The sequence below is a fragment of the Nerophis ophidion genome, linkage group LG14 (genome assembly GCF_033978795.1).
Source record: "Nerophis ophidion isolate RoL-2023_Sa linkage group LG14, RoL_Noph_v1.0, whole genome shotgun sequence".
Taxonomy (NCBI): Eukaryota; Metazoa; Chordata; class Actinopteri; order Syngnathiformes; family Syngnathidae; genus Nerophis; species Nerophis ophidion.
Genome location: NC_084624.1, coordinates 39,198,044 through 39,252,996, shown reverse-complemented (window position 1 = coordinate 39,252,996; position 54,953 = coordinate 39,198,044). Strand labels below are relative to the sequence as shown.

The 54,953-nt window shown below is 42.1% G+C and overlaps 2 protein-coding genes across 6 annotated transcripts; one reads left to right on the top strand and one right to left on the bottom strand.

The window, feature by feature from the left end:
• The first annotated feature begins 9,231 nt into the window (after nt 1-9,231).
• On the top strand, nt 9,232-35,648 carry LOC133568656 (solute carrier organic anion transporter family member 5A1-like). 3 transcript variants are annotated; one of them, XM_061920723.1, is made up of 10 exons: nt 9,232-9,341; nt 10,088-11,278; nt 26,801-26,933; nt 27,019-27,239; nt 27,301-27,465; nt 27,546-27,744; nt 30,947-31,106; nt 31,185-31,429; nt 33,552-33,616; nt 33,739-35,648. In XM_061920723.1, exons 2-10 carry the CDS (start codon nt 10,330-10,332, stop codon nt 34,242-34,244), a joined length of 2,643 nt encoding a protein of 880 aa, XP_061776707.1. In that variant the 5' UTR covers nt 9,232-9,341; nt 10,088-10,329; the 3' UTR covers nt 34,245-35,648. The 3 variants fall into 3 exon arrangements, with proteins under 3 accessions (XP_061776707.1, XP_061776708.1, XP_061776709.1); XM_061920724.1 differs by having other exon boundaries at nt 9,237-9,341; nt 10,093-11,278; XM_061920725.1 differs by lacking the exon at nt 9,232-9,341 and having other exon boundaries at nt 9,837-10,408; nt 10,502-11,278.
• A 2,607-nt stretch (nt 35,649-38,255) lies between these two features.
• On the bottom strand, nt 38,256-53,732 carry stard3nl (STARD3 N-terminal like). 3 transcript variants are annotated; one of them, XM_061920727.1, is made up of 10 exons: nt 53,576-53,729; nt 53,003-53,162; nt 43,971-44,283; nt 43,820-43,897; nt 43,675-43,752; nt 43,531-43,584; nt 39,020-39,137; nt 38,847-38,945; nt 38,743-38,784; nt 38,256-38,683 (listed from the first exon to the last, which is right to left on the bottom strand). In XM_061920727.1, exons 3-9 carry the CDS (start codon nt 44,166-44,168, stop codon nt 38,744-38,746), a joined length of 666 nt encoding a protein of 221 aa, XP_061776711.1. In that variant the 5' UTR covers nt 44,169-44,283; nt 53,003-53,162; nt 53,576-53,729; the 3' UTR covers nt 38,256-38,683; nt 38,743. The 3 variants fall into 3 exon arrangements, with proteins under 3 accessions (XP_061776711.1, XP_061776712.1, XP_061776710.1); XM_061920728.1 differs by having other exon boundaries at nt 53,003-53,130; nt 53,576-53,718; XM_061920726.1 differs by lacking the exon at nt 53,003-53,162 and having other exon boundaries at nt 53,576-53,732.
• Nucleotides 53,733-54,953: the final 1,221 nt, after the last annotated feature.

Genomic DNA, 54,953 nt, shown 5'->3' with positions numbered 1-54,953 from the left:
TACCTCCCTGCTTGGCACTCAGCATCAAGGATTGGAATTGGGGGTTAAACCACCGAAAATGATTCCCGGGCGCGGCCACCGCTGCTGCCCACTGCTCCCCTCACCTCCCAGGGGGGGATCAAGGGTGATGGGTCAAATGCAGAGAATAATTTCGCCACACCTAGTGTGTGTGTGACAATCATTGGTACTTAAGCTTATATTTGTACAATGAATTGATTAACGTGGACCCGACTTAAGCAAGTTGAAAAACGTATTCGGGTGTTACAATTTAGTTTTCAATAGTACAAAATATGTACTGTACTGTGCAATCTACATAGGTGTCATAGTTGTGATGCCTTCTGTGAAAATCTACAAGGTAAATAGTCTTGAAAATAAAAAAACATATTGAAATGAGAAGGTGTGTCCAAACTTTTGGCCTGTACTGTGCATTTTGTGTATATATATATATATATATACATATATATATCCATTCTCTACCGCCTATTCCCTTTGGGGGGTGGGGGGGCGCTGGTGCCTATCTCAGCTACAATTGGGCGGTAGGCGGTGTACACCCTGGACAAGTCGCCACCTCATCGCAGGGCCAACACAGATAGACAGACAACATTCACACTCACATTCACACACTAGGGCCAATTTAGTGTTGCCAATTAACCTATCCCCAAGTGCATGTCATATATATATATATATATATATATATATATATATATATATATATATATATATATATATATCCATCCATCCATCCATCCATCATCTTCCGCTTATCCGAGGTCGGGTCGCGGGGGCAACAGCCTAAGCAGGGAAACCCAGACTTCCCTCTCCCCAGCCACTTCGTCTAGCTCTTCCCGGGGGATCCCGAGGTGTTCCTAGGCCAGCCGGGAGACATAGTCTTCCCAACGTGTCCTGGGTCTTCCCCGTGGCCTCCTACCGGTTGGACGTGCCCATAACACCTCCCTAGGGAGGCGTTCGGGTGGCATCCTGACCAGATGCCCGAACCCCTCATCTGGTTCCTCTCGATGTGGAGGAGCAGCGGCTTTACTTTGAGTTCCTCCCGGATGGCAGAGCTTCTCACCCTATCTCTAAGGGAGAGCCCCGCCACACGGTGGAGGAAACTCATTTCGGCCGCTTGTACCCGTGATCTTATCCTTTCGGTCATGACCCAAAGCTCATGACCGTAGGTGAGGATGGGAACGTAGATCGACCGGTAAATTGAGAGCTTTGCCTTCCGGCTCAGCTCCTTCTTCACCACAACGGATCGGTACAACGTCCGCATTACTGAAGACGCCGCACCGATCCGCCTGTCGATCTCACGATCCACTCTTCCCTCACTCGTGAACAAGACTCTTAGGTACTTGAACTCCTCCACTTGGGGCAGGGTCTCCTCCCCAACCCGGAGATGGCACTCCACCCTTTTCCGGGCGAGAACCATGGACTCGGACTTGGAGGTGCTGATTCTCATTCCGGTCGCTTCACACTCGGCTGCGAACCGATCCAGCGAGAGCTGAAGATCCCGGTCAGATGAAGCCATCAGGACCACATCATCTGCAAAAAGCAGAGACCTAATCCTGCGGTTACCAAACCGGAACCCCTCAACGCCTTGACTGCGCCTAGAAATTCTGTCCATAAAAGTTATGAACAGAATCGGTGACAAAGGACAGCCTTGGCGGAGTCCAACCCTCACTGGAAATGTGTTCGACTTACTGCCGGCAATGCGAACCAAGCTCTGGCACTGATCGTACAGGGAACGGACCTCCACAATAAGACAGTCCGATACCCCATACTCTCTGAGCACTCCCCACAGGACTTCCCGAGGGACACGGTCGAATGCCTTCTCCAAGTCCACAAAGCACATGTAGACTGGTTGGGCAAACTCCCATGCACCCTCAAGAACCCTGCCGAGAGTATAGAGCTGGTCCACCGTTCCACGACCAGGACGAAAACCACACTGTTCCTCCTGAATCCGAGGTTCGACTATCCGACGTAGCCTCCTCTCCAGTACACCTGAATTGCCGCCCCGACAGGCACCAACTACCTTGCGGCCACAGCTCCGATCTGCCGCCTCGACAATAGAGGTGCGGAACATGGTCCACTCGGACTCAATGTCCAGCACCTCCCTCGTGACATGTTCAAAGTTCTTCCGGAGGTGGGAATTGAAACTTTGTCTGACAGGAGACTCTGCCAGACGTTCCCAGCAGACCCTCACAATGCGTTTGGGCCTCCCAGGTCTGTCCGGCATCCTCCCCCATCATCGCAGCCAACTCACCACCAGGTGTTGATCGGTAGAAAGCTCCGCCCCTCTCTTCACCCGAGTGTCCAAAACATGAGGCCGCAAATCCGATGACACAACTACAAAGTCGATCATGGAACTGCGGCCTAGGGTGTCCTGGTGCCAAGTGCACATATGGACACCCTTATGTTTGAACATGGTGTTTGTTATCGACAAACTGTGACGAACACAAAAGTCCAATAACAAAACACCACTCGGGTTCAGATCCGGGCGGCTATTCTTCCCAATCACGCCTCTCCAGGTTTCACTGTCGTTGCCAACGTGAGCGTTGAAGTCTCCCAGTAGGACAAGGGAATCACCCGGGGGAGCACTTTCCAGTACTCCCTCGAGTGTTCCCAAAAAGGGTGGGTACTCTGAACTGCTGTTTGGTGCATAAGCACAAACAACAGTCAGGACCCGTCCCCCCACCCGAAGGCGGAGGAAGGCTACCCTTTCGTCCACCGGGTTGACCTCCAACGTACAGGCTTTGAGCCGGGGGAAACAAGAATTGCCACCCCAGCCCGTCGCCTCTCACTGCCGGCAACGCCAGAGTGGAAGAGGGTCCAATCCCTCTCGAGAGAAGTGGTTCCAGAGCCCTTGCTGTGCGTCGAAGTGAGTCCGACTATATCCAGCCGGAATTTCTCGACTTCGCGCACTAGCTCAGGCTCTTTCCCCCCCAGTGAGGTGACGTTCCACGTCCCAAGAGCTAGCTTCTGTAGCCGAGGATCGGACCGCCAAGTGCCCTGCCTTCAGCTGTCGCCCAGCTCACAATGCACCCGACCTCTATGGCCCCTGCTATGGGTGGTGAGCCCATTGGAGGGGTGACCCACGTTGCCTCTTCGGGCTGTGCCCGGCCGGGCCCCATGGGAACAGGCCCGGCCACCAAGCGCTCGCCATCGTGCCCCACCTCCGGGCCTGGCTCCAGAGGGGGGCCCCGGTGACCCGCGTCCGGGCGAGGGAAATCTGGGTCCATGGTTTTTCATCTTCATAAAAGTCTTCGAGCTGCTCTTTGTCTGATCCCTCACCTAGAACCTGTTTGCCTTGGGAGACCCTACCAGGGGGCTTTATGCCCCCGGACAACATAGCTCCTAGGATCATTGGGACACGCAAACTCCTCTACCACGATAAGGTTGCAGCTCAGAGAGGAGTATATATATACATACACATATGTATGTGTGTGTGTGTGTGTGTGTGTACAATACGAAGGTCCTGAGTAGTCTGGGGTTCAATCCCTGGCTCGGGATCTTTCTGTGTGGAGTCTGCATTTCCTACCTGTTAATGCGTGGGTTCCCTCCGGGTACTCCGGCTTCCTCCCACTTCCAAAGACATGCACCTGGGGATAGTATGTGTGTGTGTGTGTATATTCATCATCCAACCATATACATGTACATACATATACATATATATATATATATATATATATATCTGTATATATATATATATGTATATGATTGGATGATGCATATACACACACACACATATATATATATATATATACATATATATATGTATATATATATATATACATATATATATATATATATGTATATATATATATATATGTATATATATATATTTATACATACATACATATATATATATATATATATACATATTTATATGGCTGGATGATGGATACACACACACACACACACACACATATATATATACATACATACATACATACATACATAAATACTGTACATACATACATACATACATATATATATATATATATATATATATATATATATATATATATATATATGCTATTTTGTCAATGTTTACTATGACTACAAATAGTTGTTTACTAGAGGTCAAGTTTATCTAAGTTTTATTGCCATCATTTCTACCAAACACAATCAATCACACGTGACTAATAATGACAATGTAATAATCTATGCTTCCACGTAAAAACAGTGTCTAAAATTGCCAACCATAATGGCGTCTAACTGTTACACATTTTTAAAAAATACGAGATTGGTAGATGTTGTATGACGACAACCAGTCTACATGTGCTTTTTGGACTTGGAGAAGGCATTCGACCGTGTCCCTCGGGAAGTCCTGTGGGGAGTGCTCAGAGAGTATGGGGTACCGGACTGTCTTGTTGTGGCGGTCCGCTCCAGGGGCGTCACTAGACCTAATACTGTACTGGGGCACACCTGGGGCACAAATAATTCATGTGAGCGTGCAAAGCGCGCAAGCAAAAACATTTTTAGCACTTATTTATCATAAAAAATACATAAATAGTGCTTTAAACTATGAAATCATATCAGATTATGTTGTATGGATCTTTGATTTACCACCTGAAATTAACTAATGCATTTGACCTACTTGTGCACTTTTTTACTCCAGACTTCTAAACTGCTACTGGTAAAAGCAAAAAGGAAGAGCAATGAATCTTTTTGAAATATATATTGCAGTAATCATCTGCAAATTTAACATCTACAAAAGAAAAAAAAATAAAGCATCCCTTCATCTCTGGGTTCTTTTATATTATTTAATTTCCATTTATGGCAATGTGGCTAATCCTATTTCAGACACACAAAACTATAAAATATACACAAAACAACAAAGACACAGTAGTAGAATAAATGAACAACTGTTGTGTGTCTGTTTAGGGAATCATTTTCTGAGAAGTAAACTGTGACGTCTCGTTTTCATTTTTGCAAAGTGGTCAATCACTCTGGAAAGACATGGAAATATTACAGTAACTGTTATACAGTTGACCAGTGGTTCCCAACTGCTGGGTCGTGACATAAAAGTGGATTGTGTTTCATTTTCAGTGAGTCGCAGTCAGATGTGTGCATGAAAAAAAAAAGTTTAGGGAGAAAAAAATCAAATTGTTGCAACAAAACCAGATTATTTTAGACTTTTTTCTAGTGACTATTAGTGAGTATTTTAGCAAAAGGCAAACCGACTAACAAGTTGGAGGAGGACTCAGGACAGACATGGAAATATATTAAAAAAAAATCTAAATGGGGCAACAAAACCCGATGTTTTTAGCCATTTTTCTGAAAACAAATACAGAAATGTAACTATTTTTTCTGGAAACAAAACCAGATGCTTTAGCTGTAGCCATTTTTCGGGTGACAAAACAAGATTATTTTAGTCAAAGTCGCACCGATTAACAAGACAAGTCTACTGTGCTATTTTTCTGTGAAATGAACTTGAATGATTTAAAAATTGGCTCACGACTTGATATGGAAAAATGTTTTTCTTCCTGAAGATAAACCATTTGAGAAGCACTCAACTCACACATGCTTACTCCAAATCATCATTGATGCAGAACCAGCAGACAATAACCAACATTATGTTTCATGTTCATTGGAAATTCCCCCGACAGCTCGTACAGCAAATGAATATGTTTGTCTTGATACAAGGAATAACGTTAGCTAACTTAGCATCAACTTAAGACAATGATGTTGCCTAGCTAGCTAGGACTTCACTTACATCTCTCATTCCTGCTGCTTCTTCTCTGCTGCGGGCGAATAACTTTCTTAAATCCATCAAAATCAAAATAATGTAATTAACAAATTGTTGTTGGCTAACGTTACCTGCCTCAAGCAGTGATTCGCAAGCCCCCCCCCCCCTCTCTCTTTCTCTGTCTCTCTCTCTCTCTCTCTCAACCGAAGTCTCTATCCACAGGTGAATAAATTACCATATTAATTAGCCATGTGCTCTTTGTTAGTGGAGTGAATACAGTAGCAATCAATTACCATACTAAGTAATATGTGCGGTGTTGTCTATGTTATGTAGACTTAAAACTCTGAAGCGTTTTTTTTTTATTGGTGAAATTTTTACTGGGGCACTGCAGATCAACAGTGGGGCACGTGCCCCAGTGAAATATGTCTGGCGACGCCCCTGGTCCGCTCCCTGTATGAGCAGTGTCAGAGCTTGGTCCGCATTGCCGGCAGTAAGTCGAACACATTTCCAGTGAGGGTTGGACTCTCCCAAGGCTGTCCTTTGTCACCGATTCTGTTCATAACTTTTATGGACAGAATTTCTAGGTGCAGTCAAGGCGTTGAGGGGTTCCGGTTTCGTGGCCGCGGAATTAGGTCTCTGCTTTTTGCAGATGATGTGGTCCTGATGGCTTCATCCGGCCGAGATCTTCAGCTCTCACTGGATCGGTTCGCAGCCGAGTGTGAAGCGACCGGAATGACAATCAGCCCCTCCAAGTCCGAGTCTATGGTTCTCGCCCATAAAAGGGTGGAGTGCCATATCCGGGTTGGGGAGGAGACCCTGCCCCAAGTGGAGGAGTTCAAGTACCTAGGAGTCTTGTTCACGAGTGAGGGAAGAGTGGATCGTGAGATCGACAGGCGAATCGGTGCAGCGTCTTCAGTAATGCGGACGCTTTATCGATCCGTTGTGGTGAAGAAGGAGCTGAGCCGGAAGGCAAAGCTCTCCATTTACCGGTCGATCTATGTACCCATCCTCACCTATGGTCATGAGCTTTGGGTCATGACCGAAAGGACAAGATCACGGGTACAAGCGGCCGAAATGAGTTTCCTCCGCCGGGTGGTGGGGCTCTCCCTTAGAGATAGGGTGAGAAGCTCTGCCATCCGGGAGGAACTCAAAGTAAAGCAGCTGCTCCTTCACATCGAGAGGAGCTAGATGAGGTGGTTCGGGCATCTGGTCAGGATGCCACCCGAACGCCTCCCTAGGGAGGTGTTTAATGGCACGTCCAACCGGTAGGAGGCCACGGGGAAGACCCAGGACACGTTGGGAAGACTATGTCTACCGGCTGGCCTGGGAACGCCTCGGGATCCCCCGAGAAGAGCTAGACGAAGAGGCTGGGGAGAGGGAAGTCTGGACATCCCTGGTTAGGCTGCTGCCCCTGCGACCCGACCTCGGATAAGCGGAAGAAGATGGATGGATGGATATATATATATATATATATATATGTAACAAACAGTTCAGGGTGTCCCTCCAGTGTTGCCGTAAGGCTGTGACGTAAGAGGTCTGTATAAAGGTGGGTTGTTGAAGAAGGTGAGATATGTGTATGGAGATAAGTGTAAAGAAGGGAACAATAAAGTGGTGGAGACCGGACCTGCTCTCATGACTCCCTTTTATTATTTTATTTTATCAGTACCCAAATTATGCGAACCCAGGACACTCGGCTACATTGGTGGCAGCGGTGGGATTATTTTAACTGCTGTGTTGAAAAAAAAGAAGAAGAAAGTTTTACACGGGACACGTGAGTTTCGAGTTAGCTGCTAAGCTTCCCGGCCATTTTGCGGACACGTGGTGTGGTGACCACGACTCTTTTTAAGCCCGGAGGCCCTGTTTGACGGACACTCACACGGCATGAATGTCGAAAGTGGACTTTTGTTTAACCGCTCCATTCACCGACGGAGGGAGCCGACTGCAACCAGGAGCTGGTGAGGATTTTCGGATCCTCCCGACTCGTCTCGTGGGAGACTGGGGGCAGCTTTTAAACAAAGACAATTAATGGACCGGTTCGGGGCCAACCTGTCGGCGAGTGTGCGTGCTCCGGGGGAGAGCGTGGAGGTGTTTGCTGCGGGCGTGGGCCGGCTGGTTGCGGAGGCGTTCCCGCGGTCTTGCTGCTGGCCCTTCGCGCTGAGAGACAGCCGACGGTGGCGTGAGAAGTACAGAGCGTGTCGGACCCGTCGGTGCCCTTAACGTCCCCGTGGGCGGGTCCCAGGCGTGTCGGCCCACCCGGAGGGTGGTCATGGACGTTCTGGATGTGGCCCGGAGGTTCCCATGGGGGTCGTGGGGGCCCCAGGGTGTTTCCCCTTCAATTAGACTCTGTATGTTGCTTGAAAAAAAAGGACGTGCACCACCGCCTATATAACCCCAAGTCTGATGGCATGATGGAGCGTCATAAACGAACTATCTCACAAACGGACTATCTCGCAGGGGGTGACAGGGGTAACCTCCATCGCACAATCGGACTATCTCGCAGGGGGTGACAGGGGTAACCTCCATCGCACCATCGGACCATCTCGCTGGGCGCGACCTCCTCCACATAATTGAACTATCTTACAAATGGGGCGATTGGAGTGACATCCTTCGCATCTGGGAGTTTTTGCATGTTTTGAGGGGCCAGCGTGTTAGCCTATGCAATACGGTGTAAAATAATATATTGTTGATTTATTGTGAATTTTTTTTTTTTTTTTTTTTTTCTCTGTTCGATTTCCCCTTGTTTGTTACCTATTTTGTTTGTGATGAAACGGGGACGTTTCTAATTGAGGGGGGGACGCATGTAACAAACAGTTCAGGGTGTCCCTCCAGTGTTGCCGTAAGGCTGTGACGTAAGAGGTCTATATAAAGGTGGGTTGTTGAAGAAGGTGAGATATGTGTATGGAGATAGGTGTAAAGAAGGGAACAATAAAGTGGTGGAGACCGGACCTGCTCTCATGACTCCCTTTTATTATTTTATTTTATCAGTACCCAAATTATGCCAACCCAGGACACTCGGCTACATACATATATATATATATATATATATATATGCTATTTTGTCAATGTTAACTATAACTACAAATAGTTGTTCACTAGAGGTCAGGCTTATCCAAGTTTTATTGCCATCATTTCTACCAAACACAATCAATCATACATGACTAATATGTAATAATCTATGCTTCCACGTAAAACAGTGTCTAAAATTGCCAACCATAATGGCGTCTAACTGTTACACATTTACAAAAAATACGATATTGGTATAAGTTGTATGACGATTATAAAGAATTATCCATCCATCCATCTATCCATCGATTTTTTTACCGCTTGTCCCTTTCGGGGATACAAGCTTATTTAAAGTAATGTTTGAAGAACGATATTGTTGCGTCCAAAACCGCCTCTTCTTTCAATTAAATGCGAGGTGAAACACTTTCTAGTGATTCCGCAGTTTTATTTCTAATCATTTAAATTATTAGTTGTTTACGTCCACAGCGCTCCGTTTGAGTCGTGCTTTTATTATGAAGAATAACCCATCATACTTCCGGTGTTTCCCCATCGCTCTATGCTGCCAGCGGGTCCTCTAATAAGACTTTGTTCATTTGCCGCCTCACAGCGACTAACAAGCGAGGGCATCGTTGTTTGCGTTTGTCAGGTCAGTGAAGCTTCACATTGCCATTCTAATTGTTGTTAATTAACAGTTGAATAAAGCCTGTCTGCGGGCTAGCTGCATGCTCGCTAGCTGTGTCATCCTGGGAATACTCTTCACAATAAGACGCCGACGCAGTGTGAAGCTTTGTCACGGTAAAAAGACATTAAGGAGCTTCGAAAAAAAGATAATTTTGGAATCATTGAAATATTAGCATCATCTGTGGAACTTTAAACATGTCAGTCATTCATTTGGACGTCCGTCGACTAGCAGGTCATTTGGGCCGACGTCGACTGGCCGAATTTATTAGTAGATCCAATGTTGCGCTATAATTGACGACGAATTTAAAAACAAAACACACAATAATACATAACCGACGACACGTAGTCAGCATGTTCTTATATGAGCCCGAATCGTGTGTATTTTTTTATCACTAAATTGCTCTAACACGGTTTTATTTTGAAGCAGTGACTTCCGGTGAGTGTGTTTCGATGTGTTTTGAATAGAGCTGCTGAGCACTGCGGTGTTTGTCGTCTTCGCTGCTTCGTCACCTCACGTCTCGTAAGAAGCGCTCGACGCTGTTTCTGTAGTTTTTTTTTTAAATTGTATTATTTCACACAAAGCCAATGGATTTGGGCGTGAGAAATGAGCAGTAAGCCTGCTCGGAGGCGATAAGGCTGGGAGGGGAGATGCCCTTGACTGTGGGGGGAGTGGAGGGGGAGGCAAGTGTAACAGTGTGATCCTGTTGGCAGGGCAGGCTGGGATGCAGCAGCTCTGCAGCCTCCGCAGGCTCACTTCATCCCAGCAGCAGCAGCACAAGCCCAAAGGACGAGGACGAGCGACAGTCTGGTTGTGGAGCTGCTGCCGGACCTGACAGGAGGCCTCGCCCCAGGCAGGAGGACATCAACAAAGGTGCGGATAGGCTCTACTCAAAGCTGACATCATGGCCATCGCCCTGTGAAGCGCTCTAGACTCGGACCCAGAGGACACAATAATGACGGAGCGTGAGGAGTCCGAGTTGTCCGCGTCCCTTCACAAGGAGGACGGCCTGTCCAGCGAGACGGAGGAGCCAGGTACGAACGTCACATGTCAAAGTGTTCCCGTGTTAAACCCAGCGCCGCTTCCAGGGGAAACCTTACTGTCTCCTTCGGTGTCCGTCATGGCAGAGGAGAGCTCAGAGTTCATCCAGCCACCCGCCAACGTGGACGCCGTCGACTGCGCGTCCCGGTCCAAGTACTTGCCCAAGGCGGGCAAGTCGGCGCTCAACCGGCCCGGTTCGTACACTGAGACGTCGGCGGTGCGGCGTAACAAGAAGGTGGCGAGGAGAAAGCCTGTGGGCTACTTGTCCTCCAGGCTGGCTCAGCTCGGCGTGCCTAGCAGGAAGTACCTGGCGCTCATCCTGCAGGACTCACGCTGCTTCCTGTTCTGCATGTGCTACTTGACTTTCATCCAGTCCCTCATGGTGTCCGGTTACCTCAGCAGTGTCATCACCACCATCGAGAAGCGCTATAGCCTCAGGAGCTCAGAGTCAGGCCTCCTGGTCAGCTGCTTCGACATCGGCAGCCTTCTGGTGGTCGTCTTCATTAGCTACTTTGGTGGGCGGGGCCAGAGGCCACGCTGGCTTGCGGTGGGTGGGGTCTTCATTGCCGTGGGCGCCGCCCTCTTCTCCTTACCTCACTTCATCTCCCAGCCCTACCAGATCAAGGAAGTCAACTCATCCTTGGCCAATGAGGGTCTGTGCATGAACAGCAACGCCACTGGCAGGGACCGAGTGGACATCACTTCCTGTCCCAGGGACCAGGAGGGCAATGAACACAACCTCTATGTGGCGCTCTTCATCATCGCGCAGATTCTGGTTGGTATGGGCTCCACGCCCATCTACACCCTGGGCCCGACCTACCTGGACGACAACGTCAAGAAAGAGAACGCCTCGCTCTATCTAGGTAAGCTCGGACAGGAAGTGGTCAAATCACATTTCTTGTTCAGACCAGTGGCTCACTGCTGGTCGCGAGATAAAACAAAAGCCGAATTATAGCGTTGGGTCAGCATACTGGCAAAATATCCGATGCCTGGTACCTTTAATAACCTGCCGTTTACTTTCTAAACCAGGGATCACCAACGCGGTGCCCGCGGGCACCAGGTGGCCCGTAAGGACCAGATGAGTAGCCCACTGGCGTGTTCTAAAAATAGCTCAAATAGCAGCACTTACCAGTGAGCTGCCTCAATTTTTTTAATTGTATTTATTTACTAGCAAGCTGGTCGGTCTCGCTTTGCTCGACATTTTTAACTCTAAGAGAGACAAAACTCAAATAGAATTTGAAAATCCAAGAAAATATTTTAAAGACTTGGTCTTCACTTGTTTAAATAAACTCATTTATTTTTTTACTTTGCTTGTTATAACTTTCAGAAGGAGAATTTTAGAGAAAAAAATACAACCTTAAAAATGATTTTAGGATTTTTAAACACATATACCTTTTTACCTTTTAAATTCCTTCCTCTTCTTTCCTGACAATTTAAATCAATGTTCAAGTATTTTTTTTTTTATTGTAAAGAATAATAAATACATTTTAATCTAATTCTTCATTTTAGCTTCTGTTTTTTTGACGAAGAATATTTGTGAAATATTTCTTCAAACTTATTATGATTAAAATAAAATAAAAATATTCTGGCAAATCTAGAAACTCTTTAGAATCAAATTTAAATCTTATTTTAAAGTCTTTTGAATTTCTTTAAAAATGTTTGTTCTGGAAAATCTAGAAGGAATAATGATTTATCTTTGTTAGAAATATAGCTTGGTCCAATTTGTCATATATTCTAATAAAATGCAGATTGGATTTTAACCTATTTAAAACATGTCATCAAAATTCTAAAATTAATCTTAATCAGGAAAAATTACTAATGATGTTCCATAAATTCTTTTTTTAATTAAAAAAAAAAGATTTGAATTAGATAGTTTTTGTCTTATTTTTTTCGGTTGAATTTTGAATTTTAAAGAGTCGTAATTGAAGATAAACTATGTTTCAAAATACATTTTTTTTCCTGTTTTCTCCTCATTTAAACCATTCAACTAAGTGTTTTTTTCTAAATTTATTCTCTACAAAAAACCTTCCGTGAAAGGAAAAAAAAAATGTATGACGGAATGACAGACAGAAATACCCATTTTTATATATATATATATATATTTAAGGTTAATTGAGCACATTGGCTATTTCTTGCTATTTATTTAAGTGTGTATCAATCTGGTAGCCCTTTGCATTAATCAGTACCCAAGAAGTAGCTCTTGGTTTCAAAAAGGTTGGTGACCCCTGTTCTACACAGAAGTAAAGTCTTATTACATTTTGATGGCAAGACAGAAACTTTTGTTTTTCATTCAGTGTTTTATCCTACCGTCACTGTCTTTTGCACTAATTACTTTCTTCAGACTTCTGATCTGCGGACAGACAGATAGATAGATTGATAGATAGATAGATAGATAGATAGTACTTTATTGATTCCTTCAGGAAAATTATTACAAATTTTATTATTTGACCCGTCATTAGGGCTGACTGAGGTCTGAAACTCTTAAAAAGTTGTGAGGCCCAAAAAACTTAGTAGCCTTAAAACCTATAAACCTCTGCTAATACCAAGATGGTTGGCAAGGATCCACAGAAGCGTTCGCCCCGGTAGCCTCAAACAAGCTGCAGCTTCATCAAAGTAGTAAACCAGGATTGAAAAGGACAAGGAGGCGGGGCTTACATTCCTCAACGCGGACAACAAAACAGGGTCTCTCTCGTATAGCCAACATGGAGCACTAACTATTTGCAGGCATTAATGCAAAGATTCCACATTGGTGGTGTGAGAAAGGTTGAAGTGTTATTGACACACTGTTGTGTCCTCCACTTCGCTAGTCACCTGAGAGTGTTTGTGGCTGCGATGGAGGAATGCAGGCTAATTGAAGATGTGTTGCATTCATGGACAGCAAACCCATGAATGCCCCTAAAAGCAGTGTTTTTGGCTACAAATAACATCAATATTAATATTAATTGGAAAATGTAATTAAAGTTAAAGTACCAATGATTGTCACACACACACTAGGTGTGGCGAAATTATTCTCTGCATTTGACCCATCACCCTTGATCACCCCCTGGGAGGTGAAAGGAGGAGTGGGCAGCAGCGGTGCCGCGCCCGGGAATCTTTTTTGTTGATTTAACTCCCAATTCCAACCCTTGATGCTGAGTGCCAAGCAGGGAGGTAATGGGTCCCATTTTTATAGTCTTTGGTATGACTTGGGGTTTGAACTCACAACCTACCGACATCAGGGCGGACACTCTAACCACTAGGCGACTGAGTAGGTTTTCTGTAGAAATTGTGTATGAATGCGGAAAAGCCTAAGCCTAACTTATATACTAACAGTTGCTTGCTCGCCAGATAGTGTCAAATACAAATCTTGTCAAAATACAATCTTAGGCGCATATCTGCGAAATGAGCTGGAAAGCTAGCTTGCTAATGTTAGCCAGCGTCAAATACCAAACTATATGTCTGGTGTGTATACCGGCAAAATTAGATTAAAGCTAGCATGCTAATAATTATCCTAGGTAAATCAACAAAAGATGTGACTCAGAATATACATGCAAAAAAAAAAGTTGGCATGCTAATGTTAGCATGACAACAGTTATGTGTCAAGTACTGAACTATATAACCCTGAGGTGTGTACCAACGCAATTAGCTAAAAAAGCTAATGTCAGGTTCAAACACTGATGACATCTATTAAACAAGACAAAAGGCAAAGAATCAAACAGAGACAGAATTAAATTTGGACTCAGATCCGAGGAGAGACATGGCCACTGTACACTCTGTACAGCCCTGCACCGTGCTCTGACGAAAAGGTTTACGTCTCCTCTTTTATTTAGATATTCAATGTTTACGCAACAACACATGTCACAACAGAAATGGGGAGTATGTAAACAGTCTTTGTTTTCGGTCACATTGAAGACAAAAGAAGAAGATGCCTCGGGCTTGGGCTTGTCCTGGATTTAGCTTCGGCAGGTGTTTGAGAACAATAGAAAACCCCTTTCGTCGCATTCCAACGTACACAGCGGAATCTTTCAAGACCTTGCTTGGTCGAACAAGGACGGTCCTCATCTGTTCAATGGAAACTCAGAGAGCAGAAAGTTTTTTGATAATTTACACACCATTTTTCTAACAGCTAACATACTAAGTTTAGCATGCTAGCAATTTATTAACATTAACAAAGAACATTTTTGTCTTTAGAACAGTTTGAATTGGTTGAGAAATGTAGAAAATGTGGAAGTTTGAAAAATTGCCCAAGCCTTTTCAGTGGGTAAAAATGTCCAAGGAATTCTAGGAAATGCTTGAATGTTTGTGTTAGTTTGAATGTCTAGGATGAGTGGAATGGTTTGGGAATGTGAAATGTGGACGTTTAAAAAAATTGTCCATTAATTTTGAATGGGGAAAAAAATGTCCCAGATAATGGGGAATTCCTGGAAATGTGGGAATTTCGGGAAAATGAATGAATTGTAGCGCAAGTGTTATGAATTTTAAGCTGAGGACAGCGTTGAATGGGTGCTTGCGCCCCCCACACATTTCGGGTTCATGCTGTCACTAATTCAGGCAGTGACCTTTGCATAGGCGGTATGGTGTCATCTTAATCATACGCACCAATTATGAGTGAGTTAACATTAAGAGTTTGACTGACAAGCAAGGTTCGTCACCATGCCACGGCCACATCCTACGGCATAGGCTAAAATAATTCCCAATTTATCATCCTCCATCTGTGCAGTATCAGCGATTTCGGTTCGGGCTCACTCGGTCACTGTCCCAAAGACGAGTTGGACCCATGGTTGTGGCTCAAACTGGTTGGTTAAACCTAAATGACTGATTTCCTGTTTGTTGGCAAATATGGCTTTCTGACACTTTTGTGTACATTCTGTCATGACTGACATCTCCACCAAATTGGATGACTATATGTAAAATTGGTAGCAGTGGATATGTACGGTATTTATTTAATAACAGGGGGCGCTACTGAGAAGGTTTTTGGGGATTGTTTTTGCGCTTGTGAACTTTGGAGAGTTTTATTTTATGTTAAAGGGGACCTATTATGCAAAACCAACTTTTCTAAACTATCGGTACCTGTTTTTGTGTATTTGGGATCTGCATAAGTCCCGAAAATTTGAAGTCAAGCCATGTAGGCATGGTGGAAATATTTTTAAAACAATCTTATCTTCCTTCATACTTCCTTCAAACGAGCCATTTGGAATTTGCCCAAATTGTGACGTTTTTCCTAAGTGAAACATCACCATTGTAGTCTGATGCTGTAGTCATTAAGTTTCTTATTTTTCTCTGTCCTCTTTATGTGGGGCAGACTGGCTCGTACATGCACATGCATCCTCCATTTTAGCTATTTCTAATACAAAGTAGCGTATAGTTCTAACTTAGAAATGTCTATAGACTGGCAATGTAAGCGCTAAAAACTACAACTTGGATGATGGGGAGAAGACACAGTCAATGTGGAGGCACGCAAATAAGACCGCCCAAAAACACGGCGCATCCTGAAGAGATGGTCTGAAAGTGGCTTGAAGATGGTCTGTAAAACATACAATATGCACAATTTTGACCAAAGAACCACCATTACATGTTCTATAGACCACAAGGAAGTGTTTTACATGTACAAAAAAAATCATAGTATGAGCCCTTTTAAGGCCACCAAACATATGTGGAAATGCACAGATTAATGATGATAAACATTGCTGTTCCTGCAGGGACTTGGCACTGTATTGGGCACCGTATTGCATGGTGTTATGACCGTAATAAATGTGTATAAGTGAACCGTCACTAAAGTGGGACTACAAAGGGTCAACCCTGTGCTCAAGGTCCTCTACGCTGCTTCATTATTGTGTCCAAGACACATGATGTCCTTAGTCAATCTGTCCACTCGGCAGCATTGCTATGGCGATGGACCTCGGTTCAATGCATTTATTCCCCACACTCACATTTAGCGGGGCCGATCGATTGGATGGCTCGGAAAAACATTGGGGTTATTTCCTGGCTGTGGTCCAGCTTAAACAGTCCCAAAGTTATTTCAGGTTCAGAACCCTTTTTGTCTGGAGCCATCAGTTAGTTTGGGTTAGGTTTTGTTGTCAAGACTGGAATTCTGTCTGGTGAAAGAAACATTGTGTCGTCTCCAACATGCCTTATTGCCGTCAGCTGTGGGCCGAACATTCCGCTCGGTGGCGGCCCGCTTTGCATTAGCCTACATATGAGCTCGTGGCCAAAGGCGGGAATAGTAGAGCACAGGCCCGCTTTGTGAGGCCGCTGAGAGACGCTCTGTTTGGCTGCCGTGCGAGACACGCTTGAAATTTTCATAGCAATCTGGGCCCACGTTAAACACCGCCGCCATATCGCCACGCTGTCAATGAAGTAGCACTTTCTAGTTCATTTAAAATAGTGCCACTTGCTGGTGTGGAGGATCATAGCCAGGAGTGTCGAAGTAGTGGGGCTAAGTGGGGATGTTTGTGCCCGAAGCAGGAGGTGGGTAAGGGGCTGCTCAATTGTATAGTTTGAATATTTTTTTCTATGAAGTTATAAACAAAACATCATGAATGTTCATTTCAAATTAATATAGCCCTGAAAGTTCAATAATACGGTTGCTTCAATCCAATTAAGAATGTCTAACTACCTATACACCACTATCAAAAATGCATTATTGTTCATTCCATTTGGATAGTGGCAAACCTAGCTTCTAGTACTTCATGTAACACAGATGTCACAATGTCATCAAAGCTCACCAGCATTTTGGAACAATGATGACATGAGAGAAGAGAGGTAAAAATACAATACATTTATTTTGTAGCTGTATAGCTATGTTAAGTTTCACTTTTGGTAGGTTGTGAGTTCAAATCCCGGCTGAGTCATACCAAAGACTATAAAAATGAGTCATACCAAAGACTATAAAAATGGGACCCATTACCTCCCTGCTTGGCACTCAGCATTAAGGGTTGGAAATAGGGGTTAAATTTCCATAAATGATTTGCGGGCGTGGCACTGCTGCTGCCCACTGCTCCCCTCACCTCCCAGGAGGTGATCAAGGGTGATGGGTCCAATGCAGAAAATAATTTTGCCACATCTAGTATGTGTGTGACAATCATTGGTACTTTAACTTTATCTTAACTTTTGCATCTCGTTTGCCCACAACTTTGGTGCGATCAAAGAATCTTGATTAAAGTTACAGCGGTGTCACTTAAAGACAGAGGCAGAGTTAACCTTCTGGAGATGCAATAATAATAATATAATATAATCATAATAATGATATATTATTATGATTCAGATGGTCCACAGATGATAATTCTATGTGTATTAGATAATCTCTACTTTACACTCTGAAGTAGAGAGAAATTTCAAAGATTTATTATCCTATTTAAATGAACAATGACAGGTTATATTCTGGCCACTTTACGTTGAATGTGTCAGTTTTTTGTATTAAAATTTTTTTTAAAAATGTAAACAAAAGCAAATAATTTAGAGGGGGGGGGGGTTCATTTAGATATGTTAATCCCATCTTTAAAAAGTCCAAAAATGAATGAAAGATTTTACATGTTTTAAAAAGCTGGTTTCAAACAAATTCATGCATAATGTGTTTTTTAGTTCATGTTAACACAGGGTATCCGCGGATCCTTAAAAAGTCTTAAATTCATGTGTCTAAAATTAAGGCCTTAAAAAGTATTACATTTATTAGAAATTCCCAAGATGATCTTAAATTCAGTACTCAATGGTCTTAAATTGTCAAGCCAGTTTTTTGGATTTTTTTCGGGGCACGTTTTTGAGTAAAAGTTACGGCACGTCTTTGAGTAAAAGTTAGTGATTTCAGTGTCAGTTGCGCGCATAGTCGGGTCGCGCACAGACTCCTTCCTTTCTTGCTCGCGTCCCGCCTTTTAGTCAGCATGGGGAAATGCAAGTTTTGCGAGCGTTGGCTGGAGGACAGCCGGTTTAAAAGCTAGCCTAAGCCTGTTGCCAATCCCGAGGAGGCCAGGTGCATACTTTTTAAGAGGGATTTCAAACTTGGCACCATGGGAATTGGAGCGGTCGAATCGCACATGCAGTGCGGTAAGCATAAAATCGCGGCAGAGAGCCAAAAACAAACATCGGGCATCTTTCAGTTTTGCGTGGGTCCAGCGCCAACGCAATCCCAGCTAGCAACAACTGCCGCTAGCAGCACTGACCTGACACTAATCTTTGGCGGGACAGCAACATTAAAATCCGAGGTGTTATGTATCTTGCACACTGTGGTGAAACATCAATCCTACACCTCAAATGACGGGATTGGCGATCTTTTTCGTGTGATTTTTCCTGATTCTCAGGTTGCTAATACATCTTCCTGCGGAAAGGATAAAACAGCATATATTACGAGACACGGATTAGCACCTCACATCCAAAACCTGCTCTTCGACCAAGTCAACGGGTCTCGGTATGTGTTAATGAAATGTAATTTATTTTTACCCTCACCTCGGTTATTACGTTTTTACTGGTGTTGGTTTGTTTGTTTTGGATGTCAAAGTTTTTGGATCTCTCAAGATTTTTGATAAGCTGTTTGGCAGAGTGGTGCTTATCAGTTTGTTTATTAATAAACATACAAAAAGTAAACTTGACTGATTGTCATTGAGGTTGTAGTACAGTGGGATCCCCAACCATCGCTTATATTTATAGATTTTTTTTGGTCTTACATTTCATTCAAGGTGGCATTAAAAGGGTCTTAAAAAGTCTTAAATTTGACTTGCTGAAACCTGCAGATACCCTGTAACATACCAAGTGTGTGTTTATGGCACTACAAACTTGGGATAGGGTGGGAGAGGGGATACTTCAGGAGTCTTGCGTATGGGGACCCAAAATTTGGTGCTACGCCCTTTGTCATGGCATCTCAGGTTTGCTGTCAGCTGCTTTGTGCCTCGTTGTGCTGGCAAAGGGGAAACCATCCTATGTTACCGAAACACAACATCGGTTATCAGTCGCTTATTTCTATGTACTTTTTTTCAAATACATCTTTTCTGCATTTTAAACCATCTGCAGTTAATACACCCCATTAATAATGAAACTGTGCCATAACACTTTGTGTATTGTGCCGGGAGAATATGCTTTATATGGGCCAAGAGGCAATTATGATGTGTGTGTGTGCATGAGTGACTGCTATCAATCTGCTTGTGTCTTACTCACACACACGGATATAGAGGTTGTGTGTGTGTGACTCATAGCAATCTGGATTGTTTGAATTCTGCCGCATTCGTTTTAATGATTATTTCACTGCTTGAAATGATGCCTGACGAAAGTGCAACATCCACTCACTGGTCGTTTTATTTGGAACACCTGTGCCACAACAGCTTTGTCAGAATTTGTGGTGCGGGGGTTGGGAGTATTTTGTTCAGAATTGAGAAGTGTGTTGGGGCGGGACGACAGGTTACATTTCACGGCGTGTCGGGTCCTGATGCGGACACTGGTGACCCGCTGGGAAGTGGCAAGGAGACAGCGCTGTGTCAGCAGGTTGCTGTGACAACGCCACGATGGCACACAACGTTTCATTGTGTCTTGTCCTTTTCATGTCGGCCCGACCTGACCGGCCTCCGCTGTCTGTGTCTCCAAACTCTTGGTCACGTGACTCCTCGCTCAGCAGAAAAAAAATGCAGCTGTGCTTTTACGTCCACAGTGGGGCCGTCCTTTCAGAATAACGGTCATGTTTTTTTTTCATTTACATCCACCGTGGAGTTTGTCGGTATGCTTGTTTGTGAGTTAACAGGATTTGGACCAAAGGAACTGGGTCCTCAGCGGGTCAGTCAGTGGATCATGGAATTATGTGTTCAGAAAACAAACTCCGCCCCCTTTGTGGTCATCAAGTCACATGTTTAAGCGCTCACGTCTTACGTGGTCTTAACGCAACATTCTGACCTCTTGACATCTGTTGGGCCCACATCATCAGGTCACTTGATCCTCATCATTGGGTCAAATGTCACATGGCTAAGAGTAACGATGAGCATATTTCCCATAAAGGTTTAAAGTGTGAAAAGATCATCATTATGCTCCATCTCTCTCTGCCGTGATATTCCTGCTCCTATTTTAACCCGTCATGCATCACGTTGCGTAATGCGGCCACAGGGTTTTCCCTGTCCTCCAGCGAAATGAGGGATTATCCCACATGCATGGTACCGACCCCTCTTAGAAAGCCCTCATCTTCCTCATCCTCCCCTAATGATGTAAGAGACGCCAAGCCAAAAGATAAGTGTCCTGAGTTGTCAGGAGCGATGACAGTCACTTTATTAGGTACACATTTAGTATAGTCACTAGAGCAGGGGTCGGGAACCTTATTGGTAGAGAGAGCCATGAAAGCCAAATATTTTAAAATGTATTTCCGTGAGAGCCATAACATATTTTTTAACACTGCCTAATGCGTGCATTTTTTAAGTAAAACCAACATTTTTAGAGTGTAAAATGTCTCTAAATTATTTTTAATAACATTGTTATTTCTTGAACAGGTGCAGTAGAAAACAGTTGGATGGATTAAAATACATGAGAATGTTTTATATTTTGAACCTTATTTTTAACATCGTGATTACCAGCAGAATTATTCATTACTTATCGTGTTAAGCAATGTCAGCTAAGATTTATCTGAGAGCCAGATGCAGTCATCAAAAGAGCCACATCTGGCTCTAGAGCAATAGGTTCCCTACCCCTGCACTAGAGCAAAGAGGTCCAAACCTGGTCCACTGAGGGCCGCATGGAGGAACATTTTAAGGGTTTAAAGGCTGCTTGGATATCCTTTGCATTTTAATTCAATATGCTCAAATCAAAATCGTGTGGGTCCAGATATGCTAAGCAATGACATAAACAGCCTGCCTCTGAGCTTTGTGGTGACAAAGTGACTCTCTTAAAATTCTTAAATTCTTATTATTTACCATTATCATGATTATTGCAACAACTAAGTCAACTTTTTGATAGCTTAAACATAATTAAAAACTTAGCAAATCTTGCCAACATGTAAATCCTGGTCCATACTTTGGATACCCTTGTAGTCTATTTACATATTATATATGGGGGCGGGGGGTTAGTGTGAATAAGCGTATGTAAAAAGTAAATTAATGAATGACAGGGCGATTAATATATAATTTTACAGCAAACATATTCGTATCCCTTTCTTGCTCTGTCATTGATAAAAATATAATGGAAAACATGGTGGCGCGCAATAGTAGTGCTGGGTTATAATGGCATAGCGGGATTGAATCCTGGCAGGTGATGTGTCTGGAAAATATGCAAATTAATGTAAAAATTGTTATTTTGCACTAAAAATAAACAATTGAATAAACTAATTTGTTTTAGCACAAAACATGCATCAAATGGAATTAAAGTTTGAAGTATAAAAGTATGAAAAATAGGTTCACCTAAGTAAAATATTGTGAGCCGTATGCAGGACGGAGCCGGAAATAAAAAATCTGCTTAGAGCAGTGGTTCTTAACCAGGGTTCGATCGAACCCTAGGGGTTCGGTGAGTCGACCTCAGGGGTTAGGCGGAGATCAAAACACACCCGACTCTTCGTGTAAATACAAACTTCTCCCTGTTGGCATATTACAGATATGGCAACAGCTGACTGATTTGCAGGTGTGTAATTTGTTGTGAGTTTATGCAGTGTGTTAGTTTTGTTGTTTGAACAAGGTGATGTTCATGCACGGTTGATTTTGTGCACCAGTTAAAACGAATATGGTAACACTTTAGTATGGGGAACATCCATCTATTTTCCATTTTCTACCGCTTATTCCCTTGTTGGGTCGCGGGTGGCGCTGGCGCCTATCTCAGCTACAATCGGGCGGAAGGCATGTACACCCTGGACAAGTCGCCACCTCACCGCAGGGCCAACACGGATAGACAGACAACATTCACACTTACATTCACACACAAGGGCCAATTTTTAGTGTTGCCAATCAACCTATCCCCAGGTGCATGTCTTTGGAAGTGGGAGGAAGCCGAAATACCTGGGGAGAACATGCAAACTCCACACAGAAAGATCCCGAGCCTGGGATTGACCCGAGGACTGCAGGACCTTCGTATTGTGAGGCAGACGCACTAACCCCTCTGCCACCTTAGTTGCTTATTAACATGCAAATTAGTAACATATTGGTTCTTATCTAGTCATTAAGTACTAATTATTGCTTTATTCGGCATGTCCTTATTATAACCCTAACCCTCTAACCCTGACCCTAACCCTAACCAACCAACTAACTAACATATTCTATTACTTAGAATATGTTCCCCTAGTGTCCAAATAACTCTAAATTAAGTCTTTGTTACTTAGAATATGTTCCCCTATACTAAAGTGTTACCAAAAACATACAACTTTGTCTTGAATTTGAAAAATAAAAATAAAAAATTTCACTAAAGAACGGTTTGGTGAATGCACATATGAAACTGGTGGGGTTTGGTGCCTCCAACAAGGTTAAGAACCACTGGCTTAGAGCCCCAATTAAGCTCAGGGCGGCATGGTAGCAGAAGTAAGTGTTTAGCATAGAATTAACAAATACACAAATAATAGCCACACATCATTAGACCTAGACTAGACAAACTTTAATGAAGGGAAACTGTTCACATTCATGCAGTTCATAGCATGTTGACTCTTAGCACTATACACCAATACACTGTACAACATAAAAATAAAATAAATAACATAAAGTAATTGAGGTATCAGTAATGTGCTGAGATATTAACCCCAGACATGAAGGAAATATGGTATATTCTATACAGAAAGACATTTTTATGGCTGGATGTGAATGATGTAGCTTCCTGTGGATCATGTGACTTGAGGAATAGTCCTCATTTTTCAGGGGGTGATGTGTTTGAGTAACCGGACTTAGTGAAAACCCGGGAGACCACTAAAGACAGTAGTTTGCGCTTTTATGGAAAATATACTTACGGTAGTATAGTTAGGGCTCCTTCGGTCCTTGAGCAGCTTTGGCCTATACGGGCAATCCGCCAAGCTGCACCTCCCTCGTAGCGGCTCTCGGAGCAATTTAAAATCACTGGCGCCAGAGAGGTGTTATAGTATAGGGACGGCGCAGATGTCAGGGTGGCCTTGGCAGGAATTGTTAAGCTGTAAGCAGAGCAGAGGCATGGCTAAGGCATAAGACTTTGCTGGGTACTGAGGAAATAGGAAGGGTAGGCCTTGGTAGATTTCCTGAGCCACGATACGACCGGGTCCGGAGCAAGGACAAGCACCAACTGGTCCAAAAAGAGATTCGAGCTGAGGTGGAAGAAAAACATCGCAGCAAGATGGTCAGTATGTCCAAGCAATGGGCGTGGACAAGCAGGGAGCATGCATAACCTCACAAACTTACTTGGGCATAACTCTGGAAAGCTGAACCTCTGCGCACAAAGTTCCTCATTCAATGTGTTTACAATGTTCTCCCAAGCCTGGTCAACTTGCACACCTGGGGCTCAGCAGACACACCGGAGTGCAATCTATGCCAGAGGAGGGGCTCCTTGGCGCACAATCTGAGCTGCTATCCAATAGCTCTTGGGTAGGGAGAAGAATCACCGGCACCACGACCAAGTTTTGAAATCTTTGCCGGATTCCATTTGCACAACGATACACAACAGCAAGTTCCAGGATGCCCTGAAGCAGCCAGAAGGCAAAACCACCAAACCAACTCATCAGGTGGGCTCCCGACTGGCAGCTCCAAGTTGACATGGGAAGGCAACTCAAGTTCCCGGCCAACATCGCCACCACTTCACTCCTCCCAGACATCGTGTTAACATTGGAGTCAACCAAGCTACTGGTGCTACTTGAGCTGAATGTCCCCTCGGAGTACCAGATTGGCAAAGCCAATGAGCACAAGAGGGCCAAATACTCCAAGCTCACCGCTGAGTGACGAAGCAGTGGCCGGACCAATCAAAGTCAGTTGCAGATGTTTCGCAGGTCACTCCATACAGTGAGTGTTCAAACTCCTTGGCATCAGAGTCAAGAAAAGCCACTAAGAACATTTTTGAGGCCGCGGAAAAGGCCTCCCAGGTGGCTGAGGATCCATGGGGGATCCGTGGCACGTTAGTTGGACACATGGCAAATGCAGCGTATTTTTCCAGTGTTCAAGGTACATCTTTCAAATTGTATGAAGTATGCAATCAGATCAATTTGCAGGACACTCCGTTTACTACAAACAATAGTTCACAGTTAATTTTTGATATACGGTACTGATTCAGTGAACTATTATTAGTTATGTTATACATACTGTTAATTTAATTAATGCACCTACTGCTGCTGGTGCTCTTAACTATAATTTCCACAGGTATGTGGACTTCCTGACCCGATAGAAGCTTTCAAGGCCCCTGCCAAGGAATGTACGCCGTTAATTCCCCCTAATTAGAGAAATCTTATTTCTAACGCTCACATGACCCGCACACATGCACCCACACAACCGTTATTGTCCTCCATTAGTGCTCGTGGAAGAGTTATGTAACCTTTTAAATGCGTGAAGATTATTAACAGACATCCATACTGACGCTGTCAAACTCGCCGCAGTTTGCATGAACGTTAGGTTCAGTGAAACCTTTTGTTATTTACAAACTCCAAAACCTAAAAACCCATTCAGAAAAATTCACGAATTGTCACATATTTTGTCATCCACAAAAAGTCAAAAGAATCCATGTTTGCAAACGAACAGGAAGTCGGCCATCTAGATTTGGATCAGCCATTTTGAAGTGGCCAAACCAAGGAGAACCATATGCATGCAAAGTACACATGAATGTATTATGGTGGTGAACTTTTTGCCTTTGCCAATGACCATCTAGGTGTCATAACTTGACTGCAAATGGTCATGCCGTCGTCAAAAATCAATAGGCAAGTGAGAATCCAAGCCCAAATACTACAGTATAGCTCACTAATGACACCACCACAAAGTGACTCACCTCCTAAAAATGTTAGAAATAATTACAATGCCTTGTGCACAATAAAGTGTGACAAGTGATTAAAAATGTTTATTACATTTTTCCTACAGATGTCCCGCTGCAACTTTTTTACTTCTGATGTGTTACCTATATTGGTGACTTGAATATTGGCTTATACCAATATTGATCTGATACATCAGCAGGAATCATACACACTTATTATTTTGTAGTGTGGAATGTTAGAAAAGGCTTGATTAAGGGAAATTACTCAAGCAGAGAACAATAGTATGTGTAAAAAAACACTAACCCGCTATTTATTATTAACCGTCTGGAATAGACTTATGCTGTTTTTAAGTTTATATATATATATATATATATATATATATGAATTTACCATGAATTGATTAACGTGGACCCCTGACTTAAACAAGTTGAAAAACTTATTCGGGTGTTACCATTTAGTGGTCAATTGTACGGAATATGTACTGAACTGTGCAATCTACTAATAAAAGTATCAATCAATCAATAAAAAAAACAAACATATATGCATATACTGTGTGTGTGTGTGTGTGTATACATATACATATATATATATATATATATATATATATATATATATATATATATATATATATATATATATATATATATATATATGTAGGTGTGGGAAAAATCATAAGACTACTTCGTCTCTACAGAACTGTTTCATGAGGGGTTCCCTCAATCATCAGGAGATTTTAATGGAAGCATTCACATACAATGGTTTATATTAGAATGCTTCCATTAAAATCTCCTGATGATTGAGGGAACCCCTCATGAAACAGTTCTGTAGAGACGAAGTAGTCTTGTGATTTTTACCACACCTACATATTGCGCTCTACCACGGTATTGAGCACTATTCTCTGGATAATCCAATGAAGACATATATATATGTATATATATATATGTATTATATATATATATATATATATATATATATATATATATTGTAGTTATACCTACTTACAACAATAATTCATTTGGCAGGAACAGACACATTTATTACTGGATAAGTTTTACAACAAGTAATATATATGATTTGTTTATATTGATAAATGTGGTGTGTTATACTGCGATTTTTAAAAAATGGATTACGTATGTCTAGTAGAGGTGAGAATCTTTGGGCACCTCACAATTGGATACGATTCCGATTTTTGGGGTGATGATTCAAGTTAGAATCGATTGATTCAACACGATTCTTAATTCAAACTGATTGTAGCAGTGTATTATTTCTTACAGTAATTATCAAAAAACCTTTTCACAACAGATTACAGGTTACAAAACCTCCTTTTGATTGCTGTTGTATGACGTATAGGTGCAGCAAGCAAACACGGAGATGACCACATCGTATAGATTATTCAATTTCCACATCGGATCGGCATGGCGCTGACTTTATTGTCAAGTAAACGTCAACTGCCTGTGGTATCCTTAGTAGGGTCATAATTCAGATTCCCATTCATGGCTTGGAGAAGTTGAAGCATCTTGCAGCTGTGACAGTCTTCCTCTCTCCTCATCATCAGCCATCATGTACGTTATGGGAGCGCTGGGCCCGGCCGCCGGCTACCTGTTGGGTGGCGTCCTCATCGGCTTCTACGTGGACCCCAAGACTGCGGTCAACATTGATCAGAGTGACCCCCGCTTCATCGGAAACTGGTGAGAATTTCTAGTCAGTGATGGCGACTCAACTGACGTGGCTGAAAACGCAGCAACATACTGACTTCCTCTTGATCTTTTCCAGGTGGAGCGGTTTCCTGCTGTGCGCCGTGGCCATGCTGCTGGTCATCTTCCCCATGTTCACCTTCCCGAAGAAGCTGCCGCCCCGACACAAGAAGAAGAAGAGGAGGAAAAAGTTGAGTTTGGACGAGCTGTCCAGCGACGACGACGTCCTGAAAGAGAAGAGCAACAACGGCAAGAGCCAAGGGGTCACCTCGTCCATGGGCTTTGGGAAGGACATCAAAGGTAAACATGGCGTCTTGCTTTCAAGTCAGCTTTATTGACGGTGAACACTTTTTACTCGCAGACCTTCCCAAGGCGGCCGTGAGGATCCTGAGCAACATCACCTTCTTGTTTGTCAGTCTGTCCTACACGGCCGAGAGTGCCATTGTCACCGCCTTCATCACTTTCATCCCCAAATTCATCGAGTCGCAATTCGGCATCCCCGCCTCCAGCGCCAGCATCTACACAGGTCGGCCCGTTGCCGGCCCGTTGCCGGCCCTAAGGTGGCGCGACGTGGAGCCTTCTAAACATGCTTTACCCCCTCTCCAGGCCTGATCATCGTGCCAAGCGCGGGCGTGGGCATCGTGCTGGGCGGCTACATCATCAAAAAGCTCAAACTAGGCGCCCGTGAATCAGCCAAGCTCGCCATGATCTGTAGCGGCGTGTCTCTGCTCTGCTTCTCCACGCTCTTCATCGTGGGCTGCGATAGCATCAACCTCGGTGGGATCAACATACCATACACCACAGGGTAAAGTCAAAACTTAAAAAAATATATATATTATATATATTTTTTTACACTTTGAGTGCAGCATTAAACAGATGTCGCCTTACCCTAGTTGTCAGCGGCGGTCCTTGTCGGCCCATCTGTGGCTCATGTCCTGCAGGAAGTGAGTGTTCATGGCTATGGAGCCAATCCAACAACAGCTTGGTATAGATGATCTTTGGCCGGATGCCCTACTCGTTTTGCCACTTTTGCCTTCTTTTTACACCCTCTCCTGCTTGAACAGCCCCTCAAGGCTGTTTAGGGCCATTGTACAACGGGGTGCAGGCACATGATTATGGCAACGATCACTTCAGTAGCTGATTATGTTGTCATGGGCTACAGGTCCTTATTTGTTCTACAAACCCCGTTTTCATATGAGTTGGGAAATTGTGTTAGATGTAAATATAAACGGAATACAATGATTTGCAAATCCTTTTCAACCCATATTCAATTGAATGCACTACAAAGACAAGATATTTGATGTTCAAACTCATAAACTACTTTTTTTTTTGCAAATAATAATTAACTTATAATTTCATGGCTGCAACACGTGCCAAAGTAGTTGGGAAAGGGTATGTTCACCACTGTGTTACATCACCTTTTCTTTTAACAACACTCAAACGTTTGGGAACTGAGGAAACTAATTGTTGAAGCTTTGAAAGTGGAATTCTTTCCCATTCTTGTTTTATGTAGAGCTTCAGTCGTTGAACAGTCTCCGCTGTCGTATTTTACGCTTCATTTTGCGCCACACATTTTCGATGGGAGACAGGTCTGGACTGCAGGCGGGCCAGGAAAGTACCCGCACTCTTTTTTTTTACAAAGCCCCGCTGTTGTAACACTTGCAGAATGTGGCTTGGCATTGTCTTGCTGAAATAAGCAGGGGTGTCCATGAAAAAGACGGCGCTTAGATGGCAGCATATGTTGTTCCAAAACCTGTATGTACCTTTTAGCATTAATGGTGCTCTCACAGATGTGTAAATTACGCATGCCTTGGGCACTAATGCACTCCCATACCATCACAGATGCTGGCTTTTGAGCTTTGCGTCAATAACAGTCTGGATGGTTCGCTTCCCCTCTGGTCCAGATGACACGATGTTGAATATTTCCAAAAACAATTTGAAATGTGGATTCATTAGACCACAGAACACTTTTCCACTTTGCATCAGTCCATCTTAGATGATCTTGGGCCCAGAGAAGCCGGCAGCGTTTCTGGATGTTGTTGATAAATGGCTTACGCTTTGCATAGTAGAGCTTTAACTTGCACTTACAGATGTAGCGACAAACTGTATTTAGTGACAGTGGTTTTTTGAAGTGTTCCTGAGCCCATGTGGTGATATCCTTTAGAGATTGATATCTGTTTTTGATACAGTGCCGTCTGAGGGATCGAAGGTCACGGTCATTCAATTTTGGTTTCCGGCCATGCCGCTTACTTGGAGTGATTTCTCCAGATTCTCTAAACCTTCTGATGATATTACGGACCGTAGATGTTGAAATCCCTAAATTTCTTGAAATTGCACTTTGAGAAACGTTGTTCTTAAACTGTTTGACGATTTGCTCACGCAGTTGTGGACAAAGGGGTTTACCTCGCCCCATCCTTTCTTGTGAAAGACTGAGCATTTTTTGGAAAGCTGTTTTTATACCCAATCATGGCACCCACCGGTTCCCAATTAGCCTGCACACCTGTGGGATGTTCAAAATAAGTGTTTGATAAGCATTCCTCAACTTTATCAGTATTTATTGCCACCTTTCCCTACTTTGTCACGTGCTGCTGGCATCAAATTCTGAAGGTAATGATTATTTGCAAAAAAAAAAGTTTATCAGTTTGAACATAAAATATGTTGTGTTTATAGCATATTTAACTGAATATGGGTTGAAAATGATTTGCAAATCATTGTATTCCGTTTATATTTACATCTAACACAATTTCCCAACTCATATGGAAACAGGGTTTCTAATTTGATGGACTGAATCCTCACATGGATACAATTATACTTTGTCCCTGCTTATCTTTTATGCAGCGGTGAGTCAACGTGGTCTTTATAATAGTTTTAATTTGGTTTTGCAGCATCGCGGCCGCGTCAATACAAAAAGCTCAAAGCGAAAACTGTTAATTTAGCATTGCTTCAAACGCCATCATTGTGACACATTCATGGCCATAATTCAAAAACGACCGTACGATTTAAGTTTATATTGCTGCCAAACCTTTTTCCAAAAAATATAATCATATTTTTTATTTTTTTTATAGTTTTGTCCATTGTGTTTCGTTTACATTTTCAATTAATGCTGAAGCGGCATAGCAGTTTTGAATTGGCTTCACTGCGGTAAAAATACTTTTCTTTTCCCCTTTTTTGTAGCTTTTGATGTAAACTTTGGATATTATCTGAAATATAAACAAATAACTATTGAACATATTGGATTAAACTGAATTGTAGTTGTAAGAGTAGTCTTTTTGTTTATTGTGTATAACTGATTATTTATAGCAAATACAAATCTTTACATAACTTATAAAATATTAAAAACACATTAGTTCTTAATATCTAATTATTCCTGAACCGCATGTTTGTTGTTTGTGTCTCTTGTGCACACACTCATGCTCCCGTAGCCAAATCTACTTTTGGTTTCCAAGAGTAAAACAGTTAACCCGCGTTTATCGCTGTTAATTGGTTCGCCGTGGTAACTTAATTTATGCTTAATAGCAATTATAAGTAAAAAAGTATAAAATCTGTGTACAGCTTTCTAAACAAATCTTTTTAATATTAGAAAAGCCCTCCAAACATGAAATAACACCCACATAGTCATCTTTACAAGCGGCAAACTTTGAAGTGCGATGTGGCCAGGGACGACTGTATTACAATTCTTATTAGGCTGCAGTCAGCTATGTAGCGTGCTACACAAGTAAAATTAAACACCGAAATGGGGCCATAGGGTCGCAAAAAGCCTAGGTGCCTGCAACCGCCACCTTGTTAACCACCAATTAGAGCCTTATTATTATCATTGTTCCATGTTACCTCAACCAAGGAGCTTGCATTGCAGTATTGTCCTCAAACAACCAGACAAGGTAGTTTGCATAGAAATGCTTGATGGAGTATGAGAACAAATGTCGAATTTGGAATGACTCAACGTTTTTGTCCCGGAAAACATGGAACTACAGGAAATGGTCATGATTGTAAAGTTGTTGTTACTACAGGCCGACGCTTACCATGACACAGAGGAACCTGACGGGAGGTTGCAACGTCAACTGTGGCTGCAGAATCCACGAGTACGCTCCGGTCTGCGGCTCTGACGGCATCACATACTTCAACCCCTGCCTGGCCGGCTGCGGCAGTGTTTCTAACGACAGCAGCGGCGTAAGATACAGCCGTCTCCCTTCTTTTCTCGCTCACTGGAGTTTAAACTGATCACACAAATGTGCATGTGGCCTTCAGGTTCGTAACTACTCAGACTGCGCCTGCGTCCAGAGCCGTCAGGTCATCACGCCGTCGTCCAGCGGGCCGGGCGGCAACCAGCTGCAATTGGTCATAGTCAAGACATACCTCAACGAGAACGGATACGCCGTGTCTGGGAAGTGTGACCGCACCTGCAGCACCCTCATTCCCTTCCTAATCTTCCTCTTCATCGTCACGCTCATCACCGCCTGCGCTCAGCCCTCCGCCATCATCGTCACCCTCAGGTACTTCATACTGCTAAGTTCAATCAATCACATTTTAAGAAGGTTTGCTGTTGTTATTTCTGTATCATGTAATCCAATGAATGCTGCAACTTCCTGTTTATGTTGGTGCCTGACACAAACGGCCAATCATAAATCTTCTTCTTCCTTAGATTCTTGTTGGCATGGCATCAATGTAAAACCAAAAGTAACGAGTATCGACAATGCTAATTGAAAACATTGTAAGAGTATTAATTTTATTTTGAAAATATACTTATATGTTCCAGTACCCCCCGCAACTCCCATTGGGACAAGCGGTAGAAAATGGATCGATGGACTAAAGTAAAAGAAGTAAAGTAGAAATATTGAAGTATTTTTTTTTTACTTTCACCATTTTATTGTAGAGAAAAAGAAAACAAATGAATATTTGTAACACAGAATGAAGCGAATGCTGGTCCAGTGGTAATGTACCAAAAATGGTAATAATAATAATTTCCTTATTTTTTGGACTATAAGTCACAGTTTTTTTCATAGTTTGGCCAGTGGTACGATTTATACTCAGGAGCGACTTATGTGTGAAATTATTAACACATAACAAATATTATTATTTAGCTCATTCACGTAAGAGACGTATAAGATTTCATGGGATTTAGCGATTAGGAGTGACATATTGTTTGGTAAACGTAAACGTATAGCATGTTCTATATAAATAGGTTGTACTTGTATAGCGCTTTTCTACCTTCAAGGTACTCAAAGCGCTTTGACATTACTTCCACATTTACCCATTCACACACACATTCACACACTGATGGAGGGAGCTGCCATGCAAGGCGCCAACCAGCACCCATCAGGAGCAAGGGTGAAGTGTCTTGCTCAGGACACAACGGACGTGACGAGGTTGGTACTAGGTGGGATTTGAACCAGGGACCCTCGGGTTGCGCACGGCCACTCTTCCACTGCGCCACGCCGTCCCGTTATAGTTATAGTTATATGACTCTTACCATAATATGTTACGTTAACATACCAGGCACCTTCTCAGTTGGTTATTTATGCGTCATATAACATACACTTATTCAGCCTGTTGTTCACTATTCTTTATTTATTTTAAATTGCCTTTCAAATGTCTATTCTTGGTGTTGGATTTTATCAAATAAATTTCCCCCCAAAATGCGACTTATATATGTTTTTTTTCCTTTTTATTATGCATTTTCGGCAGGTGCGACTTATACTCCGGAGCGACTTATACCCCGAAAAATACGGTGATAATGATGCACCCTGATGAAAAAAGTCAATATGTTCTTGCTTTGTCAATTAATAAACCAATCAACCCAATATAACATATTGTCCATTAGGTCAAACAAAAATTATTTGTGACATGAAAGAAGTAAATTTGTTTGGCTTTATATACAAAACTGAAATATATACCCAGATGACTGTCCGTCTTAAAAATCCCACAGTAAAAATCAAAATGCCAAAACTTTTTTTTTTAATTCTTCAAAAGAGGATAAAGGTGAATTCAACACAAGTCTAAAACACCTAAAAAAAGTAGTCGGAACTTTAAAACCCCAGGTTTTTTCTTTATTCAACATTTCTCCACAACTGAAGTACCGTATTTCGTTGAATTGCCGCAGGGCATATAGTATGCGCCTGCCTTGAATTACTGCCGGGTCAAACTCGCTTTGCAAAATAATTAGTGCATGCTTAGTATTACCGCCTAGTCAAACTTGTGACATCACGAGTGACACTTCCCCTGTCATCATTTTCAAAATGGAGGAGGCTGATTTCAATACCAGTAATTTGAAATCGCATAAACGGAAGAAGATTAAGAGCTATTACGTAGGATTTAGGGTCCAAGCTTACATCACAGTCAAATTTTTACTGCATGCCTTTGGTAAGTGCCGGAGTGAGAAGAGGTTTTAAAACAATTAGCGCATGCTTATTTTTACCGCATGCCTTTGGTAAGCGCAGGAATGAGAAGAGGTTTTAAATTAATTAGCGCCCCGGCGGCAATTCAAGGAAATACGGTACTTGAATATTTATAGGATATGACAATAAAGCTGACCAATAGGAGCAGGCTCTGAGGTAGGAGGCGGGCTCTAAATGCAAGGAAGGCTCGCTGCTAATGTGCTAACTGCTGTGTCTACAGGTCGGTCGCTGAGCAAGAGAGACCGTTTGCTTTGGGGATGCAGTTTGTCCTCCTCAGGACTCTCGGTGAGAACTCTCGTTGACTTATACATAAGAATGCCGTGCAAAATGCTTGTACCTAATGAAGTGTCCTAACTCTTTGTTGTTCTATCTGTGTTCAACGTGTACTTCCTGTCCTCCACTCCAAGCCTACATCCCGACTCCCATTTACTTTGGCGCCGTGATCGACACCACGTGCATGTTGTGGCAGCAGGACTGCGGCGTGCACGGCTCGTGTTGGGAGTATGACGTGACGTCGTTGCGCTTCGTGTACTTTGGCCTGGCCGCCAGCCTCAAGTTCCTGGGCTTCATCTTCATCTTCCTGACGTGGTACTCCATCAAGTATAGGGAGGAGCGCGTGGAGCGATGGCTGAAGCACCACCTGTCGCCCGTTGACACGGTGGGCAGTCTTGTGTGTCACCCGGGGGGCCACAAGGGCCATGCCCGCACACGCTCCTGCCCCGTCAACATACCCAGGAGCGACCACGCCATTCACCCTGCTGGCATGCCGCCACGCGCCGGAGTCCTCAACCGTGGTGTCAGCACTCAGAGTTGCCCGGGCAATGAGTTGAAAGCAATAACCCCGCCCCCTCCTGCCATTGTACCTCCACCTGCGCCGGCCCGCTCTTTGGAGCACGTCTCAGTCCGGGTCTGACTTTCACTTTTAAGAGGCGGACGAGAAGCCAATCAGCTTCGGACCTAAGGGGCAGTGGGCGGTGCCAACGATGGCGAAGAGGAGCCTTGTCCTGATGGATCTCTGCTTATTGAGCCGCCATGGCGTCCATTGCTCATGATGCTCCGCCCCCTTCAACTGGGCTCCATGTGCCTTGTGTCACCTCACAGCGCCCGCACTCCCTCAGGTGGACTGTGGCCCCACCTACACATACCTCAATTCAAACTGCCCCCACCCCCTTTCCCTGCTGCATTTGGTTCCTTCACCTTGAATACTGGCGAGGACTTGACGGCCATTTTGAAGACTCTTAACTGACTGGCTATGAAGCTCCATCCCCACCGTCCCTGCCTGACACAATGACATAATGGCACAATGAAGGCAAGAAGTGTGTTACACACACACACACACACACACACACACACACGTGAGGAGATTAATGGTTGAACCTGGAAAAAAAAAGTGAATGTTTTAGTATTCCTGTCCATCCTCTTTTTGATTCACTTCCTGTCGTCTTCACGGGCACATACACACACGGTTTACTAACTCGCTGGCGCTGGTCAAATCTGGGCGTCACCAACCGCAGAGTCACTAAAGTTTGTGCTGTCACACTCTGGCTAGCTGGTCTTTATTAAAAACACATCCTCTGCTGATTGGTTGAGCTGCCTTGACGTCACATTATGCAGCATTCAGTCAGTCTTGCCCATGTGGCGACACCTACTGGTAACATGTACAATTGCAACTAAAAAACATGCTGTGTCTTAAATGGAATACTTGTGTCAGTACACTTCTGTAAGTATGCTGTGTACACTGCGTGCTTAGTTTCTGATTGTGTGAATTTTGACAGTCACAAATCCATTACTGTTATTGTAGCAGAATTGACAATAATAATAGTTACCTTCTCTTCTTTTTGTTATGAATTGCAGCCGCTGAAGTTAGTCCACCCCCATTCCACTACGTTACCAAGATGGTGTCTATTGAGGGTGCTGAGTGTCCAACGCTGAGCACTCACTATCTTGACGACAAAATCCGGGTAATGACAGTGACATGCACTCAAGAAAATTGTATTGTATGTAAGTAAATACTTATGCACTCAAGGGACTTAGTGTAAGTACACTTTTGGCACTCAAGTGACTTAGTGTCAGTAAACACTTGGCACTCAAGTGACTGAGTACATACGTATACACTCAAGAGACTAAGTGTTAAGTACACACTTATGCACCAAAAACAGTGAATGTACAGTCGAAGACTAAGTGTACAATAAGTTATACAGTCAAAGGACTACGTGTAAGTGCACACAATAGGTTTAAGTACAAACCCCGTTTCCATATGAGTTGGGAATTTGTGTTGGATGTAAATATAAAGGGAATACATCCATCCATCCATCCATTTTCTACCGCTTATTCCCTTTCAGGGTCGCGGGGGGCGCTGGCGCCTATTTCAGCTACAAAAGGGAATACAATGATTTACAAATCATTTTCAACCCCTATTTTAGTTGAATATGCTACGAAGACAACATATTTGATGTTCAAACTGATAAACTTTTTTTTTTTTTTCTGCAAATCATTAACTTTAGAATTTGATGCCAGCAACACGTGACAAAGAAGTTGGGAAAGGGCATGTTCACCACTGTGTTACATCACCTTTACTTTTAACAGCACTCAAACGTTTGGGAGCTGAGGAAACTAATTGTTGAAGCTTTGAAAGTGTTCAAAAAAAGTCGTTCAACAGTCCGGGGTCTCCGCTGTCGTATTTTACGCTTCATAATGCGCAACACATTTTCGATGGGAGACAGGTCTGGACTGCAGACGGGCCAGGAAAGTACCCGCACTCTTTTTTTACAAAGCCACGCTGTTGTAACATGTGCTGAATGTGGCTTGGCATTGTCTTGCTGAAATGAGCAGGGGCGTCCATTAAAAAGACGGCGCCTGGATGGCAGTATATGTTGTTCCAAAACCTGTATGTACCTTTCAGCATTAATGGTGCCTTCACAGATGTGTAAGTTACCCATACCTTGGGCACTAATTCACCCCCATACAATCACAGATGCCGAGTTTTTAACTTTGCGTCGATAACAGTCTGGATGGTTCGCTTCCCCTTTCGTCCGGATGACACAATGTCGAATATTTCCAAAAACAATTTGAAATGTGGACTCGTCAGGCCACAGAACACTTTTCCACTTTGCATCAGTCCATCTTAGATGATCTCTAGCCCAGAGAAGCCGGCAGTGTTTCTGGATGTTGTTGATAAATGGCTTACGCTTTGCATGGCAGAGCTTTAACTTGCACTTACAGATGTAGCGACAAACTGTATTTAGTGACCGTGGTTCTCTGAAGTGTTCCTGAGCCCATGTGGTGATATCCTTTAGAGATTGATGTCGGTTTTTGATACCGTGCCGTCCGAGGGATCAAAGGTCACAGTCATTCAATGTTGGTTTCCGGCCATGCCGCTTACGTGGAGTGACTTCCCCAGATTCTCTGAACCTTTTGATGATATTATGGACCGTAGATATTGAAATCCCTAAATTTCTTGCAATTGCACTTTGAGAAACGTTGTTTTTAAACTGTTTGACTATTTGCTCACTAAGTTGTGGACAAAGGGGTGTACCTCGCTTCATCATTTCTTGTGAAGGACTGAGCATTTTTTGGGAAGCTGTTTTTATACCCAATCATGGCACCCACCTGTTCCCAATTAGCCTGCACACCTGTGGGATGTTCCAAATAAGTGTTTGACGATCATTCCTCAACTTTATCAGTATTTATTAACACCTTTCCCAACTTCTTTGTCACGTGTTGCTGGCATCAAATTCTAAAGTTAATGATTATTTGCAAAAAAAAAAGTTATCAGTTTGAACATCAAATATGTTGTCTTTGTAGCATATTCAACTGAATATGGGTTGAAAAGGATTTGCAAATCATTGTATTCCAATTATTCATTCATTCATTCATTTTCTACCGCTTATTCCCTTTTGGGGTCGCGGGGGGGCGCTAGCGCCTATCTCAGCTACAATCGGGCGGAAGGCGGGGTGCACCCTGGACAAGTCGCCACCTCATCGCAGGGCCAACACAGATAGACAACATTCACACTCACATTCACACACTAGGGCCAATTTAGTGTTGCCAATCAACCTATCCCCAGGTGCATGTCTTTGGAAGTGGGAGGAAGCCAGAGTACCCGGAGGGAACCCACGCATTCACGGGGAGAACATGCAAACTCCACACAGGAAGATTCCGAGCCTGGATTTGAACCCAGGACTGCAGGAACTTCGTATTGTGAGGCAGACGCACTAACCCCTCTGCCACTGTGAACAATTATATTTAAATTTAACACAATTTCCCAACTCATATGGAAACAAGGTTTGTAAACACTTACAGTATGCACTCAAAAGACTAAATCTAAGTTGACTAGGTGAAAGTACGCCCTTGTGCACTGAAACAACTTAAGTGTAACTAAGTACACTGAGTTTAAGTAGACCCTTGTTTGCTCAAGACTCAGTGTACAGTAAGTGCACACTTATGCGCTCAAAAGAGTAATTGTAAGTACACTTATGTACGCATAAGACTAGGTGTAAGTACACAGTTGTGTACTTAAGACTTAGTGTACTGTGGGTACACACTTAGGCAGTCAATGGGCTTAAGTGTAAATACTCACTTGTGCACTCAAAAAGCTCAAGTGTATGTATGCACTTAAATGCAAAGTGAAAGTACAAACTTATGCACTCAAGAAGCTGAGTAAGAGTACACATATGTACTCAAAAGACTAAATGACAGTAAACACACATGCACTCAAGAAGCAAAGTGAAAGTACACACTTTAGCACTCAAAAGACTAAGTGTAAGTGCACCATTTGAGACACAGCCTGAGACTTTCGATCTTTCACATGTCACGAATGATTCGATGAGAAAATTTCCGTGTAAAAGACAGACATGGTTCCTAGTTTCCTGACAAAATGAGTCATGTGACCATCAGACTGATGAACATACGGCGCTAGAAACAATTTAGAAACAACATTTTTATTCTTATCAGTATTGTTTCTTTTACAAGATCATATCTTCGTGGTCTGTCAGTAAAATGTGAACAAAGAATAAAAGTGTTTGTGTCTATATTTGATGATTCATCACTTTGTTTTTTGTAAAAACACGAGCAGGCCCTGAAGACAACGTCACACGTCTTCTTCACCTTCTTGACACTTTTATTTTGAAAAGCCGCGCATTTCTTGTGGAGGGGATCGTCTGGCTGGCCTCAGCATCTTCCCTTCATGCAGAGCAAAGCATATCTTCTCTAATAGCTTATCGAGGATGTCAACATGGCTTCATGAACCTCTTCTAATTCTTCTAGTGTTCTTGTGTGCGACGTTCAAATGTCACCAAGCGTAAGGCGCAGTTTTTCCTTCAAAGCGGACCAATAACTTCCTCTGAGGACATCCTGGCAGAAAGGAAAAATGGCGAAGATGCAACCATCACAGGAATATGCATCAGTGCTACCTTAAAAGAGTCCTTGTTTGTCATCCAGGTCCTCGTCAGTGTCTGAAAGCACAAGAAACATACGTGAGCTGTTGTCACACCAACTTGCACTAGGGGGCGCTGACCTGCCACGGACTCGGGCGGCGAGTAGAACTGGCCGTCAGACATGGGACCGGGACACAAGAGGGGCGCACGCTCGCTAGCGTCCAAGAAGGACTGGAACCCTGTGAGGACAGAAGATGAGGTTGCTATGTGGACAGTAGTACATTGTGGTCTTTATACGAGAAGGGACACTCACTGTTGTCATCTTCTGCCTCCTGAGGAAGAACCTTAAAGTCCAGCAGCCATGTTTCTATCCAGGCCAGAACGAAGGAGATGATGGGCAGCAGGTACCCAAAAGCTCCCTGAGACAGCAGCTGACGACAGGAAGATAAACATTTAATTTAGTTCCATTTGATAGAGCAGCACCCATCCAGACATGTAAGTGATATTATTACAGGCATGGTTCTATGCGATAATCCGAGTTTGGTACATTCATCGTGGGTACAATAAGGGAATAACATTTAAATCAAATGTAAAAAAAAAAAAAGAACAGTGATTTAATACAAAATATGTTCACCATTAACATTTGTAGCTTTTTTTTCCTAACACATTTATTCTTGAAAAAATTAAGAGCTTTTTATGTAAAATCTTCACTTTTTTTCTCAAAATAGTTTTTGTCCATAATGACTTTTCTCATAAAAATTATTCGTTTTTCTCATAGAAATAAAACTTTACAAACTTTTCACTAGCTTTTTTTTCTTCCTGTCCAATCCAATCCACTTTATTTGTATAGCACATTTAAAAAAACAATAGAAGTTTCACAAAGTGTTGCACAGAAGCTAAGACACACATACTAGATCACTGGTTCTCAAATGGGGATACGCGTACCCCTGGGGGTACTTGAAGGTATGCCAAGGGGTACGTGAGATTTTTCGAAAATATTCTAAAAATAGCAACAATTCAAAAATCCTTTATAAATATATTTATTGAATAATACTTCAACAAAATATGAATGTAAGTTCATAAACAGTAAAAACAAATGCAACAGTGCAATATTCAGTGTTGACAGCTAAATTTTTTGTGGACATGTTCCATAAATATTGATGTTAAAGATTTCTTTTTTTGTGAAGAAATGTTTAGAATTAAGTTCATGAATCCAGATGGATCTCTATTACAATCCCCAAAGAGGGCACTTTAAGTTGATGATTACTTCTATGTGTAGAAATCTTTATTTATAATTGAATCAATTATTTTTCAACAAGTTTTTAGTTATTTTTATCTTTTTTTCCAAATAGATCAAGAACGACCACTACAAATGAGCAATATTTTGCACTGTTATACAATTTGATGAATCAGAAAATGACTTAGTGCTATATTTTACTTTATCTCTTTTTTTCAAACAAAAATGCTTTGCTCTGATTAGGGGGTACTTGAATTAAAAATATGTTCACAGGAGGTACGTCACTGAAAAAAGGTTGAGAACCACTATACTAGATTACCATGAATTGATTAACGTGGAACCCGACTTAAACACGTTGAAAAACTTATTCGGGTGTTGCCATTTAGTGGTCAATTGTACGGAATAAGTACTGTACTGTGCAATCTACAAATAAAAGTTTCAATCAATCAAAGAGTCAGTAATAGAAAACATTTAACTATAAACGGGTAAATACATAAAATACATCAGGGAAAATGAAATACACTAAAATCACAACTCTTATGCTGGTTTAAAAGCCAGAGTAAAAATATGTTTTAAGACGTGATTTAAAAGTAAAGGTTAGTGGTATATTAGATTATTTTTTTACCCTTTGTGTTCATATTATGTTGTTTGTTGCATTTTTGTTGCGTTTCGCTTGATTGTAAAATGTGTCGATCGAGAGGAGGTGTGATGTTCATATGTTGTCAATTTTCAGTGTTTTATCAGTCATAATTAATATTTTAAATCACACATTCTTTATTTTTATGGACATTCTGGGTGTCTCATTCAGTAAAAAAAAAATTAAAGTTCCATTCTGTTTTTTAAGGCGGTCTATCATAAGGCTTTTAGCTTTCTATCAGACATTATTGTGAGGTTTTGTATTAGTGTTCCTAAAAATCAGTAGTAGTATCGATTAGATACGCTCCTTCACTTGATATCATTACAGTGGATGTCAGGGGTTGATCCAACAATGGCGTTTGTTTACATTTTGACGCCGGTGATCTACAGTGTGTAGTGAAGCATGTTTAGCTATTCCTTGTCCTGCAGGGATGATACTTGTAACACACTTACTTTACTTGTCACCATGGAGACAAGCAGTGATTTACTAGTCGCTAAAACACTGCCGACTGCGGATGGGCTTTTGCAGCTAGCTAGCTCGCCATGTCTTAAAGCACCTCTTCCCGAGGGCGTTTCAGTGTTATAACTTCACCTTTGTTAGTTTTTAAGCCAAAATGCGTCTGTTCTTCCTTTTCTGTCTACACACTGTGTCTGCTTGTAAGTACTATGTGTGTGTGTGCGCTGCCGGTCGGGGACCGGAACTTTTTAAAAGCGGTATCGTACCGAATACGATTGATTAGTTTCGCGGTACTATATTAGTACCGGTGTACCGTACAACCCTACTTAGAACTAAAGGATCTGGGAGGATTCTGTCTTCCTAAAAAGGACTAAAATTAGCAAAGAGCATTTTGGTTTTGGAAGTGGAACGGTTGGAATCGGTGGAAAAATGTTTAACTAATAACTAGAGATGTCTGATAATATCGGGCTGCCGAAATTATCGGCCGATAAATGCTTTAAAATTTAATATCAGAAATGATCGGTATCTGTTTCAAAAAGTAAAATTTATGACTTTTTATAACACCGCCTGTAGTAGTCGTACCTGGACATAGGGTGACGTACAGAGCGCCAATAAATCTTAAAGGCACTGCCTTTGCGTGCCGGCCCAATCACATAATATCTACGGCTTTTCACACATACAAGTGAATGCATGCATACTTGGTCAACAGCCATACAGGTCACTCTGAGGGTGGGCATATAAACAACTTTAACACAGTTACAAATATGCGCCACATTGTGAACCCACACCAAACAAGAATGACAAACCCATTTCGAGAGAATATCCACACCGTAACACAACATAAACACAACAGAACAAATACCCAGAACCCGTTGCAGCCCTAACTCTTCTGGGACGCTATAATATACACCCCCGCTACCACCCCACCTCAACCTCCTCATGCTCTCTCAAGGAGAGCATGTCCCAAATTCCAAGCTGCTGTTTTGAGGCATGTTAAAAAAATAATGCACTTTGTGACTTCAATAATAAATATGGCAGTGCCATGTTGGCATTTTTTTTCCATAACTTGAGTTGATTTATTTTGTAAAACCTTTTTACATTGCTTAATGCAGGGGTCGGCAACCTAAAATGTTGAAAGAGCCATTTGGACTAATAATACAAAAACAAATATGTCTGGAGCTGCAAAACAATAAAAGCCATATTACATTCAGATAGTGTGTCATGAGATATGAATTGAATTAAGAGGACTTAAAGAACAATAAATAAGCTCAAATAGAGCTACAAATGAGGCATAATGATGCAATATATACATATAGCTAGCCTAAATAGCATGTTAGCATCGATTAGCTTGCAGTTTCACAGTGACCAAATGTCTGATTATCACTCCACACAACTCAATAACATCAACAAAACTCACCTTTGTGCATTCATGCACATTAAAAAAGTTTGGTGGACAAACTGAGACAGAAAAAGACGTGGCATAAAACACTACTAGAAAGTCATACATGTAAACAAACTACGGTGAGTTCAAGGACGCCAAAATTAGTAAGACAAAACGACACTCGCTAAATACTGGAATCAGTGAAGCATGTTTAATAAAAACAGTGTGCTTTATAACAATTAGGGAGGTTTGTGTCATGTTTGTCATCCTACAGAAACCATATTAAAACAAAAAATATATTTTTTATATTTTCTTCCCCTCATCTTTTTACATTTTTAATACAGTTTTGAAAAAGCTCCAGAGAGCCACTAGGGCGGCGCTAGAGACCCGCATGCGGCTCTAGAGCCGCGGGTTGCCGACCTATGGCTTAATGCATCGAGCGGGGCATCACAACAAAATTAGCCACAATAATGTGTTAATTCTACGACTGTATATATCGGTATCGGTTGATATCGGAATGGTTAATAAGAGTTGGACAATATCGGAATATCGGATATCGTCAAAAAAGCCAATATCAGACATCTCTACTAATAACACATTAATAAGGAATAAGTTTTAAGGAAATATAGAAAAATAGATGGCCCGATTGTCCTGAATAGGTGGAACATTTTGATGGAGAAACGGTTGGAAAATGTGGGAAATTTAAGCATTTAAAGTTAAAGTACCAATGATTGTCACACACACACACACACACACACACACACACACACACACACACACACACACACACACACTAGGTGTGGCGAAATTATTCTCTGCATTTGACCCATCACCCTTGATCACCCCCTGGTAAGTCAGGGGAGCAGTGGGCAGCAGCGGTGCCGCGCCTGGGAATCGTTTATGGTGATTTAACCCCCAATTCCAACCTTTGGGTCCCAGTTTTTTCTAGTCTTTGGTATGACTCGGCCGAGGTTTGAACTCCCAACCTACCGATCTCAGGGCGGACACTCTAACCACTATCCGTTCATCTTTTAATAGGGAAAAATCCTGGAAAATGTGGTGTTCCTGGTAAGGTGGTAATATTCCAAATGAATCATGAGTGAGTCAGCGTACCTTGGATAAAATGACTTTGACGATCAGGAAGGCGCAGCTGAGCGCGGTGGTGATCTGTCAGACACAATGAGAAGTCGGCATGTGCCTTTTTAACGTAAACAAGTATGTTGTACGTCAATAATGAAGGGAGTGGTCAGCACTGACCGCTATGGCCCACCAGTGACGCAGCCTGCAGACGGCGTAGGCCAGGATGAGCGAGGCGAACCTGAACACGGCCAGCAGCTGTGAGGAGGCAAACGACAGGAAGTGAGTGTGTTGTGGTCACCTGTTCTCATAAAGGCGGTCTTACAAAAATGTCAAAGAAGGAGGCGTGGTAGTCGTAATGGAGGACTTCTTGATCCAACTGCTTGGGAATGCCGCCGTTCACCTGGGACATAAGAACAGTTTTCATTAAAAACCAACTCGAGTGCGACGTTTAAACTCCCATTTTGTTTTCTCACGTTGAGCTCGATGATCCACAGCAAGGTGATGAACAGAAGGTCAAAGGTGACAAAGAGGCAGAAGGTCCTCCTGACGTCTGATATGCACTTCTTCTCCGCCGCCTCATATGAGTCCACGCGCGCTGACATGGACGTGGAGTTGACCACCCCGCGGCCTCCCTGCCTGGAGTCGGCGCTGCTGCTGCATCGGCTCTCCATCTTTTCACCACGCCCCTTCTGGCAGTGTCGGCTCCGCCCACTGGTGTTTTGTGAGGAAGTAGCTCAACGTGCTCTTTTTTGGGTGAGCTGAATGTAACCTGGCGCCATCTGTAGGCTGCAGGAGAAACACACGTTAGCGTGTGACAAATGAGCATAGCACTTCCCAAACAATCACACTATGTGATTTCGCAATGCTATTTTTGTTGGCCAAAGCTTTTGTTTACATGGCCACGCTAATGTAAAAGAGAGCAACAAACCGGAGGAAGTAAGTCATATAATATTTTTTTTAAACTTCAAAAGTTTTAAATTCTTCAACAGCTTCGGACGTATTTGTACATATAAAGTTGGCATATATTTGTAATTTGTTTTGTGCGTTTTATACTCTTTGTGGAAAAAAATAAAACATTTTATGATGGGAAAAACTAAATCATAGTTTCAAAAAACAAGTTGCAAAGTGGAATAGTTCAATTTAGTTTAGGTGAGGTCAATATTTCATAACAACACTGATTTTGGTGCATTATTTTTGAACAGTGAGTTTTTTCTAAAAACCGACTATCCTTTCTTAGCTGATAAACAGACATGCTCAAAAGTGTCATAAGTAAATCTATGTCGCCAGTGAGGAAGAACCATGGCGGGAGGAACAAGCTGTAGGGTGGACCAAACCGTTTTTTATATATATATATATATATATATATATATATAAAAGTTGTGTAATTCATAAATAAAAACAGAATACAATGATTTGTAAATCCTTTTCAACCTATATTCAATTGAATAGACTGCAAAGACAAGATATTTAATCTGAGAAATGTAATTTTTTTTTGCAAATAATCATTAACTTAGAATTTAATGGCAGCAACACATTGCAAAAAAGTTGGCACAGGAGCATTTTTACCACTGTGTTCCATGGCCATTCCTTTTAACAACACAGAGGAGACCAATTTTTTAAGCTTTTCAGGTGGAATTCTTTCCCATTCTTGCTTGATGTACAGCTTAAGTTGTTCAACAGTCCGTGGTCTCCATTGTCGTATTTTCGGTTTCATTATGCGCAACATATTTTCAATGGGAGACAGGTCTGGACTACAGGCAGGCCAGTCTAGTACCCACACTTTTTTTTTACCTTGAAGCCACACTGTTACTGTATAACACATGCAGAATGTGGCTTGGCATTGTCTTGCCTAAATAAGCAGGGGCGTACATGAAAAAGACGTTGATTGGATGGCAACATATGTTACTCCAAAAACTGTATGTACCTTTCAGTATTAATGGTGCCTTCACAGATGTGTAAGTTACCAATGCCTTCGGCACTAAAACACCCCCACACCATCACAAATTATGGCTTTTGAACTTTGCGCCTATAATAGTCCGGATGGTTCTTTTCCTCTTTGGTCCTGAGGACACAATGTCCAAAAACAATTTGAAATGTAACCCCCCAATTCCAACCCTTGATGCTGAGTGTCTTGCACTTACACATGTAGCGACAAACTGTAGTTACTGACAGTTGTTTTCTGAAGTGTTCCTAAGCCCCTGTGGTGATATCCTTTACACACTGATGTTGGTTTTTGATGCAGTACCGCCTAAGGGATCGAAGGTCACGGGCATTCAATGTTTGTTTTTCGGCCTTGCTGATTACGTGCAGTGATTTTTCCAGATTCTTTGAACTTGTAGCTGATAGTTAGATGATGGCTTAGTTCCTTGGCTTTGCTCTCACTGCTGGAAATTAGAAAAATATCACAAAAATCCTTATTTTCCTCTGAAGAGATCATGACAAAGATTGTGGCAGTTAACAATGCTGCACGTATGCACCATCTCTGGAGCTTACTAAAAAAAAATAAACTATAGCACAAAGTCTTACATTCATTCAGCCATGTAAATACGCTACTATGAGGACTATGAGACGCACAACACATTGCCTTTACTACGTCACACTTTCAAGCCCTATTGCAAGTGATTTCTTCCTGGAAGTAAAAACTAGAGGTCGTCAGCCAAGCTAAGAAGGCTGTTGTGCAGCAAGCAGCCTCCAGACTCAGTACACAAGGGGTCTATGTAATCCTGCAAAAAGCAGATATGAGCAAAAAATCCAACTATGCAATTGAATAACTCCCTGTGATTTATCTTTAAAAAAAAAAAAGGATTTGTTGAGTAAAAAAGGATTATTCGTCGGTGGAGTTCCCAGACATATCGAACTATCCTGTGTTTCGGGCATAATTCTACACGACAAAACAGATAAACTTGGAAAAGCATGGAGGTCTACAACTTTTGTGTATGGCTGGGTCAAGGACTTGGTTATCCAGACTCTCCCGGATAAATGTGCATCGTTTTTGCTCGGGTAAGGTTGCATTTCATGATTTAACTTTGCGTCTACTGCCATGATTGTTGCCAGTCCTTGCTGTTGCAGGCGCCGTTTACGAGTGTGTGTGTGTTTCCCCCATCTTTATCCAAACATAACTATAGGTGTCATCATTGTGTACGTGCTAAAGGCTTCATTTTTGATTGCTTCCTTTGGCAAAAGCTTAACTCTTTTAGGTTCTTTAATTTAGACTTGCCGAGTTGGTGCTTTACGGAACACTTGTAGCAAAAATCTGCCTTAGGAACAACAAATATTATATTTCGATACAGGCGATCATAATATTTTATTAGAGCGTATCAAAACACGAATTGGTATGTCAGACTCAGCCCTGTCTTGGTTTAACTCTTATCTTACTGACAGGGTGCAGTGCGTCTCCCATAACAGTATGACCTCGGACTATGTTAAGGTAACGTGTGGAGTTCCCCAGGGTTCGGTCCTTGGCCCTGTACTCTTCAGCATCTACATGCTGCCGCTGGGTGACGTCATACGCAAATACTGTATTAGCTTTCACTGCTATGCTGATGACACCCAACTCTACATGCTGACCAACACGCCAGACTGTAGTCAGCTGGAAGCGTGTCTTAATGAAATTAAACAATGGATGTCCTCTAATTTTTTGCAACTTAACGCCAAAAAAACGGAAATGCTGATTATCGGTTCTGCTAGACACCGACCTTTATTTAGTAATACAACTTTAAAATTTGACAACCAAATAATAAAACAAGGTGACTCGGTAAAAAATCTGGGTATTATCTTCGACCCAACTCTCTCCTTTGAGTCACACATTAAAAGCGTTACTAAAACGGCCTTCTTTCATCTCCGTAATATCGCTAAAATTTGCTCCATTTTGTCCACTAAGGACGCCGAGATCATTATCCATGCGTTTGTTACGTCTCGTCTCGATTACTGTAACGTATTATTTTCGGGTCTCCCCATGTCTAGCATTAAAAGATTACAGTTGGTACAAAATGCGGCTGCTAGACTTTTGACAAGAACAAGAAAGTTTGATCACATTACGCCTGTACTGGCTCACCTGCACTGGCTTCCTGTGCACTTAAGATGTGACTTTAAGGTTTTACTACTTACATATAAAATACTACGCGGTCTAGCTCCATCCTATCTTGCCGATTGTATTGTACCATATGTCCCGGCAAGAAATCTGCGTTCAAAAGACTCCGGCTTATTAGTGATTCCCAAAGCCCAAAAAAAGTCTGCGGGCTATAGAGCGTTTTCCGTTCGGGCTCCAGTACTCTGGAATGCCCTCCCGGTAACAGTTCAAGATGCTACCTCAGTAGAAGCATTTAAGTCTCACCTTAAAACTCATCTGTATACTCTAGCCTTTAAATAGACTCCCTTTTTAGACCAGTTGATATGCCGCTTCTTTTCTTTTTTCTCCTATGTCCTCCCCCCCTCCCTTGTGGAGGGGATCCGGTCCGATGACCATGGATGAAGTACTGGCTGTCCAGAGTCGAGACCCAGGATGGACCGCTCGCCTGTGTATGGGTTGGGGACATCTCTACGCCGCTGATCCTCCTCTGGTTGAGATGGTTTCCTGCTGTCTTGGATCCGCTTTGAACTGAACTCTCGCGGCTGTGTTGGAGCCACTATGGATTGAACTTTCACAGTATCATGTTAGACCCGCTCGACATCCATTGCTTTCGGTCCCCTAGAGGGGGGGTTGCCCAAATCTGAGGTCCTCTCCAAGGTTTCTCATAGTCAGCATTGTCACTGGCGTCCCACTGGATGTGAATTCTCCCTGCCCACTGGGTGTGAGTTTTCCTCCCCCTTTTGTGGGGTCTTCCGAGGATGTTGTAGTCGTAATGATTTATGCAGTCCTTTGAGACATTTGTGATTTGGGGCTCTATAAATAAACATTGATTGATTGATTGATTGATCAAGATAATACTTAAATGGGAAACACAAAACGTTAAAAGCAGGACTCGAATTAAACCACGGCAATTGCCACGACCACCCTTTCATTTGCCGTAATGCCCTAATAAATTGACCATCATTCGCAGTAACAACTCACCTTTTCCGCCCTTGACTTTTTACTTGATAATGGACAAGACATCTATTTGTCCACAACATAATAATAATAATTCGCACAAAAAAAAATCCCAGATCTGTCATTTGTTACTGCGTTCCAGGCAACACCAGTCAGGCGCAGGCTCAGTAACGTTGTTTGACTTCTTAATCATAGTGAACTATTAGCGTTAACATTGCTGGAGAAGGTACCCCGCTAAATATACTTAGTCAACAGACCTACATGTCACACTAAGGGTGGCCGTATAAACAACGCCAACACAGTCATAAGCCTGTGCCATATAATGGGACTACACTAAACAACAATGCCAATTAAATTTCGGGAGAATGTTTGCACCGCAACACAACATTAACACAACAGAACACACCAACTGTTCCGGAGAATTACAGTCATTTCCCCTCGCTTCCTGCCGTGAGTTTCGATGGAGACAGGTGTGGACAATATTGGACACACTAAAAGTATAAAGCAAAGGAGAAAAATTGTACAATGTTGCTTTCATTTTGTCAATATAGATTCCATCAGCTGTTGTGACTGAGAGTTAATGAGGTGAGGAAACACACTGTCACTCCTGTTTTATTGTTGTTGTTGGCCAAACTGTTGTACTGAACCACAATGGGGCGTTAGAGAAGAACACATCTTGATAATTGGACTTTATCTTCATTAGCCAAACTGCTTTGTGTTTTGTTCTGATATCAAAAAGTAAACGCCATGTTTTTTTGACATTACTTGTTTTTTTTAATGTCACAAAAGGTATTACCTTAAAAAACATGTGACACATGTTAATGTTTTATTGTGCATAGTTAATTTCTATACGACATATTTCTGCTCAAAATCCTAATGGATCCGTCCCGATACATCATCTAAATGTACATAACTTAAAAAAATTTAAATAAGAAATACTTGAAATTTATTGATTGAAACTTTTATTAGTAGATTGCACAGTACAGTACACATTCCGTACAATTGACCACTAAATGGTAACCCCCAAATAAGTTTTTCAACTTGTTTAAGGCGGCGTCCACGTTAATCAATCAATTCCCTCTATCGAATGGTAAAAATGGAGATAAAGGCATCATGAAATTACAAAAAGCTGAGAAATTTATATTAATAATGAATACAAAAAACTGTATATGCATGTATGCTTTGGAGCCCCTGCCTGGAAAGAAAATAATGTTTGCCTTGGTGCCCTAAAATATGAGGCCTCCTTTAAGCCAACACTTGCTTTGACCTTAAAAAGTTAAAGTTCGAGGCCTGTAAAAGTATATCAAAGAAACCTTTAACAGAGTGGTCACTTCAAATTTGTGCATTCTTTGGCTCTGCTCCCTTGGACTGAAACGTGTGGTACTTTTGTTGTCTTTTTTCATCAAATCTTGCACTCCTCTGCCCTTCTTAATTACCTCTCGAGAAACTGTGAAAACACGTTTATCCTTTTTGCGATTTAATCGGTCCTTACGGCCGAAAACAACGCAAGCATAGGGCATTTTTCTACAAGAAAGGCTAAATGGCGCCTTGTGCCCATTGCGAACAAACGCTGGCTCAAATCAAGACTCCAAACATCCCAGAACAAGCTAGTCAGGTTACTTCTAGACCTCCACCCCAGATCACACTTCTCCAAAGTGGGCTGGCTCAAAGTGGAGGACAGAGTAAAACAACTTGCACTCAGCCTAGTCTATAAAATTTGCTACACCTCCCTGAAACATGTCAAACTACTTCCATAACTTAAATGACTGCCATGACCACAACAACAGGCGGAGCGCCACAAACCACGTTAAACCCAAGGTTTTAACTCATTCTCCTTCTATGCCACATCAATATGGAATGCACTCCCGACAGATGTAAAAGAAAGTGCATCTCTATCGTCCTTCAAAACCGCACTAAAACAACACCTCCAGGCAGCTACAACCCTAAAGTAACCCCCTCGCCCAACCACATCCCACCTCCCCGGATTGTAAATAATCAAATGTATATACTTATGTTTTCTGATCTCACTATGTCCACTACGTGCTGTACATATCCTACCAAGTCAGACCTACACTGGTACAATGTCCATTTCTCAGATTATATACTGTACAGTGGGGCAAAAAAAGTATTTAGTCAGCCACCGATTGTGCATGTTCTCCCACTTAAAATGATGACAGAGGTCTGTAATTTTCATCATAGGTACACTTCAACTGTGAGAGACAGAATGTGAAAAAAAAATCCAGGAATTCACATTGTAGGAATTTTAAAGAATTTATTTGTAAATTATGGTGGAAAATAAGTATTTGGTCAATAACAAAAATTCAACTCAATACTTTGTAATATAACCTTTGTTGGCAATAACAGAGGTAAAACGATTACTATAGGTCTTTACCAGGTTTGCACACACAGTAGCTGGTATTTTGGCCCATTCCTCTATGTATGCAGATCTTCTCGAGAGCAGTGATGTTTTGGGGCTGTCGCCGAGCAACGCAGACTTTCAACTCCCTCCACAGATTTTTTTATGGGGTTGAGGTCTGGAGACTGGCTCGGCCACTCCAGGACTTTCAAATGCTTCTTACGGGCAGTGTGTTTGGGATCATTGTCATGCTGGAAGACCCAGCCACATTTCATCTTCGAAGCTCTCACTGATGGAAGGAGGTTTTGGCTCAAAATCTCACGATACATGGCCCCATTCATTCTTTCCTTAACAAGGATCAGTCATGTCCCCTTAGCAGAAAAACAGCCCCAAAGCATGATGTTTCCACCCCAATGCTTCACAGTAGGTATGGTGTTTTTGGGATGCAACTTAGTATTCTTCTTCCTCCAAACACGACGAGTTGAGTTTATACCAAAAAGTTCAATTTTGGTTTCACCTGACCATATGACATTCTCCCAATCCTCTGCTGTATCATCCATGTGCTCTCTGGCTAACTTCAGACAGGCCTGGACATGCACTGGCTTAAGCAGGGGGCACGTCTGGCACTGCAGGATTTTATTCCCTGTCGGCGTAGTGTGTTACTGATGGTAACCTTTGTCACTTTGGTCCCAGCTCTATGCAGGTCATTCACCAGGTACCCCTGTGTGGTTCTGGGATTTTTGCTCACCGTTCACATGATCATTTTGACCTCACGGGATGAGATCTTGTGTGGAGCCCCAGATCGAGGGAGATTATCAGTGGTCTTGTATGTCTTCCATTTTCTGATAATTGCTCCCACGGTTGATTTTTTCACACCAAGCTGCTTGCCTATTGTAGATTCACTCTTCCCAGTCTGTTGCAGGTTTACAATTATTTTCCTGGTGTCCTTCGACAGCTCTTTGGTCTTGGCCATAGTGGAGTTTGGAGTCTGACTGTTTGAAGCTGTGGACAGGTGTCTTTTATAAAGGTAACGAGTTCAAACAGGTTCCATTAATACAGGTAACGATTGGAGGACAGAAGAGCTTCTTAAAGAAGAAGTTACAGGTCTGTGAGAGCCAGAGCTCTTCCTTGTTTGAAGTAACCAAATAGTTATTTTCCACCATAATTTACAAATAAATTCTTTAAAATTCCTACAATGTGAATTCCTGGATTTTTTTTCACATTCTGTCTCTCACAGTTGAAGTGTACCTAGGATGAAAATTACATACCTCTGTCATCATTTTAAGTGGGAAAACTTGCACAATCGGTGGCTGACTAAATATTTGTTTGCCCCACTGTAATTGTTGATGTTGATAGCAACCCAATATGCCCCCCGGCTTGTAAATAATGTAAATAATTCAATGTATATACTCCGATGATTAACTTGTGTGATGACTGTATTATGCTGATAGTATATATTTGTACCATGAATTGATTAACGTGGACCCCGACTTAAACAAGTTGAAAAACTTATTCAGGTGTTACCATTTAGTGGTCAATTGTACAGAATATGTACTGTACTGTGCAATCTACTAATAAAAACCACCACGCGTGTTCAATGAACCCGACGTGACGTCATTTTGAATCCAAGCAATTGAGCAGTGGTTCTTAACCTTGTTGGAGGTACCGAACTCCACCAGTTTCATATGCGCATTCACCGAAAAATAAAATGTTTATTGTTTTTTCAAATTCAAGACAAAGTTATAGGTTTTTGGTAATACTTAAGTATGGGGAACATAGTCTAAGTAACAAAGACTTAATTTAGAGTTATTTGGACACTAGGGGAACATATTCAAAGTAATAAAGACTTAGTTTAGAGTTACTTGGTTAGGGTTAGGGTCAGGGTAAGAGGGTTAGGGTTATAATAAGGCCATGCCGAATAAGTACTTAATAATGACTAGTTAAGAGCCAATATGTTACTAATTTGCATGTTAATAAGCAACTAATTAATGGTGAATATGTTCCCCATACTAAAGTGTTACCATGTTTTTTTTTACTGGTGCACAAAATGAACCGTGCATGAACATCACCTTGTTCAAACAACAAAACCAACACACTGCATAAACTCACAACAAATTACACACCTGCAAATCAATGTGACTTCTGCTGTTGCCGTATCCAGAATACGCCGATAGGTAGAAGTTTTTATTGACACGATGAATCGGGTGTGTTTTGACCTCCGCCGAACCCCTGATGCCGACTCACCGAACCCCTAGGGTTCGATCGAACCCAGGTTAAGAACCACTGCAATAGAGGGAGTGCTTGCTGGCTTAATTGCTATGATATGTTGTGATCTTTTAATCAGCCATTTGTCCGAATGCCATGTTTCTTTGTCATAATAATTTGTCATATATAATTTCAGAAACGTCAGTTTAGTGCTTTTCATTTTTCAGTTATCATTTGTGAGGTGAGGAGAAGAGATTCTTAAAAGATAACTAGTAAATATTTTCCAAACGTTTCTCATTATGTCAAAACAACCATATTCTTATCATCGTGTCCTTATCGTCATGAGTTTATCTTCAAGTTCACAGGTGCACATTGAGGATGTTAGCTGGGTTTCGGTGGGCCGAAACGATACTGAACAAACTCAAAAGATTCCATCGTCACGGTTTGACAGCAAACTAGAAGCTATAAATATGTTCAAATATCATATTTACCTTTTATAAGACGCTCGGCATGGCTGCCACATACAACATGTATTGATTGTGAAATAAATCCAGAGCAGGTTCAGCTCAATTTGAGCCCAAACGCAGCAAGCGGACACAATAATCATTTGTTTCCGCCCTGGCTCGTGGATCGGAAGTGGGCACCGCGGTGTGTTCTGGGATATGAAGTTTTAACCGGAAACGAATGATTCTGGCGTCTGCTTGCTGCGTTTGGGGTCATTGAGCTGAACCTTTCGAGGATTTATCTCACAAACAAGAAATAATAACATTTATGTGGCAGCAGTGAGCGTCTTATAAAAGGTAAAGGTGGCATTTGTACGTGTTTGTAACTTAGCTAGCTGTCAAACCCAAGGGTTTTCCCCCCACATTTTTTCTGTAACATACAGACATTTAACAATGAAAGTAACACTATTCATGTATTTAAGGCAATAACAAGAAATATTAAAACACATACATAGGAAATAAAACTAAATTAAAGCTGCAAGCAGCGATGGACGGGACCGACTTTTGCTGGTGTACCGGAAGTTACAAGCAGTTTTGTCTGTGTTTTATTCCTAGGGGGTGCTACAGCGCAATTTTGAGTTTTGGGTTTTTTTTTTTTTATTATTAGATTGCAATTTTCGCCAGTCCTGATGTGTGTGTCCAGTTTGGTGAGTTTTGAAGCATTTTAAGGGGGTCAAATTACAGCTGAAAGAGGCAGAAATGAATTTTTTTTTTAGGAAACTTTTGTTTTGAAGGGTTTTTGCTAACTTCCTGTTGATTTTTTCTGAAGGAAGTCAGTGTATGAAATCTAGGTCTAAGTCAGACCTACATAGAGGTTTTTGTTTCATGTCTCTACGACATTCCTAGTTTTGTCTGTGTTTTTTCCTATGGGGCGCGAGAGCGCAATTTAGAGTTTTGGGGTTTGTTTGTTTTTTTGATTGATTGATTGATACTTTTATCAGTATATTGCACAGTTCAGTACAAATTCCGTACAATTGACCACTAAATGGTAACACCCGAATAAGTTTTTCAACTTGTTTAAGTCAGGGGTCCACGTTAATCAATTCATGGTAAATTCATATATATATATATATATATATATATATATATATATATATATATATATATATATATATATATATATATATAAACTTAAAAACAGCATAAGTCTATTCCAGACGGTTAATAATAAATAGCGGGTTAGTGTTTTTTTACACATACTATTGTTCTCTGCTTGAGTAATTTCCCTTAATCAAGCCTTTTCTAACATTCCACACTACAAAATAAGTATTACCAAAAACCTATAACTTTGTCTTGAATTTGAAAAAACAATTTTATTTTTCGGTGAATGCGCATATGAAACTGGTGGAGTTCGGTACCTCCAACA

Bases quoted from the DNA above. Each gene is read 5' to 3' on its own strand.
- LOC133568656 (XM_061920723.1), top strand. From the start codon at position 10,330: ATGACGGAGCGTGAGGAGTCCGAGTTGTCCGCGTCCCTTCACAAGGAG. The intron at 26,934-27,018 runs GTGAGAATTTCT...GATCTTTTCCAG, and splicing joins CCCCGCTTCATCGGAAACTG to GTGGAGCGGTTTCCTGCTGT. The intron at 31,430-33,551 runs GTACTTCATACT...CTGTGTCTACAG, and splicing joins GCCATCATCGTCACCCTCAG to GTCGGTCGCTGAGCAAGAGA.
- stard3nl (XM_061920726.1), bottom strand. From the start codon at position 44,168: ATGGAGAGCCGATGCAGCAGCAGCGCCGACTCCAGGCAGGGAGGCCGC. The intron at 38,946-39,019 runs GTGAGTGTCCCT...CTGTCCTCACAG, and splicing joins GGAGGCAGAAGATGACAACA to GGTTCCAGTCCTTCTTGGAC. The intron at 38,785-38,846 runs GTCAGCGCCCCC...TTGTGCTTTCAG, and splicing joins GCCGCCCGAGTCCGTGGCAG to ACACTGACGAGGACCTGGAT.